The following is a 72,089-nucleotide window of genomic DNA, read 5'->3' on the forward strand; positions in this document are numbered from 1 at the left end:
TACGTGAAGATATCAGGGTAGGACAGTGGCGGTAAGTCGTCTGGGTCTTTACTCCACCGCCGTATTTCATATGGGTCCAGATTTGCGATGCACTCTATTTTTTTCAAGTCCCGCCTCTGGACGCAATTGGCCTCTATACCGTCTGTTTTCTTTTGAGCTGCTTTTAAGCATGTTTCTTGTCGTCGTCGTTCCAACACAGTGTGTTTGTTTTGATTCGTAGACCCCGAAAATGGCGCCGTGCTCCCACAATGCATTGCGGCGTGCAAAACAGAATTGTTAAAGTTTTAATTTTAATTTCAATTCAGGTTAGATTTTTTTTTTTTGTACGCAACGCAGATTTTCTGTGCGCAGAGACCGTGCCAGCAGTGTGCGCAGCTTAGAGGGAACATTGTTTCTGACTGTCTGAGTCCAAATTGAATTGAATTGAATTCAATTCAATTCAATTCAATTTTATTTATATAGCGCCAAATCACAACAAATATCGCCTCAAGGCGCTTCATAGATACAGAGAAAAGCCCAACAATCATATGACCCCCTATGAGCAGCACTTTGGCGACAGTGGGAAGGAAAAACTCCCTTTTAACAGGAAGAAACCTCCAGCAGAACCAGGCTCAGGGAGGGGCGGGGCCATCTGCTGTGATTGGTTGGGGTGAGAGAAGGAAGACAGGATAAAGACATGCTGTGGAAGAGAGACAGAGGTTAATAACAGATATGATTCAATGCAGAGAGGTCTGTTAATACATAGTGAGTGAGAAAGGTGACTGGAAAGGAAAAACTCAATGCATCATGGGAATCCCCCGGCAGCCTACGTCTATTGCAGCATAACTAAGGGAGGATTCAGGGTCACCTGGTCCAGCCCTAACTATATGCTTTAGCAAAAAGGAAAGTTTTAAGCCTAATCTTGAAAGTAGAGATAGTGTCTGTCTCATCAAATGGATAATAGAAATCAGTGATGATACCCAGCACTACTGAGCAGCCTAAGCCTGACAGAAAGGGATGTAGCTGTGGGTAATAAGAAAAGATGAAAAGAACTATTGATAACTTTTTGTTAAGGCGTAATCCGTCTGAAATTCATAGCCAGTGCTCTGACTCTGAGCCGATACAGTGTATCCAGAAAACAGATTCTATGCAGTGATAAATGCACTGCCCAAGTGTCCCCTCTCCCCCACGGCCGCCAGGTCGTCAGAGGAGGCGATGTGATGATTAATGTTTAACATTGTCTACAATATCACAAGCAGTTTTTCAGTAACTTATCTTTTTTGTAGAAATGTGCTCCAAATAAAGAACTTTGTGTTGACAAGATTATTAGTAAATCATTTACAAATCAATATTGTCTGTATGGACAACAATAAAAAAAAAAGGTAAAACAGTGGAGTTAAGGGATGCAGTTGAAAAATAGGCACACCAGTGCAACTGTGGCAAAACGTTAGAGCCCTGGAGGGGAATGCTAAAGGAAATTACACAACCTAAAATAATTTAAATTACACATAATACAATCAGAAAGCTCAAAAGCACAGGAAACAAACTATACCATTAGAGACCAGGTACAGTCTTGTTTTGATCTTGAGGAGTGATTTGAGTAAACAAGATTAAAAAATTCAAAACCTAAAATACCGTGACACGTTTATAGAGAACAGGAGATGTGGTTCAAACTTCCTGAATGACCACCGTAAGGTTTTCTTATACATCACATACAGTATGGGTTAGAACACATAATTCTACCTGCATACCATGGACAAAGGTTAATGTGCCTTTGATGGTACAAAATTCTCTTCTTATCAAGATGCTTTTAGGGTAATATAATCTGGGAGAATCCAAGAGAGTCACCAGGAGGTGGCAGTCCCATCTCCTTAGGTTTTAAAGCCGGCCAGGTTAGAGCTGGCTCATTAAACCACCTCTGTAGTAAAAGTTATTCATCTTTGGAATCCATCTCCAGTCATAACAGGCATAGACTGTGGGGTGCATGTATGTCTTAATGGGCTCACATTCTGATGTCAGAGTTGTACTGAGCCCTATGCTGGCTGTAGAAGGAAGCCTATTCAAGGTGACAACAGATACAATGTAATACAAATGTTGCCATCTGAACAAGCAAAATTCCTTCATTTTATTTTATTTATTTATTTATTTATTTATTTATTTATTTATTTATTTATTTATTTATTTATTGTGTCCCATTTGGATCTTTAGCCATCAGAATTGTTGTCTTAAGGCCAAGAAAGATGCCAAGCGGATTTATTTTACCAAGTGGATCATCATGGCCATATTGGTCCATTTGATTGACCTTTATTATAATTATGTATTTATTTTATTTTCGGTTGCTACAAACGGGACAGACATGACTGGGGGATAGGACAGGGAGAAAGAATGAAAGAAAGAGAGGGAGAGAAAGAAAACCAGAGGGGAGAAGAGACGGTGAGAAAGGGGGAAGAAAGAAAGAAAAACAAAACACCTGGATCACCTGTATGGAGAAAAAAAACAGAAGCGAAAGCAAACAAAAAAGAGCAACATAATAAAAAACAGCACCATCACAATAAACTAGCTAGCAGTAGATAACAGTAGATACTGAATATTAAACGATATTAAGCAAGATAGACAGCGCACAATGTGCTTTGAGGCAACAGCCTAGAAAGGTGTAGTCCACGTCTGTGTACACCCGTGTGCACACCTGTGTGGATCAGCACGCTTGTATTACAAAAATTCCTTCATTTTAACATTGTCATAAAGTTTGAAGAGGATTATTTTAAATCAGTGGTCTGTAAATATTTTCTGTCACTGACTTCTGCGAGACTGCCGTTTGGTAAAATCCCAGCCGGGCTGTGGGTTTGGACATCGTTGGCTTCTATGGGGGGTTGGAGAGCTGTTTGAATGGTTTTCCTACCTGTAGCAGCTGCGGCTCTCAGTGAATGTACACACTCTGTGTTTCCTGTGATGAAGATGATGATGAATGCTTAATTCCTCATCAGCATGCACTTTGCTTCGTGGTGCAGACTGAATAGATGCATCATGAAGAAAAGCATGTCTGTATCACATTTCAGGGATTTTTTCAGATTTTCGAATTGTAACAGTTGCTATTGTAATGCAGTAATATTATATATATATATATATATATATATATATATATATATATATATATATATTATATAATAATAACTATTGTAATGCGGCGCCTCCTGTCTCATGACTGGTGTGTCACCCCCTTTTTGTTCTTCTTCGCACTCCTCCTGTAATGGATGCTCCCGTGTGTACGTGGACTAGTGTGCGCTTTAGTAATGTGTGGTAGAGGTAGCACTTTTATTTTTGATATTGTAAATAAATGAGTACTTTTTGGAAAGTCAGAAGCTGTTGCTCATTTGCTATCCACCTGCACACCTTCGCGGCTGGCTTCATCTCCACCGCACGTTACAGTATGCGTCACCACTTTTCATGCATCGTGCTTGTTGCAGCAGAATCCTGCATTATGTAACCCTGTGCAGCAGTGCAGCTGTTCGGCTGCTCTAGAGCTGGGCTGTGATGACACTATGTTGCATCAGGTGTGAGGATAAAAATAAAAAACATTCAGCTCAACAGTGGAACAGATTACAGAGATCTAACATTAGCTGGGGTGGTTTTCCTGCAGACTCTGTTTGTGAGATAAACAGTTTGTGGAGGTTAATATGCTGCAGGTGTCACAGTGTCATGCAGATCCTGTTTAAGCAAAAGGAAAATATCCTGAAATGAATTAACAGGCTGCCTTCTAGAAATAATGATCAAATCTTTATAGGTTTTATGAAATATGTTATCCAACTTAAAACACTTCATCATTCAATCATTTGGCACTAGGATCAAATGTTTTAGAAATACATGACTGTGCTGCAGCGGTGCAGTCAGTGAACGTTCGTGTAATCCCCACTCTGGAACAAACTCTGGTAATCGGCACATCTGTTCCCAAAATGTTGATGACTGAGCATCAAGACACTAGAGACACCAGCAACCATAGTCAACTGTCCTCCAGGGGCCAGAGCAGGCGACACTGAGGGAAATGTAAAACTGCTGGCTAAGGGTAAACGTAAATTCAGTAAAATCATAATTCACATGGGCAGTAATGACACCCGGTTACGTCAGTCGGAAGTCACTAAAATCAATATTGAATCGGTGTGTTTGCCAAAACAATGTCGGACTCTGTAGTTTTCTCTGGTCCCCTCCCCAATCAGACCAGGAGTGACATGTTTAGCCGCATGTTCTCCTTAAACTGCTGTCTGAGTGGTGTCCAAAAAATAATTTCTAGATAATTAGGAAATTTCTGGGGAAAACGCAGTTTTGTTAGGAAAGATGGCATCCATCACACCTCTGAATTTGGTCAATTTTATTAAACCACCCAAAACATGACTATCCAGTGTTGGGAACAGGAAGCAGAAAGACATTTAATCTGTTATTAGACTCAATTGGCTTCTTTCAAAATGTAAACGAGCTCACCCACCACAGTAATGAGACTCTAGATCTTTTTTTGACATCTGGCATAGAAACTGAACATTTAACAGTTTTCATGAACTGAGCTCTGTTGAGCCAACCATCCCTTTAACGTTAACTAGTAATGACTTCATGAACTTCTTCACAAATAAAATGTTAATCATTAGAGAAACTTTTACTATTACTTTACCTAAAGTGTATCATGTGTTGAATTGTGTGATTTTGTCTGTTCACACAGCTCTCTCTTAGTTGTTTTTATATACGCTTGGATTCTTTCTGTTTTCAAGATTCAACAGTCACGTGCGTAGTTGTACAAGTACAACGTGCAGTGAAATGTATCCTGACTCTTCGGCTGTGCAAAAGGGGAGAGAAGAACATTACATACATTAGGTGAATATATACACGGGGAGCACTATGTGCAGCAAGTGGGTGAATTGTGTACATTAAATGAATTAAATAAAATCTGAAAATTTTAAATTAAAAATCTGAAATGTACATTGTTGTTAAAGTGTGTTAAAGTGTCTAGAAGAGAGTCCTGTCTCAGTCACATGTGTGTGTGTTATGGTTTAGGGCCTGGGGATAGAAGCTCCTCTTGAGTCTCTCTGTCCTTCCCCGGATGGTGCAGAACCTTCTGCCTGACTGCAGAAGTTGGAGCAGTTTGTTGCCAGGATGGGACGGGTCCTTCAGTGTCTGAGCTGTTCTGGTCCAGCAACTCCTGGTGTAGGTGTCCTGAAGGGGGTGAAGCAATCCTGCAGCAGCGCTCTGCTGTACGGATCACTCTCTGAAGAGCTTTTTGGTCCTTAACACAGCTGTTCCCAAACCAGGATGAGATGTCCTGTGTGAGGATGCTCTCCACAGCGCCTGTATAGAAAATCCTGATGACTGGCAAGACCCTGAACTTCCAGTTATCGTAGGGGGTACAGGCGCTTTAAGGCTAAAGGGTGGCCCAATGAACAGTCTGGTACAATCATTGTTCAATTTGTGGGAGCATGGAGACACCAGCAGGGGGAGACTGCACCATTATTTCCTCAAGAAACACCTTCACACTGACTTTGGGAAATTTTTATCAGTATGTGTCCTGTCCTACCAAATCTTGGACCTTTGTTATGGATCGGTGAAGAATACTTAATATTTAAATCCCTCCCACTTCCTCCGATGAACTGTTGTTATATGGTCAGAAGAATCTGTGCTTTGCAGGAATGTTTTAAATGTACAGATTGGGAAGTTTTTATCCAGTCTTGTGGAGTTGATCTTTGGTGGATGTTACTAGCTCATATGCAGTTTTTTGTAAAGACATGATTATACCCCTAATCGTGTTAAGGTGTGCCTTAACAATAAGCCACGGGTCACCAAAAGCATTAAATCCTATTTAAGGAAAAAGAGACTGGCTTTTTTAAAGAGGGGGCTGTTACTAACTTTCTTGCAGCCACCAAAGACCTGAAAACCAAAATCCTGAAAGCAAAACAGAGCTACAAAAACCTTCTTGAAAGCAAATTGGCTGCAAAAAAATAGGGGTTTGTCTGGACTTGTATGAAAACCACACCACAGCCACCAAGTGTGGTTCAATTTCTTACTCTTAAAACCCCAAAATTACTTTCCAAAATATACAGAACACTTTCTAAAACAGATGAATCAATATCACTTCCTATTGCAAAATGGGAAGCGGATTTATCAGTTAACTTAGACCAAAACTTCTGGTCTCAGATTTGCTTAAAAACCTTTCATCTAATCAGAAATCCCAGTCTTCAATTAATTCAATACAAAATACTACATAGAGTGCACTATACAGGTCATCGGATGTTCAAGATGGGCTTTACGTCTACCAACAACTGCTCACACTGCTAAACCAATTCACCGGACAATTACATCCACGCTCTTTGGTTCTGTCCACCAGTTCAGAAGTTTTGGCGCGAGATATGTGAAGACTTATCAAAGTGTCTGAAATGTAACATTCCAACTTCCCCTTTAGTGTGTTTGTTGGGCAGCTTAGATAATGTCACTACAGATAAGAATATGGCCCATATGGTTTTCACTGCCCTATGCATAGCCAAGAAAACAGTCCTCATGAACTGGAAAAATAAAAATCTTAATTCTAACCAATATAGAAATTATCTATTAGATTACATTAGTCTTGATACAGCCTCTGCCACCACATCAGATCAATTACTCTGGGCTCCTTTGATCAGCTCCATCACCTAGTGGGGGTGGGGGGTCATAGTTTGGTCCCGCCTTCGCTGTTGTGATTGGTGTGGGGGTAGGGACAGGCTTGGGGCGTCGGGGGATTCCCCAGGAGCATCTTCCTTGGGGAGCTCAACCCGGGGTTGTGGTCATGGCCTATTAAGGGCTCTGTTGGCTCTTAGGTGACGGTTTCCTCGTGGCTGCGTGCAGCGGGGCTAGGGGAGGGTCTGTGCTGACGGACGGGGGTTACTGACCTGGTAGCCTGGCTGCCCCTGGGTGGGTCCGGGACAGGCGTGGGGTTCTGGGGCTGCTCCGTCTCTGGGCTGGGGCCCTGGCTGGGCCTTGGGGGCTTGGGTCCTGGTTGGTGTGTTGCCGGGGTTGTGGGCGGTTGGGTGTATGGGGACACAGCCCTGGCGCAGGGTGCCGCCAGTGCATCGAGCAACCTGGGGGGATCTTCAACTGGTGGGGGAGGCTGTTACACCTTGCAGGAGCTCTCCTCTCTTCAGGAACTCACTCTGCAGGTGGGGGAGATACAGGAGAGGTGGAGGAAGATCTCAGCCTGGGCGTCTATTGTCTTGTGTAGTCTGGAAGATGAGTGGATGAGGGGGTGGGTGCGGTTTTCTCTGTGGTGGGGTCAGGTGGGCTGTCCTGGGCTCTGTGGGGCCGGGCGGTGCTGCTGTTCTGGGCCCCGGTCCGGATGGGCCTGGGACCCCTTTCCCTGGCGGGTTGCAGAGTATGGGGGTGCCTACTGGGGCCAGGGAGGGGTCACTTGCCCCTCCCTTCAGAGGAGGTAACCCCCCCCCCCCCCCTCTGTCCCCTTCTGGCTGCCTGTGCCTCAATTTTATCTCACAACTTAGACATTCACATTACTCACACTCTCATAACACATACATATAGGATCTTGGGGGTGGGCACGCTACACGGACTCCAAATTACCATCAGGGTGTACAACCTCACCCCTGGCGTCGTTGCCCACCTCTCAATTTTAAATACACGTAGACATTGAGGGCTAGCAGGAGGGGCTATGCGCTTACCTGCTGCTCTCTGGCAGGTAGCTCCATGCCCTCCTGGGTTTTAAATGCACCTTAGAACGCACATACATCAACACTACAATGAGCGGGTGGAGGGAGGTTTGGAGTCTTCACACCCCCGTTCTCTGCAGCCTGCTGGAGCGGCGGGGCTAGGAGGAGGAGTTGGCCGTCCGACTGGGGTCTGGAATGTGGGGCCTCCCTGCTGCTGCGGAGTCGGGGCGGTCTGCTTCTCTCCACCCAGGGAAAAGGGTAACACCACCTGGGTCTGGGTGCAGTTCCCCCCTCCAGGGGCAAGGGTACCTAGACCCGGGGTATAGAGTACGTTTGGGGAGTGTGATTGTGTGTACAGCGTCTCTTTATGTCTGTCTCCACGTTGGTTGAGTGTTGAGTAATTGCATATGAGAGCATGAGGGTGGGAATGGATGTTTGTATCTGTGTGTGCCTGTTTGTCTGTGTCTATATGTCAGGTTGGGTATCAGACGCCACCTCTCTGGGGACATCTCCTTTATCCCCGTCCCTCTTCCCTGCTGTTTTTCTTTCCCTCTTTCTTTCCCCAGTCAAATCTGTCCCGTATTTAGCAAGTGAAAATAAAATAAAATAAACAATAAAAGGTGAATCAAATAGACCATTACGGCAAGGCTGGGATGGTCCATTTGGTAAAGTAAATCCGTTGGGCATCTTTCTTCGCCTTTAGACAATAATTCTGATGAAAAAGAGCCAAACGGGACAGGCAAAAAAAGAAAAAAAAACTTCTTCTGATTTTAACGAGGATATTTTGGAACTTAAACAGAAACTGAAACATACTCAGCACTTGTTGTGTCCACATACTATTGCATTTGTTCTGTAGATGCATTTACAGGATGCGCTAGAGGGCGCTAGTGAGTATGTTGTTGTGGTATTTGGGAAGAAGAAAAAATAAAAAATAAATTAAGGAGTTTTCTCTGTTCCTACCTGCGTGTGTGTGTAATGCCTGCTGAACTAACACCACACAACAGCACTTTATCACTCAGTGATGTCCAAAAGGCCGAGCTGTGGTCCTGATAACATGGCTGCCTAATTAAACCTTGTGCTAAAGAACTCAGTCCTATATTTCAGGTTATTTTGAATAAATCCTTGCAAATACAACATGTGCCCTCTCTTTGGACAGAAGCTGTCGTGGTTCCTGTCACAAAATCTAGTCGTCCAACGTTTCTAAATGACTTCAGGCCTGTTGCCCTCACCTCAGTCGTGATGGACGTATTTGAAAAAATCATCACTGAACATGAGCTGGATCCACTGCAGTTTGTATAGTGGTCCAATAGAGGACTCTACTTACCCTGATTCTCAAACACGGAGAGAGTAAAGCTTCAGTTCATCGATTTGTCCTCTGCTTTTAATACAATACAGCTCCATATTTAAATCAAAAGACTTTAAGAGCAGTTTGAAATCAGGAAAATCCTGGTAGGAATAAATGGAATAAAAGCTAATTTACCTTTGGGTATAAATAAAGTAACCTTAACACGGTCTCTGCCACGGCCTTCATGGGTCTGGAACTAAAAATATCTGGACAGATGAAACCAAGATTCTGTTTTATATACAAGGAAAGGACACCACACCATTTGTTTAATTTTCTAATAGCTGCTATCTGTCAATCTAGTTTTAAACATCCTGAGAACCACAAGTAAGTCTGCAGTGTGAGAGCGAAGTGCTCTAATAGGGTGATATGGTACTACAAGGTCATTAAGATAAGATGGGGCCTGATTATTTAAGACCTTGTATGTGAGGAGCAGGATTTTCAATTCTGGATTTAACAGGAAGCCAAAACAGGAGAAATATGCTCTCTCTTTCTAGTCCCTGTCAGGACTCTTGCTGCAGCATTTTGGATTAGCTGAAGGCTTTTCAGGGAGTTTTTAGGACTTCCTGATAATAATGAATTACAGTCGTCCAGCCTGGAAGTAATAAATGCATGAACTAGTTTTTCAGCGTCACTCTGAGACAGGATATTTCTAATTTTAGAGATGTTGCGCAAATGGAAGAACGCAGTCTTACATATTTGTTTAATATGTGCGTTGAAGGACATATCCTGGTCAAAAATGACTCCAAGGTTCCTCACAGTGTTACTGGAGGCCAAGGTAATGCCTTCCAGAGTAAGAATCTGGTTAGATACCATATTTCTAAGCTTTTCAGCGCCGAGTACAATGACCTCAGTTTTATCTGAGTTAAGAAGCAGAAAGTTAGTGGCCATCCAAGTCTTTATGTCTTTAAGACATTCCTGCAGTTTAACTAATTGGTGTGTGTTATCTGGCTTCATGGACAGATAGAGCTGGGTGTCATCTGCATAGCAGTGAAAATGTATGCTATGTCTTCTAATGATGCTGCCTAGGGGAAGCATGTATAATGTAAACAGAATTGGTCCTAGCACTGAACCCTGTGGAACTCCATAATTAACCTCAGTGTGTGAAGAGGACTCTCCATTTACATGCACAAATTGGAGTCTATTAGATAGATATGATACAAACCACTGCAGTGCAGTACATGTAATACCTACAGCATGTTCTAATCGCTCTAATAGGATATTATGGTCAACAGTATAGAATGCTGCACTGAGGTCTAGCAGGACAAGCACAGAGATGAGTCCACTGTCAGAGGCCATAAGAAGATCATTTGTAACCTTCACTAAAGCTGTTTCTGTGCTGTGATGAACTCTGAAACCTGACTGAAACTCTTCAAATAAACCATTCCTCTGCAGATGATCTGTTAGCTGTTTGACAACTACTCTTTCAAGGATGTTTGATATGAAAGGAAGGTTGGAGATTGGCCTATAATTAGCTAAGACTGCTGGGTCTAGAGATGCTTTTTGAGTAAAGGTTTAACTGCAGCCACCTTGAAGGCCTGTGGTACATAGCCGATTATTAGAGATAGGTTGATCATATATAAGATCGAAGAATTAATCAATGGCAGGACTTCTTTGAGCAGTTTTGTAGGAATGGGGTCTAAAAGACACGTTGATGGTTTGGAGGAAGTAATTATTGAAGTTAACTCAGAAAGATCGATTGGAGAAAAAGAGTCTAACTTAACATCAATGGTACTAAGAGTAGCTGTAGATAATATTACATCTGTGGGATGATTATTGGTAATTTTTTCTCTAATGATAAAAATTTTATTTGTGAAGAAGTTCATGAAGTCATCACTAGTTAACGTTAAAGGGATGGTTGGCTCAAAAGAGCTCTGACTTTTTGTCAGCCTGGCTACAGTGCTGAAGAGAAACCTGGGGTTGTTCTTATTTTCTTCAATCAGTGATGAGTAGTAAGCTGTTCTGGCTTTGCGGAGGGCTTTCTTATAAAGCAACAAACTATTTCTCCAGGCTAAATGATGATCCTCTAAATTTGTAACACGCCATTTCCTCTCCAGATTACGAGTCATCTGCTTTAGGGTACGTGTTTGAGAATTATACCACGGAGTCAGGTACTTCTGATTAGAGACCTTAGTTTTCACTGGAGCTACAGTATCCAGAGTCGTACGTAGTGAGGAGGTGAAATTATTAACAAGATAATCGACCTCTGTTGGGGTAGCGTTCAGATAGCTGCTCTGCTCTGTGTTGGTACAGGGCATTGACGATGATAACAGTGGCTGGATTATATTCTTAAACTTAGTTACAGCGCTTTCAGAAAGACATCTACTTTGATAAAGTCCACTCTCCACTGCTGCGTAATCAATTATTGTAAATGTAAATGTTATCAAGAAATGATCAGACAGGAGAGGGTTTTCAGGAAACACTGTTAAATGTTCAGTTTCTATGCCATATGTTAAAACAAGATCTAGAGTGTGATTAAAGTGGTGGGTGGGTTCTGTTACATTTTGAGAGAAACCAATTGAGTAACAACAGATTAAATGCCATGTTGAGGCTGTCATTTTTAGCATCTACATGGATGTTAAAATCACCCACAATAATTATTTTATCTGAGCTCAGAACTAAATTAGATATAAAGTCTGAGAAATCAGACAGAAACTCTGTGTAAGGCCCAGGTGGACGATAGATGATAACAAGTAAGACTGGTTTCTGAGTTTCACAGCTGGGGTGGACAATGTTAAGCATCAGGCTTTCAAATGAATTAAAAGTCTGTCTTGGTCTTTCATTAATTAATAGACTGGTGTGAAAAATTGCTGCCACACCGCCCCCTCGACCTGTGCTTCGAGATTTCTGGTAGTTAGAATGACTCGGGGGTGTTGATTCATTTAAACTAACATAATCATCCTGCTGCAACCAGGTTTCTGTAAGGCAGAGTAAATCAATTTGTTGATCAATTATTAAGTCATGTACTAACAGAGACTTGGAGGAGAGAGACCTAATATTTAATAATCCACATTTCACTGTTTTACTCTTTGGTTCAGATGTGGATACTGTATTGTTCTTTCTTTGTGATTGTTTAAGTTGTTTGTTGCTGGTTTTTAGTTTGTTTTTTGTCTTTTTGGAAGCTGACACAGTCTCTATGGAGATGGGTTTTTGGGGGGGTAGCAGGAGGAGAGAAGCTGCAGAGAGGCGTGTAAGACTGCAACTCTGCTTCCTGGTCCCAACTCTGGATAGTCATGTTTTGAGGGGTTTAATAAATTTGTCGATATTTCTAGAAATGAGAGCTGCTCCATCCAAAGTGGGATGGATGCCATCTCTCCTAACAAGACCAGGTTTCCTCCAGAAGGTTTGCCAATTATCTATGAAACCCACATCGTTTCACATCGTACTCTGTAGTTTTGAACTGGACACCAAATAAAAAGCAAACGCTAATGATGCTGCTTTGTATCTAATGGATGTGTAGGTTGTTGCGGGTTCAGATATTGAGGGTGAGCACAAAAACAATAATGGTCCAGAAGAGCTTCGGTCAAACAATGATTTTAATGAACACACGCGTGGGAAGATGAACACTGCCCTTCCATCGATCTCCGCCCAATAATACACAAACGGTTGTTTTATACCATCAGCGTTTGGTTTATGACGCCCCCTCATGCGTCAGAACAGATACAAAGCACATACAATAATATTGATGACTTTTGACATATATGGAAAGAGCCTTCTCTCCGTCTCGAGGCCAGGTGCCTCACTTATCTCCTGGAGCAGACTGTCCCTTTCACAGGCATACTTTTGCAGCTACAGGCATTTGCAAACTGTTATTCGAACTCCTAGCCTAAACATGAGCCCAACTGTTGTCTGTGTGTGTGTGTCGACCTCCAACGCACTCAGCCTCACCCCGCCCGTTGGCACTTCTGGCCTTTTACCAGACAGAAACTCTCTGTGATAGGTGTAATAATCATAACTAAGAACATGTGTAATCTATTGAATAAATGCTTTGATTAAATGATAATGAATGTAATGGTAATGATGATGGTTATGAATAGTAGCAGTAAAATATTTCCCTGATCTCCACAAGGTACTAGTTGGTACACTTTAGCCACGGGGGCGAATTTCAAACAAGTGTGGTAACACGAGAACATCTTTGCATGAGCAAAGAGACGACTAACCCAGCCCCTCTTCCTCAGTCTCTTAAGAGCTCCACGTAAAAAAGATGATAAAAAAGTGGATCAATCAGTTCAGTCAGTGGCATCGTCAGAGGAAGGGTGACAGAGATCTATACTATATTTAAAAAACTTCAGGAGCAGGAAGACATTAATCCTTTACTTTATCTGTACATCATCAGTGTTACATGTTTCCATTTAAACACAGGAAAGTCATCCATGTGCTGCTCCAGAGCCTGATGACACAGAAGTAGGCCTCACCTCAGCTTGTGGCTCAAAATGAAACAAACTTTGCTGACTGGTTTAATCTTCGATGTGCTGCAACTCCAGCAATGTGAGAGCATGCAGGGAGCTGAACCTGCATGTCTTCCCTCAGTGATACGGCTCAACAGCATGTCTAAACTGAAACCACACACGGATCGAGATGAACTGAATAGTCACGCTGAAAATCTTTATTGGTATGCATTTTAATTTGCTGAGAACAAAACTACTTAGGAGCCCAGATGATGCAGGGATGGACGGTCCACTGACTGATGACCTAACAGGACTCCTGCTGCTGCTCCAAAAAGAAGAAACTCTGTAGCGTCACATCAGTCTTTATTGTCAGTATCTCAAATCATGTTATTACATATTATTTTTCACAATGATAAAAGCAGAAGGTCCACAGTGTGAAACGGTGGGTGGAACAGCTGGAACAGCTGTAGTGCAGATGAGTAAACTTGACTAAAGCTTCCAGTAGTGTTGTCTGCAGCTCACATGCATCTGATTCAACTTGCATCACACGTGAGGTTTGTTAATGAAATGTGAGACATTGTTTGGTGCATGACTTTGGCAGAGAGCTGCAGGACTCAGATTTTAAACTTTCAGTAGCTCGTCTTGATAGAAGTAGACGGTCACGCTCTGACAAGTTCATCGCAGCTGTGTTTATGTCTCTGGTTCACTATTGTTACCATCAGCATGGACACATGACTCAGACCATCACATTTATAATCTCCAGAAGACGTTTTATCATTATTATTATTTTAACATAGGGCTGTGAAACTGTAGTGCTTTGTATGGATGCTTCCTTCAAACCCATCATTTCCTCATCTTAATGATTAACAGTAACAGATGCTTTTACAGAAGCAGGTGAGTAAAGACTGAAAACTGCTTTTCAATTACTGACTGATTACGTTTCAGCTCACAGATACTTTGGTCGCTTCAGCACAAGACGTCCGTTTGGCTTAAACACGCTGCTGCACACGTGCAGACGGCAGCAGCTGTGAGGAAACACGACTCTTTGGTGAATCTGCACAACAACATCGGGCTGATGTAGCAAACACTACACAGGCTCATCGCCATCATCACCATCATGAGCCGCGTGTCTGCTGTCTACTATCACTTACTAAAACGACTGCATCACTAATGACTAATAAACATCAGAGTTTCATTATAAACTTTAAATATTAAAGTAGAAATCAATATCAATGTACCTTTTATTACAAATTAAACTGTTTTGTTGAGCAGTTCTGAGGCTGATCGTCGCTGCTTCGTGTGGAAACGCCTCCTGCTGCCAAATCCACGAGTTAGCGAAGGACACCTGAGGGCGTCCGTGTCACATGACAGGAGCCAGCTGCTCGCTACATGCTCACTGTAGCATGCAGCACAACAACGACACAAACCAGAGAACCTTGTGTGTGTGTGTGTGTGTGTGTGTGTGTGGATTACAGTGCTGGTTTTAGTGATGTTGGAATGGTGAGACTGGGATTCAGGAGAGACAGGAAGCAGACGGGCAGTGGTTCATTCGTACATCTGAAGGTTTTGCTGGAGAGAGCGGTGTGTGTCATGTGGGGGGCGGGGGCGGCGTCGACCTTTGAACTCCACATTTTAAGCAACGTCTTCCTGGCCTCCGCTGGCCTCTGCTCTCTGTGACACCAGGAACGACTCCCACACCGCCAGACACTGAAACAAAGACGACAGTATTAGTATTACTGCGAGCAGCAGCGACGTGAACGCTGAGAATAAAACTGTGTTTGCAGTGAACGGCAGCTCGTAGTAACGTCCATCCACGAGGCCTCAACGTCAGCTTCATCATTATTGGTCGAAAATTGACAAAAAGCGTGAAGCTATAACTCAACATATTCATCGTCACTTTGACATTAACTATTTTATTGTTTACATGTCATATTGTAAGACACATAGACGTGTTTTTGCCCAGCACACCACAGGAGGCAGAGAGGGACAGATCATCGAGTAATCACCGAGATAATCTTTAGTTATGTCCTTCAACATTTGAATCATATCTGTTATTAACCTCTGTCTCTCTTCCACAGCATGTCTTTATCCTGTCTTCCTTCTCTCACCCCAACCAATCACAGCAGATGGCCCCGCCCCTCCCTGAGCCTGGTTCTGCTGGAGGTTTCTTCCTGTTAAAAGGGAGTTTTTCCTTCCCACTGTCGCCAAAGTGCTGCTCATAGGGGGTCATATGATTGTTGGGTTTTTCTCTGTATCTATGAAGCGCCTTGAGGCGACTTTTGTTGTGATTTGGCGCTATATAAATAAAATTGAATTGAATTGAATTGAATTGAACATACTGAACACAGATTCAAGATGTCACATTTGACCTCTGACCTCAAGTCACACCTGCCTTTGTTTCAGTTTGACCCCAGACTGTGTCCCGTCTTTAAACACAGTCAAGAGAGAGAGAAGAAACACTCAAGCTCGTCCTCCATGAGCTGCTCCTACATCATGTTTGTGCAGCCGCGTCACACCAAACAGTGTGATGAACGCCCTCATCATCTCATCTGTGTGTGTGTGTGTGTGTTGAGGAGCTGGTCGGTAAAAAGAAAGCATTTGGAGACTATTTTAGTGCTGCAGCGTTAAAATGACGTTAACGCCATAACTGTATTAACGCGGCAAATCTCCGTTAACAAGTTCCCGTGGATCGCCCCGTGCATGGGGCTGCACGGCGTCGTTAGCGGCTACCTCGTTAACGTGTTGACACCGTGCAGCTAGCACTACCTGTATTTTCACCATTTACAACAGCGCCATGAAGTGCAAAATGAAGAGTGTGTGAAACTGTGTGCTGTGTCCCAGACCGAAGCCTCCAGCCTCGAAACAAACTACAGAACTCCTATACCGTATTTTTCGGACTATAAGCTCACACTAAAATCCTTTCATTTTGTCAACAATCGACAGTGCGCCTTATGTATGAGTTCTGGTTGTGCTTACTGACCGCAAACCGATTTTACGTGCTACACGGCGCTCAGAAATCTGTCAACAATGTTTTAGTACGACTTTGGTAAACTACGAAGTCACAGCGCTTGATGGATTGTTGGAGCATTACGGCATCGTAGGCGGAGCCTCGCGGAGTGATACGTACTGTGTGTGTATAAGGACCACAAATGTCTGTAAGAGACACGGTTTCAAACTCCAGGCTGTCAGCAGCAGAACTTTTGGGAACAGAGCAGCTGTGACATCTGTGTTATTCTGCTCAGCGTCTGTTAGTCGGGCTGCTCGCTTATGGCAAAAATGATAATCACGATTATTTTCACTGAGGTCTCGATTATTTGACGATATTTATTTAACAATAACAATGTGTTGAATAAAATATAAAATAATATAAAATAGTGCAAATACTGATAACAGTGCAAATGTTTGCAATATAAGAAATAAATGAAAAATGTAAACATGTTTAGTGAAGTTTGCAGTGTTGCTCTGTGGTGCAGCTACGACACTGTAGCAAAGTTTACACACTGTGTCTACTTGATCCACGTCTGACTGAACCCATAATGTTTCCACACCACTCAAGTTTTTTACCTCTTTTCAACCAACAGCAGTCACTCTCCTCTCCAAATAACTTCTGCTGAGCTTTCCGAGCTTCCCTCGGCTCCTCTTAATCAGCGGTCCCCAACCCCCGGGCCTCGGACCGGTACCGGTCCATGAGTCGTTTGGTACCGGGCCGCAAGAGTTGAGGCTCAGGTGTGAAATGTATAGTTTTCAGGGTTTTTATCGGTTTTCAGCGTTATTTTGTTATTGTTTTTATCCTTTACTCGGTTTTCCTGGGTCTTTTCACGTGTGTTATGAATAAATCTTCATTTTTTTCGGTACCGGTACTAGTTTTATTTTGTTGTATTTATCCGCGACACCTTAAAGGCCGGTCCGTGAAAATATTGTCGGGCATAAACCGGTCCGTGGTGCAAAAAAGGTTGGAGACCGCTGCTCTTCATTGTTGTGACACGTGTTCGAAATGCAGAGAGGTGCGCTCGATTTGCCACACGGAGCAGCGCGAGAGTAAAGCACGAGGGAGGGGCTAATAATCGGCTCAGTCATTTTTAATGATCGTTGAAAGCCCAGATCGTAATCGAGATTACAATTCGATTAATTGAGCAGCCCTAGCTGTTAGTTTACATTTTGACTGCACAATTGTGAGCTCTTTGTTATGCACAAAAACAACCGTTTTCTTTTATTTCTGGAGAATTATTATTTAATAAATGCTGATAATTTATTTCAGAGTAATGTTTTCATGCCGGTGTGACATCTGGGACACAGCTTTGACTAAGAACTCTTTTTGAGTCTGAAGACTGGGACGAGAGGACGGCACAGTCAGAAACACGGCCCTGACTCAACTCTGACCTCATTAGGAAAGTCTGATCAGCTGACCGCTCTCCTCCACACTCATTGGTGCTCAGCAGGTGACCAGAATCAGGACAAACACAGAGATGTGTGTGTTGGTCCTCTTGTAGCACAAAAACCTATAATTCTTTAAAACGTAGACAGAAAAGTACCAGGACTCAGAGCGGTGGTATTCAGCTGGTGTCAGGAACAAATGTGGGGCCAGCTGGTGGGCCGCCATCACCCTGCTGCCCCCCTACTCACTCTCCACCTGCTCGTGTCTCACCAGCCTGTTCATCACCACTGGAAGCAGGAATTAGACACGTCCCTCAGTGTAATCCCTGCTTACCGCGGCGCTCATACGTGCCCCGCAGACACTCGGCCACCTGCAGCTTCCTCACCAAAGCTCCTCTCTCACCTCTGTGTGCGACCTTTGACCTCTACTTAGTACAGCTCTGCCAGATCCTTCTCATTTCTCCCATCATGCATCCTGTGTAGATGCCTGGTGAGTGCAGAGAGAGGATGCCCAATAAGAAACCAAACTGTCAATATCTCCATGCGTTTGTTCATCAGGTCACATGGTCGTCCTTCACTCTGCACACTTCACCCAACTAATCACTGGCACTTGCTCAATTTGTACAGAAACCATTCAGGGTGGGTTTTTTTAAATGTTATATTTATGTATATACATTTTTATGGCGATCTGTGCAGAGCACGTCTGGACATTAGGGGTGGGGAAAAATGGATACTGTGTAGCATGGTGATGTTTTGTTTGCTAATAATGTATGGATACAGGGACAGCAGAAATCGATACTTTGTTACAAAAAAGGTTTTTGTGCTCTGACTTCAGAGCATGTTGATCCTTTTTCTGAGCAAGAATCCTGACATTCCTTCACTGTCCAAATGTGTTTAATAAACATGACAGTTTACTTATTTTAATTTAAGACATGTTTTATTTTAATTAAGTTTAAAACTTTTTTATTTAATGTAAAATTATATTTTGTTTCAATTTACTTTCAAATTCTTCAGTTGCTGAAGGGGCTGCATAGTTTTCATAAACTGCATAGTTCAGAATAGCTATAATTGTACCAGATGGTTGATTCAGTTAAGTTGGACTAGACTGTAATACAAACCGTTCAGTTTGTCAACAATCAAACTGAAATGAGAGAAAGACTGAGTGTGAGACTTTGATATTAGAGAAAATGAATATTGATAAAGTTTACCTTTATGTACAGAATCTGAATATCGCAAAATATTTTAAAAAATTACAATAATATCGTATCGTGGGATGTCTGGTGATTCCCACCTCTAGTCAAAGGGTAGCGGACGTAGAGGAAGACGACCGTAGTGACAAACAGCGATACCGAGTGACAGCAACATCAGGAAGACGAGGAGCTGCAGCAGCACTTCTCCAGCACACTGTTGCTATGAGGTAACCATAGAAATGGGCTCTGCCATCCAGAATGGAGGCAGAGCTCCTCATAGCTGTGTATCACCATGACAATCAGTGCATCATTAATAATAACTTTAACTAGTTACAATAGTTACATTATTACTAGTTAGTTACATTCTTAGTGTGATTTGTAACTTCTGACTGATGAACAGATCATGAATGAACTTGTTCTGTTAATTTTCTCTTGCCCGTCCTGCTTCACATATCACTGAGTGGACTCGATTTGTTCAGTCGCGCGATTCAGCTCCTGCTCAAACTGCACGATTGACTCGCAGGGGTGAGAAGTTCATAGGTCACGATGCTCTGATGCGACCTGAGTGCAACACTGTGCGTCCATAACATGAAGGTTATAACAGGAATTCTGTCTTTCACTCACACAGACACGCCACCATCAGCTTTGCTAAATCACTAATGAAAAACATGATCAGCTGTGATTGAGCAGCGACGTCCATCCAACTATTTTCACGGTTGTTGTTGTGATCATTTTGTGAGGCCACATCGAAAAGGCTCGGATGAGCTTTCCAAAGTTCTACAAGTTGTTCCTCCATCGCTTGTGTCCAGATCACACGCCGCCGTGCTGCTCCGTCTTTTTCTCTGATATTCGTGTTTGGGCGTGCGCAGTGTGAGAAGCTGCGGTGACGCCCTCACGACGGTCGCGAGGATTTCAAACCACGACCAAGCGATCGATGATCGGGAGCTGGTCGTGAGGTGTTAATCGCTTCTCGTTACCACACGTATACTACACCACGCACGATGAAGGCCAAGATCGGGCCAATCACCAAAACGGTCGCACGACTCAAAATCGCAGTGTGAGCCCAGCATTAAAGGATCTCATCGACTGTTTTTGACCTGACGTAGCAACACCACCCTTCTTTCCTCGATCTCTCCATCCTCACTCATTTACTTCCTGCCTGCGTCGCTCCGAGCTGCCATCAAACCCTCCCAGGTGGAGGTTTCTTATTAGATCCTCACAGCCTCTCTGGGCTCAGGACCAATCAATCATTCACGGCCCCCACGGCCACACTGGCCCACATGTGCACCTGAATAACAATATGTGCACACATGTGATGGAAGCCCAGAGCACAGTGTGCAAACTGCTCTTTAAACGTCGCTGTGCAGAGTTTCACTGAAGTCACGACTGAGCCAGTGAAACGATCCCAGCTCAGGAAGCTCAGGAAGCTCAGGCCCACTGATCCCACTGCCACTCTGATACTGTCCACTGATGCTCTCGTCACTTCCTCAACACCTCGCCGTGCTGCGGTTCCTCAAGACAACACAAACGGCTCTCACACCAAACCAAACCTCAGCTATTACACAGCAGAGCTCGTGCTGGCAGTGATGTAGACCTTCTGCTGAAGACGCCTCTGATGTGGAATAAATGTAGAAAACAAGGCCAATGAGACGTGTGACCAAGACTGTGGACGCACTAACTGGATTTATGACCTTTGGCTTTGTGCAAAACAACTTCCCATAACTTGGCTGCTTCCCTCTTGGATCATATTCCCACACAGAGACAGGCCGGCTTCTCTCCTCTCAAAGATCAGAACAAAGTGAGCATTAGCTTAGAGAGATCACAGGAGGCAGTTACAGCTCCTTTCACCTTTCAGCTGCATCGTCTATGATAGGATCAGACATTAGGACTTGTTAAACACAGACCTGATCCAGACTTCCTGGTTCCACTGGATTCTGAAACTGGACTTTAGTCCAGGCTCACACACGTCAGCTCTTTCCTCCCAGTCCTCGGGTCTACTTTCTTATAAGGTGTAATGATCATAAAGCACGATGTGAGGTGCTGCACATGTTCATTATTGAAGAATGTGATGACTGGTTTCAGATGCTTTCTTATTAGTTTCTAACTGTCCATGAAACACCTCGAATGTAACTGAATTGAGTAAAGAAGAGAAAACATGAGACGAACTGTCTGAAACTCAGATGTTATAAACTAGCTACCAGGAGCATCCTGAGCCTCCTGCCTCTGTTCAGAGGATGCACCAAACACCTTACTGGAAGTTTCTCTCAGCACATCATCTGGTTACTCGTCCCGACCAACCAGAGCTGAACTCTGCTTCCATCATTTAGTCACCGGCTCCACCTTCATACTTCTTCCTCCCTGTTCTTGAAGTGTTCACTGTAGATATTTCACAAAACCCACTATCATGTCTCCCTCTGCATTTCTCTCTTCATCACCTCTTCATCACCTCTGTTTAAGTCACTGAAGTCTTGCCCTGTCTCCAGGACACTCTCCTCCACTTCATCCAACTTTTCCAGAATTCCCCTTTCTCTTCCCGCTGACCTCCAACCTGTGGAGCGCTGACAGCGTTCAACACCAACACTCTGATTTCCATCTTCGGAGTCATGATCCTGTCTGAGCCTTTCTTCACTTCCACATCTGTTTTGTTGGCGTGTCTTTGCAGTTTAAAGCAGCTGGATGCGACTGCTGTTGTGACTGAGCTTCAGAGCAGGAGGGCGGGGCTTCCTGTAACCAGAATAATCCTGGAAAACGCTGCTGATGCTCACAGTGATTTAATCCGATAAATTCATCTGTTGATTATTAGACTCAGTGTGTAAGCTGCAGTGTTGCTGAGCGAGACACGAGACAACAGAGAGCGCTGCACATGCTTAAGAAGCCTCCACCACACTGAAGAGCACACAAACCACCTGCAGAGGACACAGTGTCAGGTATTCATTGAGCATTCAGCACACACTCAGCTGGCACAGTGTGTGACACGCCCTTTCTCCACTTCAAACCACTGACATGAGCTCAGAACACTGAAACACCAATCAACACAATCATGAGAACACGTTCTCAAAGCCTTCACTTTTATATTCACTCATGAAAACACAGAAATAATGTCCACCTTTGACTTTGGTTAATATTTCTGAAATATTCCAAATGAAATGAACTAAAGGTCCAGTTTAACTTGTAACTGGAAGGTTGCTGATTCGAGCCCCGGCTCTGTATATCTCGGTCGTTGTGTCCTTGAAGACACTTCACCTACCGCCTACTGGTGGTGGTCAGAGGGGCCGATGGCGCGATATGGCAGCCTCGCTGAATGAAGTGAATGAAGAGTGGAATTGTAAAGCGCTTTGAGGGCTTCGAAAAGCGCTGTATAAATGCTATATGAATGCAATCCATTATTATTATTATTACATGTGGACTTGGCAGCAGAACCACCAACACCACAGCCTTTAGCACTGATAACATGTCCTGAGTGAGTTCTTCAGATTACTGTATGAAGGAGGTGAGTTAGCAGGACATGCTGCAGTGTGGCGATCACTTCCTGTTTCAGCTCCACTCAGTCAGGGCTTGACCTCCACTCATCCAGCTCAGTGTGTTGGTGAAGATAAAGGAAGGCCAGTCACTTCCTGTCCGGGTCTTATGTGTCTAATCTAACACTAAACAATGTGGAGAATCCAGCCCGGTGTCTGATCCAGGACCAGTGCGCTCAGCAGCACACACGGCGTCTACAGCAGTAAGACCAGTCTTTGTTCCACTGCTCACGCTGACGAGTGGGAGAAGTTTCATCTCCAAAGCTAAGAGAGGTGGAGTCAGTGTTCTACCTGCAGGATGTGGCACCATGAAGCACAGAGCGGACTGCAGGCAGAGCTGCTGCCCCCTGCTGGAGCACAGAGGAGCTGGGGGCGTGTCTGGGTGGAGACTGCAGGGCTACAACCAACTGAGTGCTGTGAGAGCTTTCTGCTCCACCTGCTCTGCTTCAGCCGTCTGCAATAATATCTCAGTGCTCCTCACTCAGTTTACACAAGCATGCATCAGTCAGCGTGTGCTGTTGGGCACCAACACATCAGCAACACATCTGTCATCAGTACAGTCAGAGTGTCGTGTAGCCTCAGCTGCTGAGCACACACTTCAACAACAGCTGCTCGCACACTCACCTGAACAGCGCACAACGATACAAACCAAAGTCCGGTGAGATGAAAGGTGTCTAAGCTTCTCACCTTCTCGTAGTAGTCCACGTTCTTCTCTGCAGCAGAGATGAAGGCTGATCTGAGGTCAGAGGTCATGCTGTGCTGCCAGCGGGCCCAGTCTCCCTTCAGGCTGTTGTTGGCCTGCTCCATCCGATCTGCCAGGACATCCACCTCCTCCTGAAGCTGCCGCCAAACACACGTTAAGCTTATTGACATGTTAGTGTTCATCATGGAAGCACGACGTCCTGATGAATCCCTGAGCTCCTCCCACAGCCTCTGTGCTAACACTACAGCACCTGCTACACCTGTACAGGTACATGTATCTGTGTAGGTGTGTGCTTGTATGCAACTGTGTGAAGCTGTTTATCACACACCTATTTTCACCTGGCAAAGCATTTACACACACACACACACACACACACATCAGTGTAGAAGATGAAGCAGTTACAGCACAACTTCATGTCACTGTGATATTTGGTGCGTTACTGTGGCAGCAGAGTGCATGCTGGGAGTTTTCTGCCACAGACACTCACCTCATCACTCTCAGTGAAGCACATGAAAGCCAGAGGTCAGTGTGTGCACTTCACTTAGATAACAGTGCCCCCTGCTGGCCACAATACGCACACACACACACACACACACGTCTTATTCGCCTCTCGTCTTATTGGTCAGTGTGGTCAGCTGACACAGACTCACACACAGACCGCGTGTGTGAGTCTGTGTCAGATCCCTTCTCAGCGCTGCATCTGCATGATGGGTTCAAACACCAAAGCTGCTCGGTGTTCACAGACAAATCAAGAGCATAACTTTCAAAATAAAAGACCTGAAGGATGTGAGAGGGAAGGGCCTGCTTATGATAGCTGGCTGCTCAAGCCTCGGCTTTGACCTCACTGCTGGTTGAGCAAATTATTAGTGGGTGCACAGGAGGTTCTGGTTTCCTTGGTGACGGAGAGCCAGCTCCTGCAGCATCCTGTGTGATGGGAGCTGTTAGATCACATGTGGACCAGTCTGAGCTCAGTGGACGATGGAGTCACAACCTGCAGCTCTGAGGTTCTCACCTGCAACTGTAAATGAGTGGAGTTCCACTTCCACTCGTATAGTGAAAGCCCAACAACCTCAGAGCAGCTGTAGTTTAAAGCAACCACAGTGTTTAAAGAGTCTCCTTCAATAAGCACATTCATAACTGCATTAAGACAAAACATCACTCGAGGCCTCAGAAGAAACGATGAGGCCAATCAACCTGCAGAGAAGCTCAGAGGGAGCATGAACGTACTCAGTGAGCTCGGCTGTGCTGTGCAGTGAGCTCGCAGCTGCTGCACAGCCGCTCACAGCATTCGGCTGTCAGCTAACTAAGTGATGAAATGTGGTCATAGTGACGCAGGCTTTAGGTCAAATGTAAAGCAGCTACATGGAGGAAGCACAGCCAGTGGGTCAGCAGCTGAGTCAGGACCAGATGTGCTGACAGATGTGAAGCTCAGCGCTAGCCCGCGCAAGCTGGACTCCTTCTGACGTCCTCTTTGATTGCCATGAAGAAACATTGAGAACGACACTTTCCCAGCATGCACTGTTTGTGCTTCCTGTTGAGAACAACAAATGTTTGGAGGTGAGCTGAACAGCGTGATTAGACCTGATCTCCAATGAGCTGATCAAATCTTTCTCTCCAACGCACAACGCCAGTATGTCCACTACGATGCTCACACAGCATGTTTGTGTAGATGCTTGTGTGGTTGTGCACGCCGCCACAACACCTTGAAGCTGCATGTCTTTCAGCCTTTCTGACATTCACTTCTCATTAGTGCAGGTCTGTCGTTAGCGGCTGACACACAACCTGGAGGGCTGGATTAAATCAGCGCTCACACAAAGCATGACGGCGGTCTGTGGGGGAAGCACAGCGTCTTAATTAACATCTAACAGATGGGCCTGCGTGTTGGCCTGATGAGGGGACAGACACCTGCAGGTCTCACACACACGAAGACGCCTTTCTTCTCGGGTGTTTGCGTCCTGACATTACGAAGCGACGCGTCATCTGAGAAAGAATTTTGCTCCTGCCACGATCAGCTGTCAGCGCGCGGCAGGAAGTAATATCAGCAGCTTTTATTCACTCGGAGCTCGGCACAGACTCCAGCCAAGCAGGGATATTTAGATAATCCTCCCAGGGAGCCCTCTCCACTTCCCAATATGAGGCGAGGGCGGCCCTGCGAGGGCGGCCCTGCGAGAGAGGCCCGCTGCACACCTCGCGTTATTACAGCTAATCTCAGAGATGACCGGCTGGCTCGGACACGAGCAGGCGAGGAGGAAAGTGTGTGCGTGCTTTTATCAGCATGTGTGGATCAAATTAAACTTACTCCTTCCTGCTCCGCTTTCCTGGTCAGCAGAGCCTCGTTCTTGGCTTCGAACTCTGCCTGGATGTTGTCTCTGCGTCTCATCACAGCCTGCACAAACCACCAGAGACCTGCTGTCAGTGCACATGCTAAATATAAAGAGAAACACAATGAGGAGAAGCTGCTGGGACAGGCTGTGGGCTCAATGCCTGACCCCCTAAGTCTGGATACCGATGGATCACTGGTCCCAGACGGGGAACGCCGTGGTTCCCCTGAATGAGCGCACAGCGCTTCGAGTGTTCGGTGTTCAACTTTGACATCACGCCTCGTCTTACTGCTGCTCTGCATCCAGCCCCACCTGCAGAGCACCATCACAGGTGAAGCGTGCTCATGCCTCACCTTGAGCGTTTCAGCGCAGAGCACATACTCGTGCAGGGCGGGGACCAGGACCTCAGACAGATGCTGGATGTGCTCTTCTGCTTCCTTGCTGCACTGCACCACACAGCTGGCCACGCCCTTCAACGGCTCCGTCAGCTCCTCCTCCAACTCGCCCCACCGGGCGTAGGTGGGGCTGTACTGCTTCAACTCGTCCACATACTCTGGAAGCACAAAACACAAAGTCTCGTTTTCAGACCAGGAGGTGCTGTTAGCTACGCAGCAGCAGGTCACAGGAAGTGTTGAACACATCACATGTGAGCGGCTGCTGTCTGCACTGACACGAGTGGGTCACGTGTTAGGCTGAACCAACTCTGACAGCCTGAAGATCAAAGTGAGAAAACGATGTGGCTAATGCTAACCCACTGACACCCGTTCATATAAGCACTTTTCCCCTCTAACACACACATTTACACAATTAGTTTCTCATTGTGTGGTTAGAGGCACTAACGGTGGCCTGCAGGAGGTCATTTGTAGCTCTGCCACTGCTCGTCCTGCCACAGAGGAGCCCTGCAGATGGGACCAGATCACCACGCCAGTTTAACTGGCTTGATGCCATACTACTACTAATAACAATACATTTTATTTGAGGGCGCCTTTTTAAAACCCAAGGTCACCTTACAAAGAGAAAATGACATCAACAAAACAGTCGATTAAAATAGTTTCTAATAAATTAAAATACAAAAAACAGAAAAATCTGTATTAAAGTGAGTAAGAAAGTTTGAACAAGTACAAAGTCTGAACAGCAGTGTTGGTCAAGTTACTTGAAAAAAGTAATCAGTAACTAATTACTGATTACTTCCCCAAAAAAGTAATCCCGTTACTTTACTGATTACTTATTTTTAAAAGTAATTAGTTACTTAGTTACTTTTTAACAACACGATTTACAACCTGAATAGGTGATAAAGCGATAGATCTTTCAGCCCAATTCTACTTTTTCTGCATAATCATCATACAAAATGTAATCAAATGGAAAAGTCTCTTTTTAAAACTTGTTTTATTAGTTTTAATCTTTTAACTTTATGCATCAAGCAAACATTTAATTATATGCAACATTCTCTGACTGGAAGAAATTAGTTTAACATTTAAACCTATTTTCTGCACATTCCAGCACATAAAATAAAATATTTTGTGTGTTTACTCTCAGTCTTTCAAATAGATGCAAGTAAAACACAGCAGAAAATAAATAAAGTCAAAGACTAGCGGTCCTGTTGCTCTATTTTCACCTGTAAAGCAGGAGTGGGGTAGGCGGAGGGTTACCCTGGTGCAGGTGTGCAGCGGTCAGTGGAAGAATCCGCGAGTTTCTCTGTGAGTTTCCCATTACGTCGTAGCTACTCGGTGCTTGTTTGGAAGTTTAGGGGGTTTTTTGCTGTAAAAAGAAGTTTTCTTCCCACGCACAACGGACACTAATGTTTTTGTCACTTTTTATGGAATCAAACTCAAAGTAAGGTCAGTACTTCCACGCTTTAAACGCTGCACGCTCATACTCTCTCTGCACTCGATATATGATCCATTGTTGATCTGCACACAGCTGTTGTCACGAACGTCGCACTCGCTTACGTCACTGTCATGAGACATTCTCGCAAAAAAATCACGGTTTTAGTAACGCAGTAACGCAGCGTTCCTACGGGAAAGTAACGGTAATCTAATTACTGTTTTTGCAATAGTAATCCCTTACTTTACTCGTTACTTGAAAAAAGTAATTGGATTACAGTAACGCGCCCATTGCTGCTGAACAGAGTATGAGAAATAGTTTTTCACTTGGACCGAAAACATGTATTACCCACAATTCACCTACACAGCTGATCAGTGTCACCATGGATACTGGTGACAATATGTGCACATGAATATGTTGCATACAGAGATAATGTACCCTCAATAAGAGGAACTCTCCTCCAAAGAAGACTCGTGTTGTCATGTGCAGTCATGACATCACTCATTGGGTCAACTTGAGGGGAGGAGCTGTGCTGGGTTGTAAAGCAGCTTGCAGCTGTATGCAGGCTAAAGCAGCTTAAACTGTGTACACTATATGAGATGTACAGAGGGTGCCAGGAAGCATCTGACTCCTCTGATATGGAGGAATAAGAGTCCTTCTGGGAGGAGAGCCTGGAGCTCACTAAGCTGGACAGATGGATTGGGAATACCTCTGAACAGACAGACGGATACCTCTTTGTTCCTTGACGATCCTCTGGGTGACTTTATCCATGCAGCACATCTTGTTACTGAAGTCGTCCACGTACTCCTGCATCACAGCGAACTCCTCGGGCCGGCTTCTGAGGCCTCGGACTGAGTTGGCCACTGCTCTCACCGTCTCCCCCATCCTGCTCAAGAAGCCCGGTCCCTGTTTCCTGTGAGGCGCCAGATCCTGGAGGAGCCGCACACTCAGAGGGTCAAAATACCACGAGTCACAGTTCAGTTCATTCTAAAACCAGAAGAGTGTGTGTGTGTGTGTGTGTCAGACACACACCTGTGCCGTGAGGAAGACTTGGAAGTGCTGGCTGTAGGACAGGATGGGATGCTCGGATATCTTGTTGAGGAAGCGGTGCAGGGCTCTCCTCCTCGTCTCGATGAAGTCGTCGTTGAAGCGCTCCACCATGCCTTTCATAACGAACTTCTCTGGGAGGGGCTGGAGACAGAAACGACAGAAGTGTGAGAGACGGCGATATCAGACCGGGAGCTGCTCCACGTCGCCACATTTACACAAGTTTGTCCATAAAAGTGCAGAAGAGGGCGAGATGCATTAGACTATTTTCATTGGTCAATTCTAGCAGAGCAGCTTTGCATGAGCAGCAGGTGGGTGGGGCTACACGCCTGAGGCGACCACATGAGAGATATCCTCTCTATGACAAACACATCTAAGAGTAGCTCCGTGCTGTCAGAGCAGTAACCTAACCAACACACACATACAGAGCTGGACATGAGGACGGTGGCTTTGCTTGAACTTCAGACCTCAACAATCTTTCATGTTCCAACAGAAAGCAAAGAAAGGGAACCTCAGTAATGCTCCTGCAGCCTGTCACTGTGAATGAATGAACTGATGCATGCACATGCCTCGCAGTAGTGTGCAGCAGCCTGCAGCTGAGCAGAGCAGTGACCTGGTGAGCTGATACGTACGTGGACGATTAGTGTGGGGTGCTTTTCTTCTAGTTTGCTACGGAGCCACACAAAATCCTGGTAGCGTCGCCGTACCTCGTACTCACTGGAGTCAAAGTCACTGCGAGTGGTCTGGAGAGAGAGACACATGAGTACAGACAGTATCTGTTATCACACAGACAGACATTTACTGCTCAAAGCTTGTTGAACATGCCAATTCAAGTTGTTCAAGTCCAACGAATTACTTGAAATGGTTCAAACGTAAGTGGTGAACTGACAGAAGTTAAACAAAGGTCACATAAAACTGAAAAATAATGTACATTATTATACAAAATGGCCTTTTTCAGGGAACACAACTTTAAATGTGTTCTGCAGCACCATGCAGGACCCTCTGGTATGCACCTAGTTGGTCAGACGTTCATCCTACACCAGGATAATGACCCAAAACATAAATCCAAGCTGTGCCAGAACCACCTCAGGAAAAAGAAGATGGTGAGCTTGAAAACATGGAGGTCCAGCACAGTCTCCAGACTTAAACCCCATCGAGCTGCTTTGGGATGAACAGAAGAGTGAAAGCAAAGCAGCTACAAGGTCCACGTTTATGGGAACTTCTGCCACAGATATGGGAGAAGATTTGATTTCTGTCATAGAAAGAAGCCACGGCTGTGTTCAGCTGTTATATCTGCAAAGGTGCAAAAGCTTAGAATACATTTTGGTCTATAAACTGATTCCATGATTTCTTTTTCATGCCATGCTTTCATTTCACAGTGCAATCAGACATCAAACTGCATCATAAAAACCACAGAGGTGGACAGTACTGTCACAGTAAGGATCTTTCTGTGGTCAACACTCTGAAAACACCACACACCTATAGCTGCGTGGGCCGCACCTATAGCTGTGTGGGCCCCACCTATAGCTGTGTGGGCCGCACCTATAGCTGCGTGGGCCGCACCTATAGCTGTGTGGGGCAAACCTATGTGTGCTGTGTGGGCCCCACCTATGTGTGCTGTGTGGGCCGCACCTATAGCTGTGTGGGCCGCACCTATAGCTGTGTGGGCCGCACCTATAGCTGTGTGGGCCGCACCTATGTGTGCTGTGTGGGCCGCACCTATAGCTGTGTGGGGAGCACCTATAGCTGTGTGGGGAGCACCTATAGCTGTGTGGGCCGCACCTATAGCTGTGTGGGCCGCACCTATAGCTGCGTGGGCCGCACCTATAGCTGCGTGGGCCGCACCTATAGCTGTGTGGGGAACACCTATAGCTGTGTGGGGAACACCTATAGCTGTGTGGGCCGCACCTATAGCTGTGTGGGGAACACCTATAGCTGCGTGGGGCACACCTATAGCTGCGTGGGGCACACCTATAGCTGTGTGGGGCACACCTATAGCTGTGTGGGCCGCACCTATAGCTGTGTGGGCCGCACCTATAGCTGTGTGGGCCGCACCTATAGCTGTGTGGGCCGCACCTATAGCTGTGTGGGGCACACCTATAACTTTGTGGGGCACACCTATAGCTGTGTGGGGCACACCTATAGCTGTGTGGGCCACACCGTGCCAACTCTTCATCTTGAACTGTTTTCAGTCTCGTTCCCTCACATAGATAAAACGCAGCACCTGTGCAGTCTGCCTTTACAAACTGTTCACACTACAGAGACTAAATGCTTTTAATGGCAGAAAGCATCCAAACAAACTACTGTGTGTGAGACACGATGTGACCACCACCTCACCCTGGTCACCACTCTGTACAAGATGAACGTCTCGATCGCCGTCACTTGGCTCTCTGGGTGGTCGACGGTGACGAAGATGTCCTTAGTGTTGGCGTCCTCTTTGCCCTCATCATCGTCCTCCAGTCTGTACTGGTTGACCATGGAGCTGGGAGAGTTGGGCAAGGGGCTTTCATCTGGCAGGGAAGTATTCTGGAAGTGCAAACACAGCCTCACTCACTTTATATGTCAACAACACATCAGTGTCAGCTGTGTGTGTCAGCTTTGGATCACAGTCAACGAATTCAGGAGAGATTTTGAAGTTTTTAACTGGTGAACATGTTTATATTGGATGTTGTTATAGACGCGAGGCTCTGCTTGATGAAAGCCTTAATGAATGTTTGTAGAAAGTAAACAAATGAATAAAGTTATGCAGTTTCTGAAGAAGCAGGGCTGTGCGATGTGACCTCTCAGATCCTGATATAAACATTTCTCATCCCAATAACCACAAGAATCACAAACCTGTGCTTCTCCTGTAAAATCAGTGAATCTCAGGAAACTCGACCTGTGTGCCGTGTTTTCAGCTGGGCGTCGTGGAGTCGAGTCTGGAAACTTTGTGAGTATTTATTACACGGCGTGCTGCGGGGAAAAGCCTGCTCCAACCTTTTGAGTCTAAGGTTTACTTTCTCTTTCACGTGATTCTTGCGTAGGTGGTAGAAGAGTGTTCGAGTCTGAGGTGGGGCCAGTTTGTGCCATCATTTGTACAACAGCACAGTTTTCTGGTCCGTGTTTTCAGAACCAAACCCTGTCCATGCTGCAGAGCTGCCTGGTTCTGCCTCATCGTCGCTGCACATGCTGGTAGGGCTGTTCGATATAACGATATCTAACATAATATAATATATATAATATATAACGATATATATCTGATGACGATATGAAAACGTCTATTGTTTCATTTTACGCTATTGTTTGTTTCACAAAATAAACTGTTTACAGCAATATTTTTCATGGTTCTGATGGTAACTGTGGTGGCTGTATTCATTTCTTAATGAGGATACGTCAGCCCATTTCTACTGGAAATGCCTTTTGGTTAAACTATCAGACAGGAATTTGAATTTGCACTGTAAAATTTTTATATAACTTTAATGCACATTAAAAAAACAGCTGCTTGTTTCAGTGAAAATACATTGATGGTTTTTTTTGCACTAATAAAGTTGTGGAGTTGTGAAGTGTTTTGTCTCGTGTCAATTATATCGTCAGTTATATCATTATCGCAAATTTTCAAATGTATATCGTGATAAATATTTCTGGTCATGTCGCCCTGCTCTAGTCAGCATAACCATGTATAATATCCACAAAACTTAAAAAGAGGTTATACACACACAATACGGTAATATTATGTTGAAGCACAGTACGTATCACTCCGCGAGGCTCCGCCTACGACAGCCGTAATGCTCCGACAATCCATCAAGCGGTGCGGCTTCGTAGCTTAGCAAAGTCGTACTGAAACATTTGACAGATTTTCGAGCGCCGTGCACATAAAATCGTTTCGAGGTCAGTAAACACAACCAGAGTTCATACATAAGGCACACGGGATTATAAGGGACTCTGTCGACTTTCAGAAAAATCAGAGGATTGATTTTAAGTGCGCCGTATTTTCCAAACAACACGGTAATAACGACGGCCCGCTAGCATGCGCTACCAAAAATAGTGCTTTGTTGTGTATCTGACGGACGAAAGCTAAACCAGTTCCACACCAGTGAAGCTGCAGCATTTTTACAAACCAGTTCTGGTTCATCTGTTTCATTCAACGATCCGCTTTCGCTCTTCTCATTCTGCGTCGCCGCCATGTTAGTATGAAAACACTGCACATTTTACCCAGATTCTATCGCGATATTTCATTTTCTTATCGTTGCCCAACATTATACCGGTGTTACCATGAACGGTATGATATGGCCCCGCCCTACAGCACGCCGTGTAATAAATACAAAGACAATAGCGACCGTTACAACTTTTGCCTAAAAATGTATCGTTTCATGCATCGGTCAAAACACTCGACTCCAGATACACGACGCCCAGCTGGAAACACTTGTAAACATGACAAGTGAAATCTCCCGCAGCTTAAACATGTGAGAGGTTGATCGCGCAGAGAATCGCTGAGCATTAAGTGAGTGCGTGTGTAAAAGCAGCAAGATATATATTTTAGTTCTGCTGAGCCAAATAAGAAAGGTCAGGGTGAAGAAGTGACAGCCAAAGAAAAGCTTACCACAAAACGGAAAAGTTATGACAAATCAGACTATAAGGCAAAAAGAAAGTGCAGCTTTATGGTTTCATGGACAAAAGAATTTCTGTGGCTGCAACATGACGAGCTAAATAACCAGGGCTGCACATAAGTGGTCCGCAGGTGCGCATTCGCTGTCAAAATAAAAAACGCACACAAGTTGCAACGTGCAACGTGTTTTTGCGTACATACGATTTTCAGGAGGAGGACAGACATTTGTTTAGAACTCTTAAAGATGTTGAAGAAGCTCCTTTAAGCAATTACTGTGATGTTCCTCCACCTCCAAAGAAATGTCAGGAGTCCGAACCACAAAAGAAGCGTATTCTCGGAAAAGTGGTTGCAGGAGGTGAGCTGGCTTCAAACAAATGATGAACGCACAGATGTGGTGCAGAATGTGCCGTGAAAATCCCACTCTAGCAGACAAAAACAGGCTTTTATATGGACGCAAACACGCGTTGCAACTTCTTATCTAGTGTGCGTCTTTTATTTTGACAGTGAATGTGCACATGCGACCACTTATGTGCACCCGTGTAAATAACATAATGTTCTGCCGGGTGTGTTGTTGGTTTTCCCTCGATTTCTGAGTCGACAAGCGCCTTTGTTACTGGGACCAGTCATGTTAAGAAAGGTCCCCATTAGAGCCCATGAGAAATGCAAGAAATGCATTATTGCTCAGTCTGCAATATCTTTCCCAGAACAAACACCAATTGCAAATAACAAACTAAAAATAAACCTGAAAATCTGTTTAGAACAGCTACTATGTTGCAAAGAGTGAACTACCACTGGCACAATTTAGCAGTCTTTGCAAACTTCAAAAAGCAAATGGCCTCGATCTTGGTTCCACTTGCCTCTTACCCGTGACTTCAGTGGAAATTTCAGATTCAGGATCTGACACAGACTGATTCATGTTCTACACAGTTCTTACAAGTTCATAGGAATTTCTGTTCAATTAGAACCAAATATTTGAGTTGATGATTGTAATTTTTATACAATGTTGTAATTTGTGTTTCAACAATTTTTTTGATTAATGTTTTGTTTCCTTTACAATATTACACTTTAATGTGTAATATTGTAAAGGAAACAAAACAGGAAACAAAACATCAATCCAAAAATTGCTCTCTTTTTTATTCGGGCTACTTAAATTTACTTTGGGCTACCAAAAACTGAAGAGTCCCTGCCCGAAGGGCTACCAGGGATTTTGAAATTTTGTGAGCCCTGGTGTTGTATGTCCTGGAAGACACAGATGTGCTTTCTTTTTGTCCGAGTGTGAGCCTTCACAGCTGTATGTGATGGCTGCGGTGATAAAAAGTGAACACATCAGAAGTAGGGCTGCTCGATATAACAATATATATCTGATGACAATATAAAAAAGTCTATCGTTTCATTTTACGCTATCGTTTGTTTTGTGGTGTCGCAAAATAAACTGTTTATGGCAATATTTGTTCATGGTTCTGATGTCACTGTAGTTATTATTCATTTCTTAAAGTTCTCTCTTTCTCTTATATTTAATATAACCACACTACGGACGGACAAGCGCCTGTTTTTATGCGTTGTCATTAGCAACAACAACGGTAACACCATCGCGTGTCCGCTAGTTTATGTTCCACATAAACCTTTCACAATAAAGCTCAAGATCCTGTTGAGACTTTTCAAAATAAACTGAATCACGTGAAAGAGCAGATTATTTACGGATAAGAATTAAAAAAGACGTCAGGTGCTAAAAAATAAACCTTAGACTCAAACGTTAGAACAGGCTTTTCCCCGCAGCACGCCGTGTAATAAATACTCACAAAGAAAACAACCGTTACAACTTATGTCTAAAAATGTATCGTTTCATGCATCGTTAAAACACTCGACTCCAGCTACATGACGCACAGCTGGAAACACTTCACGCAAGTCGAGCTGCCCGAGATTCACAGAATTTACAGAAAATGTTACATTTTTGTGATTTATATCGTTATTGGACAACAGAATTCTTATATCGGGATATGAGATTTTGGTCATATCGCACAGCCCTAATCAGCAGTGTAAAGTTTTCTCTGTGCTGGGATGTCTTTGCAGATGCTGCAGTGACACGTTCATAATAAAAACTTCACAGCCCCGGGTCAGTGTCTCAGAGCTTTACTGGCACATGAGCATTTTTATTAGCCTGCAGGAAAAAAGCTCTTAAATATTCAATGTTATTAATGGAATATTGTATTTCACCTGAAAAATAATGTTATGAAAGCCTTGAGATAAATATGGTGTAGTACACCCCGTGCCCCCCTTCAGCCTCAGCTTGCTGCAGGTATCACAGAGAGTGGGCCGGCTGCCCTCAGCAGGCTGCCTGATTTGATTCCAGTTATCAGGCTATCAGGTAGCGTCTGGAGCTTCACTGCACGTTTACTGTGTAAAACAAAGGACGGTGGATGGAGCAGCTACAAAGTTCACTTTTCTTCAGGTTGGAGTTTGTTGATCAAGTGCTCTGATCAAGGACCAGGTATAGGTGTAGACAGGCTCCACATCAGACTATGGTGTCATAACGGGCTCTGTGTCCAAGCTGCAGGACTACATGCAGTGAGGTGTCCATGTTGGAGACTACAGACTGGCAGGTGTTCAGACAGGCAGTAGTGAGGACCTGAAGGAAAACACGCCGTCTTTTCTGACTACATCAGGACGTGCATACAGCACCTGGAGCAGAGGACTCCTATCAGAGCTCAGTACGACATCAGGCCCTCTCTCACATAGACAGCAATGACTCATAAGTTTATGGAGCTCAGTTGTGCATGCAGCACCATTAAGCTAGCACCACCGGGTACCTCCTCCGTGTGCAGCTGGGTCCTGGATTTCCTGAGCTGCAGGCCACAGAGCCTGCACAGCCACTGTGCTCAGCCCACAGCTGCCCACACCGATGACCTGTGACTGAAAGAGCTCACTACAGGATGAGATGTTGTTCATGCTGCAGGACCTGACACATGGTGTGGGGACAAATACCTCATCCTCAACATCCAGACAACCAGGCAGACAGTTGTGGCACTTCCCCTGCTCTCTAATTAGAGTAGACGGCCCCTCCATCACGTACCTCTGACTAACACCATCAACACTACACCTATTTAGAAGACGACCTAGCATGTGCTGGACTAAATGTTGACATGCTCGGGTCCTTCGACAGCTGTGTGGTGGAGCGCGTCCTGACCTACGCCTTCACTGTGGGGCATGGCAGACGCACTGGGGAAGGAGCTGCAGAAGGTAAAAGTCTGCAGACTTACCATCAGTGACACCAACACCATTAGATGTAGAACAAGCACCACCTGTAAGCACAGGTGGAGGAGCCCGCGCTGCATCCAGTAAAAAACCTTCAGCCCGACTGCTAAACTGCTCCACCCTCAATAGTCGACAACTTCCACCTCCACAACATGACTTACTGAACATGAGTCTGTGAAGTGTTGATGTTACACCTGACAGCAGCTGTGCAATATTCTGCTTTATTAATCCTTCTTTATATTTATGGCTGCCACGATTAGTCGACTAGTCACGAATCGTCAACGACTAATTTAATAGTCGAGGCGTCGTTTGAAGCTTTGTAAGATCACAAAAGACGCAGGAATAAGTAGCAGGATTTAAGAGTGTAATAACGGACTGAAACAGAAGATGGCAGCACTGCATGTACATGTACCAGCTGCCGTTAAACACCAAAGAAGAAGAAGAAGAAGCAGTGTCCAGTATCCTAGTTGTGTCCAAATTCAAGGTCAGCATCTTCCTGAGGCCTGAGCCCGATTACATCACAGCGACGCGACGAAGACTCTCCAGATTTGAAGGATGGGTGTATCCGTCGTGGCCCAACCTATCCCAGAATTCATCGCGCAGCCCAGCCAATTCCAGTTTCCAGCAATGGCAGCAGCTACTTGGTTTTAATATTACTCTTATTACTCTTTCTGGGTCGGACTCCTGGCACATTGTTTCCAATGGATGATGATCTGCTTAGTCGACTATCAGAATAATCGTTTGTGGCCCTATTTAGAGGGTAAGACGGGGACTCAATATCATGTTTAGTAGCATAGAGCATATAATGAGACTAAAAAAGTGTGTTTCATTCATATCTTGTCCAGTAGTTGAATGACAATAAAGCTGGGTGTAGTTTTAACAGACAGACACGTCCTTGGTACTACACCTGAAACACGCCGACGTCAGTGTGGAGTCCATCGTTCCATGTTTGGCTACCTTTACAGCTCCACACGAAGCTGGTGTCCAAACAACAAACTCATACTCACATCACGAAGTGAGCTTTGCAGCCACACAGTGCAACAACATCAACAGCATCTACACACTTCCATCAAACTGTCACAGCAGACTCCCAAAAAGCTAATGGCAGCATGTCATCTGTAAGCTCCGCCCTTTCACCATGGATATTATTGCTGCTGCATTCAAATGATCCACTTTATGCAAATAGTAGTGAAGCGTACACGCTTTGCCTACAGGTGTGTTTCCTCTAACAGCGGTGTGAGGTCAGCGTCGGGCTCCTGTGATGGTGACAAACATGGCTCTGGTCTCTGGATGGTTGATAGTTCTACATTATCTCCATCTGCAGAAACAGCAGCAGCGATGCTCCTGCCCTCGGCTAACATTGACTACTTCCCTGTATGTCTGTGAGTGAGCTGGTTGTTATGGTAACATGATGTGGAAGCATAGATGTGTGCTCGGCTGCAGGCGCCGTACAGCTGTGCATACCTGAGCCACATGCAGGACACATCTGCACACGCTCAGATCCTCATCAGCAGCACTGGGCTGTGACAGCAACAGTTGTCATAGTAACAGGACTGTTGGTAGCTTCATTTCTTCCATGCACACAGCTCGTCCTGACTGAAATCCCTCCATTAAACCACTTTTCATATCAGTGTGTGTGTCGCCTCGTGTGTATGTTCAGCACTAGGCTCTTTTGCACCTTGTTGCTTCACGGCGTGCTGCCATCTCTCCTAGAAGCTCACAATCACAGTTTTGTTCGTGTAGAATCAAGAAGAGAGGAGCCACCTTTGGGGATCAAAGATCTCAAAGGTTCTTATAGGTGAGCCTGTGCAAACTGCTGTTCTTTCTTTCTGCAGCGTCCGACACAAATACCTGCACGGGTAACGCCCATGTGAAATAACTGAAGCAACTGAAGCAACACATAGGTAACTGGAGTTCAGCCTGCGTTTGGTAGCCATTCAGTCCAAAGACATGCTGATGCAAGTGAAGGACATCATCAGGCTCCAGGTCACCCCGCCCTTGCCAAGGTGTCCCCTAGCAGGACGATGGAGTCACCAGGCAGAGCACCCTCCATCACCCCACTCAGTGACTCCAAGAAGACTGATAGTCAGGACCTGTCCCCCGACCCAAAGGGGTGTACATGACTACTCAACTAGCCGACTAATCTTTGCTGTCACTATTCAGTACCAGACTTACCAGCCATCCAGATAAGCCAAAGAAAATTTCTAGATGATTTATTGTTTTGTTACTTCAGCTTTTATTGAAGCGGTTGTCATATTCTGTCATATTCAGCTAAGCATCATGTGTCATTATAAGAACGTAATAACGCCTTTTAAACGCCTTTCTTATTCGTTTTCGACGTTTTCCATTAAACAGTTCTTAATGGAAAACGTATAAATGGACTCATTCTGAATGGTTCTCGCCTTTATAACTCAAAGTTAAGTGTTTTCACAATTACTACCAAAATTAATGCAATGAAAGGTGCCTGATTATTTTTTTTATGTTTGGTACATTACTAGCATCTTCTTACGTTTTTTTTTTGTTCTGTTTGTTTTTGGGAAAAGAAAAGAAAGTGGCTGTTGTTGATGATTTATGATCTATCTGCTCAGATTCCCTGAAAGGTGTTTGAGTATATTGTTACCAGCTGACAAGCACAATGTAAGTTCAATGTCTTGAATTTAACTTAATCTCTGAGTGTTTCTTCGTGGCCCGCAGCTTCAGTCTAATTATGTATTATTCACGGCTCACTTCCTTAGTCTGAATAAATAAATCATGACTTTAAAAATGTAATTCCTTTTTTCACCACATGGTGGCAGCACATTTTTGAGCTACCTGCACCTGTGCTGCGAGCCCGCCCTTCTCTGCTCATTTCTGCCATGGCGACTGTTGACAGTGAGAGCCGCCGCTTTCAGGAGCGGTGGGAATAGCAGCATTTTTTACTGAAACTCGAGGCAGTTGTGTTTGTCTGATTTGTTGCCCTGTTTAAGGATTTCAACATTAGGAGACGCTACGAGACTAAACTTGCTGCAACATATAACAAGCTAACAGCGAGTGAGCGCGCTGAAAAAGTGAAGCAGCTCCAAGCTGCTCTGGCTTCGCAACAGCGATTTTTCACGCCTGTGAGACACATGAAGATATCACGAAAGCTACGAAGTGTTAACAGCTAAACATGGCAAAGCTTTCACTGAAGGTACGTCTGTCAAAGACTGTGTCATGAAAATGGTGGAGAACATTTGCTCCGAGAGGAAGCAAGAATTTCTGAATGTCTGCAAAACTGGCACGCAGAGTTGAGGATATATCGTCAGACATTGACAGACAGCTGCGGGACAGAGGAGTGGATTTTGATTATTACTCATGACTGCGATGTAAGCACCGATGCATCTGACACCGCGCAACTGCTGATTCTTTTACGAGGAGTCGACGACAAGATGAACGTGACAGAGGAGCCGCTGGATCTCAAAAGCCTTAACGGTCAAACCAGAGGATTGGCTTCTGTTTGTGAAGCTGTTGATGATGTGAAGCTACCATGGAGTAAAGCATCATTACTGATGGTGCACCTGCCGTGGCGGATCTGCAATAAAGTCAGCAAAGAAGCAGGTAACTAGGGCTGCTCAATTAATCGTTTTTTAATCTCGATTACGATCTGGGCTTTCAACGATCATTAAAAATGACTGAGCCGATTATTAGCCCCCCCCCTCGTGCTTTACTCTCGCGCTGCTCCGTGTGGCAAATCGAGCGCACCTCTCTGCATTTCGAACACGTGTCACAACAATGAAGAGCAGCGGTCTCCAACCTTTTTTGCGCCACGGACCGGTTTATGCCCGACAATATTTTCACGGACCAGCCTTTAAGGTGTCGCAGATAAACACAACAAAATAAAACTAGTACCGGTACCGAAAAAAAGAAAATTTATTCATAACACACGTGAAAAGACCCAGGAAAACCGAGTAAACGATAAAAACAATAACAAAATAACGCTGAAAACCGATAAAAACCCTGAAAACTATACATTTCACACCTGAGCCTCAACTCTTGCGGCCCGGTACCAAACGACTCACGGACCGGTACCGGTCCGAGGCCCGGGGGTCGGGGACCGCTGATTAAGAGGAGCCGAGGGAAGCTCGGAAAGCTCAGCAGAAGTTATTTGGAGAGGAGAGTGACTGCTGTTGGTTGAAAAGAGGTAAAAAACTTGAGTGGTGTGGAAACATTATGGGTTCATGAGTCAGACGTGGATCAAGTAGACACAGTGTGTAAACTTTGCTACAGTGTCGTAGCTGCACCACAGAGCAACACTGCAAACTTCACTAAACATAGATGTTTACATTTTTCATTTATTCTTATACTGCAAACATTTGCACTGTTATCAGTATTTGCACTATTTTATATTATTTTTTAAAGTCATTATTCAACACATTGTTATTGTTAAATAAATATCGTCAAATAATCGAGATCTCAGTGAAAATAATCGTGATGATCATTTTTGCCATAATCGAGCAGCTCTACAGGTAACGCTGTTAAACTTCACTGTATCATTCATCAGCAGGCTCTCTGTGCCAAACATCTCAAATTTGATGATGTTATGAAACCAGTAGCAAAGACAATCAACTGTATTTGCTCTAAAGCTCTGTACCACCCACAGTGACATCCAGGCTGAATACAGGGACATAATTTATCACAACGATGTGAGGGGGTCTGCACTACAGCGATTTTTCTCTCTCAGACAGAATCAGACAGTTTTTGGACAACCAGTGGAAGAACTGTCTGATCCTGTATGGCTGGAAAATCTGGCTTTTTGGTCGACATCACGAAGCATCGGATTGCGCTGAATGTTAATCTTCAAGGAAAAGACGCAACGGTGAGCCAACTATACGCTCACATCAAGGCCTTTGGAAGCAAACAGCAACTTTTCCAAAGATACTTGTCCCTAACAGAGCCCTGTACCGCACACTTCCCAGCTTTGAAAGGTTACTGACAGTTTTCCAGAGGACATTAATGTCCACATGAAGAGTTACGCAACAGCTGTCGCGCTCCACATATTTGTGTGAGCAAAATTCTCTGTCATGAACTTAAAGAAGAACCCTGTGAGATCAAGGATGAGTGTCTCCCACGATATTTTACGCATCTCAACCACTGACCTGATCGCTTTACTAAAATCTAGATCTCAGTATCACTCCTCTCATTAGAGCAGGGATGTCAAACTACTGGAGAGCTGCTATCCTGCATGTTTGAGTTCTCTTTCAGTTTAGCACAGCTGAATCAAATGATGCTCATCAGCAGGCCTGTGCAGAACTTTATTAAACATTTAAGATTTGGTTGATGTTATGCTCTTAATTCATAGTTGTGTGTGTTGTGTACATAGTGTGTATAGTTACATATGTGTTTATTTCTTGTGCAAGTGAATTTCCCAGTTGTGTAATCTTCCTGTAGATGTGAAAAACTTGTAAAAGTCAAGGACAAAATTCACTTTTGTTTAAACTTTATTGATAACAGACCACTTTTCATTACGATTAACTCCAGTTTAAAATGTTCATGAGGCAAAGATATTGCAAACTCATGGAAATGTAGGGTATTCTTCACAGTTTGTTAATGTTATCTGACTCTCCAGATATAAATGAAAGGCACAATTGTGTCTTTAGAGTTGTTCCTGCTGCGTGGCTTTTATTTAGGTACATTTCCATTTTTAAATAAAGTTAACTGTGACCATTAAAATTGTTCTTCGTTATATTTTCATGCAACTTTGTTACGGAACCATTGGCTCCTGGGCATCTTCACTTTATAAAATGTATCCCTCTTTGCAAAAAGTTTGGACAGCCCTGATCCAGAGCATCATGAAACCAGCCAGGACTGCCTGGTGCACAGCAGGAAACATGGCCCTGACAGGGCCGGGTGTAAAGAAATGTTCTTAGGGTGGCAAAATCAAAGCCTTTTTAAAACAAACACATACGCAGGTGTTACATGTGGTTAAAATGATTTAAATGCCATAAATATACTTACAGCATTTATATGTAACGTGTACATATATACATGTCGCTCATACACGTTACATATAAACACAGTCAATAACTTAATTATTAACTACTGATTTTATATACTGTTTTGTTTGATTGTTAGTTAGTTAGTTAGTTGGTTGGTTTGTTTGCTTGTTTTAATCAATTTTAAATCATGCTTTTTGTTTCTAATGTCTCTGTAAAGCACTTTATATACAATATATTCAGTGTAAACTGTAGCTAGGCTCAAAGTGTTATTGCCATCTTATTTCAATAAACAACACTGTCATATGAAAAACACCCTCAAGCTCCGCCCCTGGCCCTGAGAGAAGATTTCCCAGTTTAAACATCTGTTATGTTGTTTATGTTGTCTTGTGAATAAAATGTGGACGTATGAGATGTTCAAATGTGGTTTTTATTTACAGATTACACAGCGTCTCACTGTTTTGGAACCTGGTTAGTACGACGAGGTTCGAGTGCACAGCACTGCTACAGCTGGAGTGAACACAGACCACCACACACATCTACGTCACTCTTATTTGAAATGAAATCTACAAACAGAGAGCTGCAAACACAATAACTAAGAGTTATTATAGAACTTCTTTCAGACTTGCCACTCAGGCTCTCACGGCTGTGAGAATCACATTGCAGTAATCGCACAGCAGCACTAAATCTTAAAATCTCAGCTGATCGTCAGAAAACACACACCTGGGAGTTTCCGATCACGTGACTGCTGAGTGTACATAGACTGTAAGTGAAGATGGAACCTGCTGCTTCCGTGGACCTGAGATTTCCTCCAATCATGCAGGTGAATTTTTAACAGTGAGCGCACTTTATGTGTCGGCGTGGACGATCACACACTTTTAGAGTGATGTCACATGACTGAGCCCGGAAGTGTGCACGCATGAATGAAGTGAACTCACAGGCTTCCACACAGACAGAGTGAAGCTGAAAGCTTCGACTTCTACATCAAAATTTCAAGATAGTTTCTCGGTTTTGAGTCATTATCTGTCAAGTCTGAGATCCTAACTTTTGAGAGAAGTATCACAAAAGTTTTCCTCGGTCGCGTAAAGCTCCACAGCTCTCCTACTCTTTAACCTGATGACGACATGACAGTGAAAACTTTCAGCGGCCCCACCTTTCATCTTTTATGTTTCAAGCTCGAGCTCTTCAGCTCTCGCGCCTGCGCAAACACGCGCCGAAGAGCTGTCCCTCGACCCGAGTGTATGTGTGAGTGCGGGCGGTGAATCTTCGGAGAGTAAACTTGAGCAGCGGCTGAAGCGCGGAGCGGCTGCGGGAGTTACCTTGGTGAAAACCTCCAGGTCCTCGTCCTCGTCCAGGTCCAGCATGTGTTCTGAGAAGTCTGCAGGGACCGTGTGCCCGCTCATCGCTCTCAGCTCCGGAGACTAACTAAACACAAACTTCCACCTCAACTCCGCACGGCAGCCGCACTCAGAGGCCCGCCGAGGATGCCACTTCCTCTAACGGATTTCAAAGTAAAAGCTGCGACCGGTCACGTTCGACTTTGGCCCGGAAGCTGAGTTCTCGTTATGCGTCTTTGTTGTTCGCAGTAAAGTTGAGTGTTGGCTGTAGTTTATTCATGTTTTTTAGCCAAAATGCTGAGTGTACATGTGTTGCCTCATATCACAAGGAAAGGCCATGAGCATGATTTAGCCAGAAACGTGTCTGAACAGGACCGCTGGAGTTCTGTGTTTTTATTTATTTATTTTATATTTTCTGTTTGTTTGTTTTAAAGTTAGTTTTTCTGTTATGATAACATATGTGCTATTTATTATGTTTTATTAAATGTTAAGCTTAACAGATCCAACAAAGTCAAAGTGGAAAAGCGCTGCCCCATAATGTGATTATAGTTTTGCAACACTGCAGTATCGTTTTAGCCTTTTATTCTTATTCATTCCAGTGAACTCAAACTTAAAACTAGGAAAGAAAAATACTGACAGCAACCTGTTTGTTTGATCCCTGGCTGCTCCCGTCTGCATGTCAAATATCCCTGTGCAAGATACCAAGTTGTTCTTTGATGGCTTGTATGAACGGGTAAACAAGACAATTTGTATAAAGTGCTAATAATAATAATAATAATAATAATAAAGAGAGAGAGAGAGAGAGGTTTTCTCTTTGACTCCTGATTTGTATGACGTCTTCTTTGCTTATGTGTCTCTGTGTATTTAGCCTTTTTTACACTTTTATATCATTTATATTTTCATTCACATGGATTAAACATTTTTAAAGATTTATTTCAAGTGCATACATGTTTGAATTTTATACGGTTTATGAAAGAACAATTACTACTGTAAGTTCTGCATCCACGACTCTACTTCAGTAACAATAAAGAAGCCTTAGCTTCAAAATATATTTCAAGTCATCATTCTGTTGAGGAAAGGTTGTGAGCTCTGATATACTGTTAGACCTTCCTCCTGATATTCCTGTACCTGCCTTTAACTATGATCTGTCATCTATCAACTATGGATCCAGTGTTTAGGAACCAGTGAAAATTAACACCCGCACTACACCCAGAACACGGTCGTATTTCCTGCATATTTGGCTGAGCGAGACTTTCACTTACCTGCGATCTTGTCAACAAACAGGCAAACTGTGTGTTTATTTAGGGGAGTGTGGCTGGCGCACAGGCTGCACTGACAGTCAGCCCCACCAGCACCAAAAGATGTCAGTGTTGCATAAGGCTGTGCAACAATGTGTCACAGCTCAGGCTGGACCACCACGGCGCGCTCACACAGTCACCTTCCCGACACTTTACAGCAAACGCTGCGCCTGAAAGAAGCAAAGGAGCTCCTGCACAAAGAGTTATTGTTTTCCTTTTGAATGTGAGAGAATCTTCATTTATTCACAATGAAAAACAAGTTTCTCTGCAATTTATTTTTTTCTTTGTGATTTGATTTTCTCCTTTACTGTCTACTCTCACTACACAATTTAAGGGTACAGAAAAACCAAAATTCACTTTTCTGCAGGACTGCTGCTCTGTTACATGATACAAACAGAAGCATCTGCAGGTCACCCTGGCAAAGACTAAGTGGGCTGTGGACAGGAAGAGGACCAGAGCCGTGCCCATCCCTGGAGTCTGTGTAGAGACACAATAGCACTCTACAGGAAGAGCCAGAGTCATCTGTTATCTGCAACCACGTCTTTCAGCTGCTCCCTTTAATAGTCCCCTCATCTCCTTCTATACCATCTTCTTCTGTTTCACACCTCCCCTCTGCACGTCTTCCTTCACTAGATCCATGAACCTCTCTGAGGTCTTCCTCTTTTCCTCCTGCAGCACCATTTTCACCATCCTTTGTCCACTATACCCACTATTCGTCCCCTGCACATGTCCAAACCTCTCTAACTTTGTCTCCAAAGCACTCAGCCTCAGCTCTTGTATTCATTTCTAGTTGTGGCGGGGCGTGGTCTGAGGTGCCGCTGCGAGTGAGGCGGTCGCACCAGGATGCTGTGTATATGCAGAATAGATTGATTGCAGTGGAGTTCACCAGAAAGTTTTCATTGTTTTTCATTGTGAAGTTTCGCTTCACTTCCATTATGAATAAATATACTTCAGATTATTTGTATTTTACTTGAAGCACTTGGGCATTTTTGCAGTGTTACTGCTGATATTGTATCCAAATAATGAATGTTGGCTTCATGTTGCCATGACGCCAGGAATGTGCACTTCTACACACTGATCACATGTAGTTCACTCAGGGTCATATATCCTGCTTCATTTAGACACTATTCATGCGAATAACACTGCAGCACTATCAATGTCTCCTTGGAGACTGTCTAACAATGTGCATCAATATCTCCATTTTTAAATAGTAAAGCAACATTTCTCCACCTTCTTCTTTCTTCTCCCTCCTCTGCCAAATGACCAGTGTTGGGGAGTAACGGAATACATGTACCGCCGTTACGTATTTAAAATACAAAATATGAGTAACTGTATTCCGTTACAGTTACCGTTTAAAAAGGTGGTATTTAGAATACAGTTACTTTGTTGAAATAAATGGATTACACGGCGGTACTTCCCTGTTTCATATTGTGGCGGGTCAGGACTGTTTGGGTTTTGTTTGACAGCTACGTTCTGTTGTTCCAGGCGGCAGCGTTACGGTTGCCATGGTTACAGGGTGACGCTCTCTCTGCTTGTTTCCTGGGTGAGAGAGGCCTTTTTGTTGTTGTTGTGCTAAGCTAACAGCAGAATGCTACAGGTATAGCTCTAAAGAATGTAGCATCATGGGCAGTGTAGTCCGTGCTGCAGGGAGAATGGACTGCCATACACGTTATGTGTCTGTGAGCGAGGGAGGGAGAAAAAGGAAAAGTACAAGCTGTCATCGAGCAGAAACGGGAGCTGGAAGCATGTAAATATAATAATAACCACTGCAGCCAAGAAGAGAGCCTGACGAGCCCAGTTGTAAGTAAGCTATTAAGACTCGACTGTACACCGTGTTCGTGTTTTCCTCTGAAACAATAAGTTCTGTTGGAGCAGCCTTTCAACGCCTCTCTCTGTCTCTGCTAGCAAAGTTGACCCAGACAACAAAGTAAAGCTAGTTTTCAGCTACGAGCCGACACAGAACCCACCGTATTAGCCAGAGGTCCCTTTACTACGGTTCGGAGCCGCGGACCTTCAGTAACAGTAATAAATCACAGCAATAGTACATTCATGTAGTTGTAAACAGCATGATAATATATTAAGTAATCCAAAGTATTCAGAATACGTTACTCTCATCGAGTAACGTAACGGAATACGTTACAGAATACATTTTGGGGCATGTAATCTGTAATCTGTAATGGAATACATTTTAAAAGTAACCTTCCCAACACTGCAAATGACATCCAACCATAAATGACTGTTTCTTAATTGCAGACGGTTTGTGCAGAAATAACTCAGCTGAAAAAGTCATATATCTCCTCTTCAGCAAAGCAGCTGTTGATAAGATTCATCAGACGGCCAGAATGTGCACTTCCTTTGGAATCATAGATGTTATTTTTTTATTCCTGGCTCTCTTGTATTGATGTGTCATCACATCACTTGCTTAAACATCACCAATTTTTCCTAATGGACGAAGATAATCAATATATATGGATCCATTTTCTCATTTCCAACAATTACCACGAGTCTTCCACTTGCCTGGGTCAGATTGCTCGGTGTGCACTCTGCACACGTACGTACTTACATATGCACACACAGTGCCGCACATAATTATCTATTCAAACACTCCACAGGATATTTTTTCTGTATTTTCTCTAAATGCACGCTGGCAACGGCATTAAAAACAATGTGTCGTTCCACTTCTGGCATTTTGCAATTCAAAATGATGCGAGCGTCACCTGAGCGGAATACTGAGGAGCAGACGGAGGCGTTCCAGCCAGCAGCATTAACATACAGGAAGCCATTATCACATCTGGCCTTTGCAGCCAACTGGAAGGCTGTGTGTGTTTGTTTGTGTGTGTCTGCACGATATGTTTCCGTGTGTCTACCTGTAAATACGCGGCTGCGCGTGTGTCGGCCTTTATCCATAAATATGCATGAAACAAATACAAGGTGGTGTCCATGCCTGTGCAAATTAGGTACATATGCGTGCACGTGTCCCCATCCCCCAACCGGCTCTCAGATTAGAGGCTTCTGTAATGCTTCTACAAAGGTCAGGGTTTTGTGGTGGTCGGGCTGTAGCGGCAGGCCGTGTTTAAAGGTCACCACGCCACACCATCACATTATCTCCCTGCCATTTCATACCAGTTTGTCTGTCTGATTGATTTTTAAAATAAAGCTGCACGTCCTCCCGGGCTCAGCGTGGCTGCTTCTCTCTCGCAGTGAAAACAGGCAGTGTGCGTGGGGGTAGCTGTGTGGCTGTTAGACTGGAAATCCTGTGATGGTGACAGTGATGACCGCTCCCTGCTGCATGGGTGGACGAGCTTTGTCAGGGTTCACTGTTTCGCTGTTTCGTCAGCGCAGGTGTAAAAATCAAACATCACATCGGTTGGCGCTCTGGCTTCAACACTGGTGTGTAAAAAGTGAGAGATTTGTTGTGGTGGAAGGACAAGATGGAAACGCAGCTTTACAGACATTTTTCCAACTGTTGTGTGAACTCGTTTCTTTTGTTTGTGCTTATATTGCTCTGTGATGACAGCAGCTGGTGATTCGGGTCATTCGCTTGGCCGTTGCTAAGGATTTTCTCACTTTTTAATCATGTCTCCATTTCAATTTGCTTTCATAATGGAGCAACACTGCATATAAACGAATGTTCAGATGTTAGGAAAAAAGGCACCTGGATTACAGTTTCTATGAAACTGTGACTTTTAAAGCACTAATAAGAGATGAGGAACCGTACTGCAGGTTGACTTGGTGGGAACATAAAAGCGACATAAAGAATCGACTTGCAGCCTAAACACCAGCGAATGCAGGCAGATGAGTGATTACAGATGTCATGAAGCTCATTTTGGTGCCACGCTGTGTCCGAGCAGAGGGAAAGGTCACACCGCTGCTAAGTACATCCTTCGAGTACTTGAAGCCATTGCAATGGATGCTGAGCAGGTGATGTTGGATTTGGGGTCAATAAATATTTAACGACAGTTACTGAACACGTGGGTATTCAGAGCTGCAGACTGAAAGTGAGAAAATGCGCAGATTGTATCTAAAAATAGAAATCTTACTGTTCCACAGGTGGCTGAGAAGATTACCACAAAGTAAGACTTTTGATATTCAGAGAGCTGCTCCTGGAGCTTTTTGCATGCACCTCATTTTACAGTCACGGCTGTATTAATCGATATACTGCAGTGTTACTATGTTACTGTGACATGGAGTTATACATGTAATGTAGAGTATGCAGCCATGTCACACTAAGTCCTTTGAACCGTACATCCAGGTTTAGTCCGAAGGAGAAACATTTAATAGCAGCTTTATTTTATAGAACAGTTAAACTGAGCTTCATTTTAATCATTTGAATTATGATGTTTTTCCTTTTCTGTCTCTTTTTCCTCCTCCTGCCTGTCAGCTTGGATATTGCCATATTATACATGCACCGTAATAACAGAAATAATGCAAATTGAAATTGAAACACGAGTTGAATAAATAACCAAATAAAAGTAACACACAAACGAGAATTTATAGAGCTCATGTTGGAAAAGCAAAACGTCTTTGGCACAACATCACATTCAGACAGAAAAGCTGCCAGTCTTTAAAATGAACTTAACATTTTTATGTTTCATATATTTATGAAACTGCTGTGAATCCTAATGTAACTTGTTATGCTGCAGCTGACAAAATACATGTAATTCATAGTTAATACTGAGCAGGCTGTGTGGCCCAAGGAATAAAACACTTCCACTTGTTTTGGTCTTGCCCATCGATCAACACTTTTTGGGTATCGATTCATTCTGAGTTACAGATGCAACTTCCCTTTAATTGGGATGAACTTTTGTTTGGATATTTTTAAAGAATTACCTTCATTAATAGACTCCAATATGACATATTTAGTGATATTTGATACATTTTGTCAAGGAGACCCGATTTTGTTTGAATCTCTGTAATTATGTCATTATGCCATATTTCTGAATTGTTATGTGTATATTTGTATATGTCAGTGTGTATGAGTGTTTAGGCGAATACATATGTATGTAGGTATGTGTATGTATGTGTGTGTGGTAATATGTGTGTGTGCGTGAATATACACACTAGATGGTACAGCCGTTTGTTTATTTTTGATTATTTGTTTATTTTGGTTTATTTGTGTTCTTATAGGTTGTTTATTAAAAAATAAAATATATAAAAAAAATGTTGTTTATTAAAAAAAAAAATACTGAGCAGGCTGCAGTTACACGCTATAGTGTGTATGTAACCACAAAAACAGAAGTATTGACCACAGATCACCTCGTGACAAGAGCTGATTCTTAATAAAAAGCGGAGTTGACAAAGGGAGATACTGGTGTCACCCCACTGTCACAGACTCCCAGTGTTCCCATTCACCAGATAAACTGGCACAGCACCAGATTTCATGCACAGCCAGTGGCAGTGTAATAATCAGATCAGAAAACCCCCAGGTCTGCTTCACCGATGGCTGATGTAGATCAGTGCAGTCAAACTGCTTTTACACACCATCACAGCCATTAGCCTGCACAAGTCTGAGTGGCTTCTTGGTAAGAAGGCAACAAAATGAAGGTAAATGGAAACATCCACTGTGGCTGTTTCCCCTGTACCACATCCAAAATGACTAAAGTAGAAAAGCATTACTGACAATTATGGATGGACTCTCGTTTTTGTGTGTTTCCAGTGTCCCCCTCCCAGCACCCTCCTCTCTGTCTAATGCTGAATGAATTGCTCTTGTTCAGGAAATTGCTGCTAAGCGTGGCAGGCAGCTCCAAACACGTTCCACTCAAAGAGAGGGAGGGAGACAGACATACAGAGAGGGATTAAATAGGAGAACTTGGCCACCTGGATGAATCAGGGACTGAACAATTAAAAATCAATTTACCGTCAAAAAATGTTGCCTTCTAATTAGGACCACAGGCAGACCACAGGGCCTTTTCTGTTGAAGGGCATTTTTTCTCCTAAACCAAATTGTTTCATACTCCCATTGCTGTCCCCTCCCTAACTATCCCATTGTTTTTTCATCCTCTGCTGACAAGCCCACATAATGATAATGCAGCCGCAAATAGTGTATTATTCAGGCCCACTGTAGTACAATAGGCCTAAATGTTTCTGCCCAAATGGACAGAAATTTGTTTTGATTCCCAGCAGATGTGCAGGGCTGGGCCCATCTCTGTTCCAAAGGGAGATGACAATATCTCATAAAGCACAAAACTGTACAATGCCTGATAGAGTATAAACTCTGACCACATGTAGTAACAAATGCATAAACGTTAAAGCAGAAAAGCAAAAAAGGAGCTTTATGTGAGCTCTGAAAATCATCTGATCTCACAGACATAATCTGTAATTCAACATAGAGATCTGTAATTCGTTACTTGTAATGCGTTACTGTAATCCGATTACTTTTTTCAAGTAATGAGTAAAGTAAGGGATTACTATTGCAAAAACGGTAATTAGATTACCGTTACTTTCCCGTAGGAACGCTGCGTTACTGCGTTACTAAAACTGTGATTTTTTGCGAGAATGTCTCATGACAGTGACGTAAGCGAGTGCAACGTTCGTGACAACAGCTGTGTGCAGATCAACAATGGATCATATATCGAGTGCAGAGAGAGTATGAGCGTGCAGCGTTTAAAGCGTGGAAGTACTGACCTTACTTTGAGTTTGATTCCATAAAAAGTGACAAAAACATTAGTGTCCGTTGTGCGTGGGAAGAAAACTTCTTTTTACAGCGAAAAAAACCCTAAACTTCCAAACAAGCACCGAGTAGCTACGACGTAATGGGAAACTCACAGAGAAACTCACGGATTCTTCCACTGACCGCTGCACACCTGCACCAGGGTAACCCTCCGCCTACCCCACTCCTGCTTTACAGGTGAAAATAGAGCAACAGGACCGCTAGTCTTTGACTTTATTTATTTTCTGCTGTGTTTTACTTGCATCTATTTGAAAGACTGAGTGTAAACACACAAAATATTTTATTTTATGTTCTGGAATGTGCAGAAAATAGGTTTAAATATTAAACTAATTTCTTCCAGTCAGAGAATGTTGCAGATAATTAAATTTTTGCTTGATGCATAAAGTTAAAAGATTAAAACTAATAAAACAAGTTTTAAAAAGAGACTTTTCCATTTGATTACATTTTGTATGATGGATTATGTAGAAAAAGTAGAATTGGGCTGAAAGATCTATCGCTTTATCACCTATTCAGGTTGTAAATCGTGTTTTTAAAAAGTAACTAAGTAACTAAGTAATTAATTACTTTTGAAAATAAGTAATCAGTAAAGTAACAGGATTACTTTTTGGGGGAAGTAATCAGTAATTAGTTACTTATTACTTTTTTCAAGTAACTTGACCAACACTGGATACAAGTCAGAGAACGGTTGCATTACAGAAAAAACACTGAAATGTACACTACAATGGGAAAGTACAAGAGGAAAAAAAGAGACTCTACTCATGCTGGGCTACAGGAGGACAGCATGAGAACAGGAAACAAAAAAACTCCTCTGCACAGAAAGCACATAAATGTCCACAGTACAACATTATAGAGCATGTGACCAGCAACAGGGTCGGGTGGTGAGTGAGGAGTAATCCTAGGCAACACAGCAGCCATCCTGCCACTGCGCCGTGTCTCCAGCGTGAGCCCAGACCCGCCTCGTGTTCCCAGGAGGCAACAAGCAACAAAGGCATTGGAAGGGGAGGGAGGATGAGTGAGTGCTTATCAGTGTAAGAGTGTGTGTGTGTGTGTGTTCATAGTTCAGCTGAGACAGTGTCCTTCACCCTGCCAGGCTAGATAAACAGTCTACCAGCCAACCCAGGTGGCCTTGCATGGAGTGGGAAGAACAGTCTAAACACAGTCGTTATCAGAGAGTTTTTGTTCAGCTCCAGCCTTGAGCCCACAGCTGGCGCCGAAGGGATAGCCGCAATAAAATGGTGGTTTTTCTTTTGTGCAAACAACTCATGAGAATTTCAAAGCTGTTCTTAACACTCCAACACTGGTCTCTCCATCTCCCATTGGAGAGCCGCGAGCTTCTCCATGATGTTATCAGACTTGCGCTCCCTGGTCTTATCATTCTTGTGCTCAGAGAGCCGATTCTGAGAACTCACGACTGCAGTGAGCTGCTCCAAGATGTGATCCAACTTTCACTCAGAGATGTTATTCTGAGTATTCACGGCCGCCGTAAGCTTCTCCAAGATCTTAACCATGCTGCACTCAGTGAGCCCGTTCTGAGAAGTCGTGCCTCGTCCCATCATTCCAATCCCAGCGGGCAGCCTTGGGGGGGTTTGAACAGCCGGTTCCGCTTTCTTAATTCTCCGATAAGCCAGGGCCAAGCCAGCTCCGATCAGCAAGAACCCTGTTACCATGGTTCCGAATAGGTAGATATCTTCAGCGTCCTCGATCGACAGTCCCGCCAGGCACACGACCCTCCATTGTGTATCCGGCAGGGAAAGTCCCTCCAGGGCACTCGGGCTCTCCCGAGCCCAGACTTCTCGTTGAGAAAAGGGTGTCAATAGCATTCAGAGACCAGTTGATCAAATCCATAATTATCTTTAGGTTTTAGAAACAGACTGTGAGAGATTGTTCGAGGGAAAGTAATGCACACGAGACAAGACAAGGACACAAGAAGCTAAGCAGGGAAGATAAGGGAGAGGAGGAGGAGAGGAGAAAAGTGCGACCACCTTCGCTGAGAGCCAAACGAGTTTTTAATTTCCCAGATTCATATTTGTGTTGTTGTACTCTGCACTGTAAAATCTAATTAGTTCACAGGACTGGAAAAAACCATGCAAACTCGTTGCCTCCAAAAAGTTGAGTAGAGTTTACTTAAGATGATTTATTTTGAGTAGAAGAGCATTGTATGATTTTTATTCTGTGCTTTGGTGCCGCTTATTAGACCATCCACTGTATGAAACAAGCTGTTTTAGCCTCTTAGTAAGCACTTAATAGAAGGAAGTGAATGGGTGTGACTGGGTGAATGTGGCATGTTGTATAGAGTAGAAAGGCCCTATATAGGAATCAGACTATTTACTATTTATGAGCATCCACTATTAATGATTTCATCCTACTCTTCTCTTTCCAGGGGGATTATAAAAAAACTGGGTGCACAAGCTTGAATTTATTTTGGGTTTTCTCTAATCTACATGGGATCAAATATACAGTGTGGCAAAAAAGTATTTAGTCAGCCACCGATTGTGCAAGTTCCCCCACTTAAAATGATGACAGAGGTCAGTAATTTGCACCAGAGGTACACTTCAATTCAATTCAATTCAATTCAATTTTATTTATATAGCGCCAAATCACAACAAATGTCGCCTCAAGGCGCTTCATAGATACAGAGAAAAGCCCAACAATCATATGACCCCCTATGAGCAAGCACTTTGGCGACAGTGGGAAGGAAAAACTCCCTTTTAACAGGAAGAAACCTCCGGCAGAACCAGGCTCAGGGAGGGGCGGCCATCTGCTGCGACCGGTTGGGGTGAGAGAAGGAAGACAGGATAAAGACATGCTGTGGAAGAGAGACAGAGATTAATAACAGATACGATTCAATACAGAGAGGTCTGTTAACACATAGTGAGTGAGAAAGGTGACTGGAAAGGAAAAACTCAATGCATCATGGGAATCCCCCGGCAGCCTACATCTATTGCAGCATAACTAAGGAGGATTCAGGGTCACCTGGTCCAGCCCTAACTATATGCTTTAGCAAAAAGGAAGGTTTTAAGCCTAATCTTAAAAGTAGAGATAGTGTCTGTCTCCTGAATCCAAACTGGAAGCTGGTTCCACAGAAGAGGGGCCTGAAAACTGAAGGCTCTCCCTCCCATTCTACTTTTAAATACTCTAGGAACAACAAGTAGGCCTGCAGAGCGAGAGCGAAGTGCTCTAATAGGGTAATATGGTACTACAAGGTCATTAAGATAAGATGGGGCCTGATTATTTAAGACCTTGTATGTGAGGAGCAGGATTTTGAATTCAATTCTGGATTTAACAGGAAGCCAATGAAGGGAAGCCAACACAGGAGAAATATGCTCTCTCTTTCTAGTCCCTGTCAGTACTCTTGCTGCAGCATTTTGGATTAACTGAAGGCTTTTCAGTGAGTTTTTTGGACATCCTGATAATAATGAATTGCAGTAGTCTAGCCTGGAAGTAATAAATGCATGAACTAGTTTTTCAGCGTCACTCTGAGACAGGATATTTCTAATTTTAGAGATGTTGCGTAAATGGAAGAACGCAGTCTTACATATTTGTTTAATATGTGCGTTGAAGGACATATCCTGGTCAAAAATGACTCCAAGGTTCCTCACAGTGTTACTGGAGGCCAAGGTAATGCCATCCAGAGTAAGAATCTGGTTAGATACCATATTTCTAAGCTTTTCAGCGCCGAGTACAATGACCTCAGTTTTATCTGAGTTAAGAAGCAGAAAGTTAGTGGCCATCCAAGTCTTTATGTCTTTAAGACATTCCTGCAGTTTAACTAATTGGTGTGTGTTATCTGGCTTCATGGACAGATAGAGCTGGGTGTCATCTGCATAGCAGTGAAAATGTATGCTATGTCTTCTAATGATGCTGCCTAGGGGAAGCATGTATAATGTAAACAGAATTGGTCCTAGCACCGAACCATGTGGAACTCCATAATTAACCTCAGTGTGTGAAGAGGACTCTCCATTTACATGCACAAATTGGAGTCTATTAGATAGATATGATACAAACCACTGCAGTGCAATACCTGTAATACCTACAGCATGTTCTAATCGCTCTAATAGAATATTATGGTCAACAGTATCGAATGCTGCACTAAGGTCAAGAAGGACAAGCACAGAGATGAGTCCACTGTCAGAGGCCATAAGAAGATCATTTGTAACCTTCAATAAAGCTGTTTCTGTGCTGTGATGAACTCTGAAACCTGACTGAAACTCTTCAAATAAACCATTCCTCTGCAGATGATCTGTTAGCTGTTTGACAACTACTCTTTCAAGGATTTTTGATATGAAAGGAAGGTTGGAGATTGGCCTATAATTAGCTAAGACTGCTGGGTCTAGAGATGGCTTTTTGAGTAAAGGTTTAACTGCAGCCACCTTGAAGGCCTGTGGTACATAGCCGATTATTAGAGATAGGTTGATCATATATAAGATCGAAGAATTAATCAATGGCAGGACTTCTTTGAGCAGTTTTGTAGGAATGGGGTCTAAAAGACACGTTGATGGTTTGGAGGAAGTAATTATTGAAGTTAACTCAGAAAGATCGATTGGAAAAAAAGAGTCTAACTTAACATCAATGGAACTAAGAGTAGCTGTAGATAATATTACATCTGTGGGATGATTATTGGTAATTTTTTCTCTAATGATAAAAATTTTATTTGTGAAGAAGTTCATGAAGTCATCACTAGTTAACGTTAAAGGGATGGTTGGCTCAAAAGAGCTCTGACTTTTTGTCAGCCTGGCTACAGTGCTGAAGAGAAACCTGGGGTTTGTTCTTATTTTCTTCAATCAGTGATGAGTAGTAAGCTGTTCTGGCTTTGCGGAGGGCTTTCTTATAAAGCAACAAACTATTTCTCCAGGCTAAATGATGATCCTCTAAATTTGTGACACGCCATTTCCTCTCCAGATTACGAGTCATCTGCTTTAGGGTACGTGTTTGAGAATTATACCACGGGGTCAGGTACTTCTGATTAGAGACCTTAGTTTTCACTGGAGCTACAGTATCCAGAGTCGTACGTAGTGAGGAGGTGAAATTATTAACAAGATAATCCACCTCTGTTGGGGTAGCGTTCAGATAGCTGCTCTGCTCTGTGTTGGTACAGGGCATTGACGATGATAACAGTGGCTGGATTATATTCTTAAACTTAGTTACAGCGCTTTCAGAAAGACATCTACTTTGATAAAGTCCACTCTCCACTGCTGCGTAATCAATTATTGTAAATGTAAATGTTATCAAGAAATGATCAGACAGGAGAGGGTTTTCAGGAAACACTGTTAAATGTTCAGTTTCTATGCCATATGTTAAAACAAGATCTAGAGTGTGATTAAAGTGGTGGGTGGGTTCTTTTACATTTTGAGAGAAACCAATTGAGTCTAACAACAGATTAAATGCCATGTTGAGGCTGTCATTTTTAGCATCTACATGGATGTTAAAATCACCCACAATAATTATTTTATCTGAGCTCAGAACTAAATTAGATATAAAGTCTGAGAAATCAGACAGAAACTCTGTGTAAGGCCCAGGTGGACGATAGATGATAACAAGTAAGACTGGTTTCTGAGTTTCACAGCTGGGGTGGACAATGTTAAGCATCAGGCTTTCAAATGAATTAAAAGTCTGTCTTGGTCTTTCATTAATTAATAGACTGGTGTGAAAAATTGCTGCCACACCGCCCCCTCGACCTGTGCTTCGAGATTTCTGGTAGTTAGAATGACTCGGGGGTGTTGATTCATTTAAACTAACATAATCATCCTGCTGCAACCAGGTTTCTGTAAGGCAGAGTAAATCAATTTGTTGATCAATTATTAAGTCATGTACTAACAGAGACTTGGAGGAGAGAGACCTAATATTTAATAATCCACATTTCACTGTTTTACTCTTTGGTTCAGATGTGGATACTGTATTGTTCTTTCTTTGTGATTGTTTAAGTTGTTTGTTGCTGGTTTTTAGTTTGTTTTTTGTCTTTTTGGAAGCAGACACAGTCTCTATGGAGATGGGTTTTTGGGGGGGTAGCAGGAGGAGAGAAGCTGCAGAGAGGCGTGTAAGACTGCAACTCTGCTTCCTGGTCCCAACTCTGGATAGTCATGTTTTGAGGGGTTTAATAAATTTGTCGATATTTCTAGAAATGAGAGCTGCTCCATCCAAAGTGGGATGGATGCCATCTCTCCTAACAAGACCAGGTTTCCTCCAGAAGGTTTGCCAATTATCTATGAAGCCCACATCGTTTCTGGGACACCACTCAGACAGCCAGCAATTTAAGGAGAACATGCGGCTAAACATGTCACTCCTGGTCTGATTGGGGAGGGGACCAGAGAAAACTACAGAGTCCGACATTGTTTTGGCAAAGTTACACACCGATTCAATATTGATTTTAGTGACCTCCGATTGGCATAACCGGGTGTCATTACTGCCGACGTGAATTATGATTTTATTGAATTTACGTTTACCCTTAGCCAGCAGTTTTAAATTTCCTTCAATGTCGCCTGCTCTGGCCCCTGGAAGACAATTGACTATGGTTGCCGGTGTCTCTAGCTTCACATGTCTGAGAACAGAATCACCAATTACCAGAGTTTGACCCCCGGCGGGTGTGTCACCGAGTGGGGAAAAACGGTTAGACACATGAACGGGTTGGTGGTGTACCTGGGGCTTCTGTTTAGGACTACGCTTCCTCCTCACCGTTACCCAGCCGTCTTTCCCCAGCTGCTTGGGGTCTGCCGGGGAACAGCTAGCGGGGCCTACGCTATCTTCGGCTGCACCAGCTACAGGGGCCTGGCTAGCTAAGGGTGAGAGCAGGGTGCAAAGCCGAGTCTCCAATTCAGTAATCCTGGCCTCCAGAGCTGCAAATATGCTACATTTGTTACAGATATCATTACTGCTAAAGGAGGCCGAGGAGTAACTAAACATCTGACACAATGAGCAAGAAAGTGCAGAAGGGACAGGTGAAGTAGCCATGGTGCTAACGGGTCGGCTACGAGCTAAGCTAGCGAAACAGTACAGAGACAGTGAGTGAATACTATAAATTAGGTAGTGAGTACACAGAAAGTGTGCTTCGGATGAAGCACGTGAAGATTATACTGTGAAAAAAGAATGTATTTAAAAGTTGTTAATTAAACTGCTAAGCAAATAAGCTACTCAGAAACACCACTGTGTTTGAGCAGGAACAGGAAGCGATACTATACCACAGAGCGAGCGAGCGAACACCAAGTGACAGCGCCACCGACAGGAGATGTCGGTGGCGACTTCAACTGTGAGAGACAGAATGTGAAAAAAAAAAATCCATGAATTCACATGGTAGGATTTGTAAAGAATTTATTCGTAAATCAGGGTGGAAAATAAGTATTTGGTCACCTCAAACAAGGAAAATCCCTGGCTCTCACAGACCTGTAACGTCTTCTGTAAGAAGCTTTTCTGTCCCCCACTCGTTACCTGTATGAATGGCACCTGTTTGACCTCATCATCTGTATAAAAGACACCTGTCCACAGCCTCAACCAGTCAGACTCCAAACTCCGCCATGGCCAAGACCAAAGAGCTTTCGAAGGACACCAGGAAAAGAATTGTAGACCTGCACCAGACTGGGAAGAGTGAATCTACAATAGGCAAGCAGCTTGGTGTGAAAAAATCAACTGTGGGAGCAATCATCAGAAAATGGAAGACATACAAGACCACTGATAATCTCCCTCGATCTGGGGCTCCACGCAAGATCTCATCCCGTGGGGTCAAAATGATCATGAGAACGGTGAGCAAAGATCCCAGAACCACACGGGGGGACCTGGTGAATGACCTGCAGAGAGCTGGGACCAAAGTAACAAAGGTCACCATCAGTAACACACTACAACGGCAGGGAATCAAATCCCGCAGTGCCAGACGTGTTCCGCTGCTGAAGCCAGTGCATGTCCAGGCCCGTCTGAAGTTTTCCAGAGAGCACATGGATGATACAGCAGAGGATTGGGAGAATGTCATGTGGTCAGATGAAACCAAAGTAGAACTTTTTGGTATAAACTCAACTCGTCGTGTTTGGAGGAAGAAGAATACTGAGTTGCATCCCAAGAACACCATACCTACTGTGAAGCATGGGGGTGGAAACATCATGCTATGGGGCTGTTTTTCTGCCAAGGGGACAGGACGACTGATCCGTGTTAAGGACAGAATGAATGGGGCCAAGTATCGTGAGATTTTGAGCCAAAGCCTCCTTCCATCAGTGAGAACTTTGAAGATGAAACGAGGCTGGGTCTTCCAACATGACAATGATCCAAAACACACCGCCCGGGCAACAAAGGAGTGGCTCCGTAAGAAGCATTTGAAAGTCCTGGAGTGGCCTAGCCAGTCTCCAGACCTCAACCCCATAGAAAATCTGTGGCGGGAGCTGAAAGTCCGTGTTGCTCGGCGACAGCCCCAAAACATCGCTGCTCTTGAGAAGATCTGCATGGAGGAATGGGCCAAAATACCAGCTACTGTGTGTGCAAACCTGGTAAAGACCTATAGTAAACGTTTGACCTCTGTTATTGCCAACAAAGGTCTTGTTACAAAGTATTGAGTTGTATTTTTGTTATTGGCCAAATACTTATTTTCCACCCTGATTTACGAATAAATTCTTTACAAATCCTACCATGTGAATTCATGGATTTTTTTTCACATTCTGTCTCTCACAGTTGAAGTGTACCTCTGGTGCAAATTACTGACCTCTGTCATCATTTTAAGTGGGGGAACTTGCACAATCGGTGGCTGACTAAATACTTTTTTGCCCCACTGTATACTGGCTCAACTATATACCCTTCCCACACTAATAAGTTTCCCATAGCAAGTAACACCTCAGCAAGATGCTTTTGGTATCTTCATGCTTCTTGCTCCTCGTGTTTCTTGTTCTTTTCTGCCTGAAGACCTGAGGTCAAATTGGGCTATGCCCCCTAGGGTGGTTGATAACAACCAAGCTAAGATCCTGTCGTCATCGAAGATCTCTGGCAAGAAGAGGAACTCCTCTGTTAGAGGATAAAGACAAGTTAAAGGATGGGTAAAGAAAGTCAACTTTTTGGGATTTACTTACCTGGATGATTGAGCATGCATTTCTTCTTCTTCTTATTTCTATACACTGTGTTTATCCATCCATTTTATTTTATTAATATAGTGCTTAATCACAACAACAGTTGCCTCTAGGCCAGGGGTCTCAAACTCCAGTCCTCGAGGGCCGCTGTCCTGAAACTTTTCCATATTTCCTTGCTGCAACAAACCTGAATACGATTAGTAGGTTATTAGCAAGACTATAAAACGTGACTGCATGCTGAGGTGGTGATTCAGCCATTTGATTCCTGTTACAGGAGCTCATGAGTGAATGAACATGGTCCAATAAAAGTACTTTTAGAAGTACATTTTTCCAAACACGTACATTTACTTAAATTTACTTGAGTAGGGTTAGAGGTCGCCACTTCAGCATGCAGTCAAGTTCTATAGACTCTTGCTAATGACCTTCTAATTTTATTCAGGTGTGTTGCAACAAGGACACATGGAAAAGTTTCAGGACTCCGGCCCTCGAGGACTGGAGTTCGAGACCCCTGCTCTAGGCACAAAACTCCAGCAGAGCCAGGCTCAGGGCGGTGTGGTCATCTGCTCCGACCAGCTGGGGTGAGAGAAGGAAGACAAAGCCATGCTGTGGAACAGAGCCAGAGATAATAACTAATGATAAAATGCAGAGAAGTGTATAAATACATAGTGATTGAAAAAGGTGACAGAAGAAGAAACACTCATTGCATCACTGGGATCCCCCAGCAGCCTATTAGAGTGTAACAACAATATCCATCCCTAACCATATGCTTGATCAAAAAAGGAACCAGAGTGACAAGACTTTTAGGGCCAAGTGCAATAACCTCAGTTTTATCTGAATTTTGAAGCAGAAAATTGGAGATCATTCAAGTCAAGCCAAGACATCCCTGCTGTTTAACTAACCGCTGTGTGTTATCTGGCTTCATGCACAGAAAAAGTTGGGTGTCATCTCCATAGCAGTAAAAATGTACGCTATGCCTTCTAATGATACTGCATGTATAATTCTGTTTACATGTATAATTGGTTCTAGCATCCTTATCTTCAACGCCATGCTGCGCTGCTGTATGTTAATTGGGGATAAATAAAGTCTTTCTGATTCTGATTGAACCCTGTGGAACTCCATAATTAACCTTAGTGTGTGAAGAGGACTCTGTGTTTACAAAAACAAACTGAAGTCTGTTATAGATACGTTTGATTCAAACCACTGTAGTGAAGTACCTTCAACACCTACAGCGTGCTCTAATCGTTTCAATAAAATGTTATGGTCAACAGTATCGAAATGAGATGTAGCAGGACAAGCACAGTCCACTGTCAGAGGCCATAAAAAGGCCCCACAAGGTTTTCTACTGAATACCAGCTCATCTCCTTTACTACAAACAACACAGGGTCTAGCAATTGATTCTGACTGTGTTTGTTGTTATAAATGAACTTGTGAATGATAGATTTTAAGATCTTATCCAAATGCTCAACCACCTGCTCACTGCATCTCTAAGTTGCTGGGTAAAGGGAGAGTTGGAGGGCCCTAACGTGGGCGAGCAAGGCTGATTTCCAGGAGAAAGATACATACTGTAGAGCAGTGGTTCCACTTCATAAAATATATGGCTGAAGTACCTCCCTTATGACCGACATTAAAGTACAGTAGTACAGGCCTAATTAACACCACATGCAGTTTACACAAGACAATTTTGTTTCTTATATGAATGTTATTTGTTTGAAGTGTCATAAACAGGATGTGACGAGTGATAATAATAACAACTGTACTGCATTAAAACATTCATATTAGGTGGGATAGCCAATCGTTAAGTGATGACGTGATGAATCCTGCTTCCGGGTCTAAACTACTCTGCATTTATTAAGGCTGTTGTGTTTTCAACATGTTTTAATGCTTTTTATCTTGTTCTATTTAATCTGAACAAGCCCCTAAAAAAGTCAGTGATCACTGTCGGCCTCTCTCGGTTTTTATCACCGCTAATCATTTTAAAGCTCAATTTTTAAAACCTTACGATGTAACTACAGCCCAGCCCATGCAGCAGTATATTAATGGCTAACCTTATATCGCAGTTGTTCTCCTGACTGAAGTTTGGTCCGTTTACAGCATCCTGCCATGTGATTACATTTGTTCCTAACCATCGAGAACCCTCACTGAGTGGAAAAAAGTTAGCGTTCATCCTCCAGCTTCACTGCGTTTATGTTATGCTAACATAGCTGTGTAGCTAACCACCGCGTAGCACATCATTATATAGCAGCTAGCCCAACTTCAGTAACCCTACAAACGTCACTGCTGTTTAGTTTTCTGTCTTCATCTATGTTGGAAGTGACAGCAGAGCTGTACGTTTTAATTTGTGCTGTGGCAGTTAAGCTGCCGGATCTTTGGCTTCACGACCATCCTTTGTGGTTTTTGCATGGTTTTGTGCTTGCCGTGAAGGATTACCGCTCACTCGCAGAAGAAGCGGATTGCATTCTCCTGGATACTAGGAGCTTCGGCATCCAGGCAATAGTTCCCGACTCACTGACGGCATCTCCCGCGGCCCCACGATTCTCCTGGGGGCCTCCGACTCATCGATGGTGGCTGGGATCGCAGCACAACGGCACAGTGGAAAAGGGTTGTGTTTTTACCATCAGCGTGACAGTGCCGCTTTTGCAGTTTTAAGGCCCAGGGAAATGAGCCTGCAAGTGCTCTGTAGCGGTCGCGGCCGCTGGCGATAAGGAAAGGCTGCTCTTCACAGAGGTCTCATGCTCAGGGAGACGTTTTCTGGTTGACTCCGGCTCCCAGAAGAGTCTTGGGAACTCTTGTATCGTCCTTGCATACGTCCACAATGCTATATTATTGAACCTTTTAAAAAGATTGGAGATTTCCCACGTACCACCAGAGAGAACCCAAGTACCACTAGTGTTACCTGCACCACAGTTTGAAAAAGACTGCTATAGAGGACAAGGAAGAGGCAAGATGAACACTGCTGTTTGAGCCCCCTCAGACTTTAAGGGAAGTGGGTGAAAAGGTGCAATTTACAATTACTTTGATACAACAAATGTATAAAATTAGTTACCATGGTGCTCTGCTGGTTGCAGCAGCTCATGTGTTTTCAGCTGTTTTTCACTGTTTCCGTAATGAATGACTTAATTATTCTTAATTATGAATAAGGTGGACTCTCTTGTCCTTCTGGGAGGCTTCAATGCTCACGTGGGCAATGACAGCGAGACCTGGAGGGGCGTGATTGGGAGGAACGGCCTCCCGAATCTGAACCCAAGCGGTGTTTTGTTATTGGACTTCTGTGCAAACCACAGTTTGGCCATAACGAACACCATGTTCGAACATAAGAGTGTCCATAAGTGCACGTGGCACCAGGACACTCGATTTTATAATCGTATCATCAGACCTAAGGCCATATGTTTTGGACACTTGGGTAAAGAGAGGGGCTGAACTATCAACTGATCACCACCTGGTGGAGAGTTGGATCAGGTGGGAGGGGGAGGACGCTGGACAGACCTGGCGTGCCTAAACGTACAGTGAGGGTGTGCTGGGAACGTCTAGCAGAGGCCCTGGTCCGCGAGATCTTCAACTCACACCTCCGGCAGAGCTTCAACAGAACTACGAGGGAGACTGGGGACATTGAGTCCGAATAGACCATGTTCAGCATCTCAGATGAAGATCTACTGCATTGAGCTGCGGCCGCAAGTAGGGCTGGGTATCGTCACTGATTTCTAGAATCAATTCGATTCTGATTCACGAGTTCCCGAATCGGGGAAATTTTGCCTCAGTCAGAAATATTATAATTCTGATCACGTATCTGTACATTTCCGTATATTTATATCTATATAGATGCCTTTGTGTCAAAGTAACTCAGGATAAAACACAGAAAAACATGAAGGCGACGTTCCTTGCCCGGGATTTTAGGGCAGATGACCTTAAAAATATTCTGCAGTAGATCAAAAACGAAAGAAAGTCATTAATCAACATATGAACATGACCTGATGCAGCTGAAGTGAAGCAGAGCAAAGTTATAGAGGTTTGATTAGAGACACAGCTGAGCGTTTTGCAATTTTGCATCATTTTAAAAAGTTTAAATTTGTTTAGTAGCCTGTTGAACAGCAGAAATGAGGTTTTCTTTTCGTAATTAAGTAAAAGGTAAAAAACAACCGCGGCCGACAGCGCTGTAAACAACGGTAGACTTGTGTGTAATAAGCAAGAGAATGATGCAGAAAACAGATTTTTAGATGGAAAACTGTTCTTGAAGTACAGAGAGAGAGAGAGAGAGAGAGAGAGAGAGAGAGAGAGAGAGAGAGCTGTGCATGAAGTGTGATTTTATCCTGGTGGAAGCAAAACAGCAAAACTTAGAGTGAGTTCATGATGTCGTTTATGTAAAGCGAAATGTGAAGCTTAGTTTGGATCTTGGTTCATTCAATATTGTTTGGAGAGAGATTAAACCTGCAGCTTCTGAATGTATCGCAAAAAGGGAGTAAACACAAAGTGCGGACCTGCTGACGGATCAGAATCAGCGAGCTGTCGGCTTTCAGCTCCGATCATATCCGTGCCGTCGGGTGAGAAAGGCGACACCTCACTGATTCTGATCCGTCGGCGGGTCGGTGCTTTGCGTTTACATCTTTGTGCAGAATCCGTGTTCCTGCTCTCATTTACTGGTTTATTAGCTGTTTGGTGGTTGTTGAAATTTTGTGAGGTTTAACTTGCGATTCTGGCGTTTCAGGCAAAATAAAATTATATTTAAAAATCAATAATTTGTGTGACTGCTTATTTGACGCAGAACACCTGATTGTTCTGTAAATAGGTTTAAATTGTTATATAAAAAGATATGAAAGCTGAGTTGCATCACTAGTGATGATTAAGGGCAACAATGTCCTTTTGGGGGCCGGGTACACACAGTGTGTGTGTTTGTGTGTCTCTTGTGACTGATGGTGTAAGAGCATGGCAAACAAAGGAACAAAAGAGAAAAAGAAATCACCTATTTCCTGTATCCAAAATGCCAAAGACAGAGATAATCAGTGATGAAGATAAATTGTCCTGCACAGCAGCAAAGTCTGCACAGAAGACCCAGGTGGGGGTGATTATATACCATTCTGTTGCACAAAATTCCCATTCCTCCTAATGGGATTCAAACATTCCAAAAAGTTTGACTTTTGTCTTTTCGGTCTGTATAATATTGTCCAAGTCTGGGAACTCATCAAGCTGTGTTGCCAACTTAGCAACTTTGTCGCTATCTTTAGCGAGTTTTCAGACACCCTTAGCAATTTTATTTCTAAAAAGCAACAAGCGGCAAATCTGGCGACTTTTGCTGGTGTTATTGGAGACTTATGATGACTTTCTGGTGTGAAAGCAGGTATTGCTCTTACTCTCAACAAGCAGCAGGTGCTGCTGTGGGCACCTCCCGCTATATATATGTATATAGAGCATCTTTGCTAATTTCAGCTGCCGATATCTGCAACTTCTTTCTAATATTTATGTGATTGTTGAGATTCCTCCTTTTTATTATTGTACGGCCTACCTTACAATATAAAGCTCCTCGAAGTGACTGTTGTTGGGATTTGGTGCTGTATAAATCAAATTGAACTGAATTATACTTATCTAATTAACTTACTCTGACTCAGTATTGACGTTGTTTGATATAATTCGGCTTGTGGACTCTCTGGAGTCTGCTCATTGTGAGAATTAGAGGAAGTGTCCCAGAGTGTTTCTAGGTGCTATCTTTTATACTCATCTGCCCAATTTCCTCCCCTCCCTCTTCTCCCCTCTGGACATCCAATCACAGTTGTCGACATATAATCTTCCAATGTCCAGCAACACCACATAATCCTCTCCTTATATGACTTTTTATATACATAATTTAAAACACAGTTTAAACTTTGAAATAGCTTCATTACATTTTCTTCTATTTTGTGTTATACTTATTATAATTTGTCAATAATTCACATATTAATACTTCATGTTTCATTCAGCTCGTGCAATTTATCTTCAGTTCATTCTCACATGAACATCCATTTCTGCTCTTTTTGATCCAGGAATACTTTCTTTAACTTTTTCTCTTCAAAACTCTGTGTTTGATGATCACAATATACTCCATACAATTTATTTTATTAAATCATACATTTAAATTGAGACATTTATCTAAGATTAACCATACTTTCTTTTTCCTTATAGTGATTAAACTTATATGTGATTATATTTGGCTCAGTATTAAGCAATTAACCACAATTAACTATCGCAAAAATCAATTATAAATGACGGTTCTGTGATCAACCACTACTGCTGTTAATACCGTTTCTCTTATTCAGAATCGGTGACACCTTTCTTTTCTTACGCATTTTTGCAGCCGCACACAGACACTGATATGCAGCGGTTGAAATTGTGTTTCATTATGTCTTTGATAATGAATAAAGATGGTAACTATTACCAAAAGCACATTGATGAAATCTGTTATTGCACTCTGTATCATTTTAAACATAAAAAGCTTGATGTTAAGACCTTTATCCTCTCTCAGATGTGATGAGAGGTAAGCTGGGGGGACTCTTTCAATCCCACCTTCCTTACAATATACGGTCACAGCTCTGTGTTCTCTTCTTTGTCCTGAAGCTGCTATTTGATGGGATTGCCAAAGCTGTCACAGCTGTAGTCTTCTGCTCCTTGTCAACCTTGCCTGTGTCTGTTTGGTTGGACAGTAGCTTCATGTCTGTCTGGTACCTGAAGTCACACAGGACTGTTGTTCTAAACCACCTTTGGTGGTGTCACCCACCAGGACTTTGGGACTTGTGGTCCATTTGGGGCATAGATGTTCCTGTACAGGCTTGTGTCGAACTCCAGGCCTCGAGGGCCGGTGTCCTGCAGGTTTTAGATGTCCTTGATCCAACACAGCTGATTTAAATGGCTAAATGACCTCCTCAACATGTCCTGAAGTTCTGCAGAGGCCTGGTAATGAACTAATCATTTTATTCATGTGTGTTGACCTAGGGTGAGATCTAAAACCTGCAGGACACCGGCCCTCGAGGCCTGGAGTCCAACACCCCTGCTGTACACTATCCCAGGCTTGTGTCTCCCAGTATACACAGTCACATGGTTACTTGGATTATACGTCCTTCAAATCCTGAAAGTATGTGTTGATTGTCTCTGGGGTACCATGAATCCTGTTCCCTTTGGTAGACTTCTACAGATGATAGAGGCTCTGTTCTTGTGATCAGAGACTCTATGTTGTTATTTAGGACCTTTTCCTGCCACTGGTAGGATTCCTTGATGTCAGCCCCTGTCCTCTATCTGTTGATGGTACATCCCACATAGAGGCTTGACTGTCCACAACAGTTTCTCTAACTGTTCGTTCAGTCTTCAGCTGCCTGAGCCATTGTTGGCTTAGCTCATCTTGGGCGGCATCTTCCTGCTGTATGGATAAATGCTCACTGTTTCATCCTGGATTGTGGATCTGACACTTTCTAGTCCTTGCTCTCTTTCTTCTCATTACAAGAACCTCAGGGCGGACTTCAGGTGGAGGCCTTCATGCACTGTGAGGAACTTTTATGTCTTGATATCAGTGGGATCTATCTATTCTTTCACCTGAATTACCTCTGAAGGTATGTGGTTGTGACTGACCTTTGTACATCTTTATGTATCCAGCTGGCCTGTGGGATACAAATACTTCTTTTATTTAATGAAGCTTGTGGTCTCATATCTCACTAAGGTTTATACTACTGATTGTTCGCTAGCCAATTCAGGCGTTTCTCTCATCTTAACGCGTTTCATAAATTTTCTCCTCTCAGATGAGAAATCTATTTGTGCACCAGGTGTGGAGTTTCTGGGCACTTTAGGCATCCTAAATAATCAAATGCTGCTCAAATTTCTGAGCTCCTCATCCATTAAACATGCCTGCCTTCTCTGCTTGGTGAGCTAAATCTCTTTCGTCAATTTATTTCGCCTTCTTCAGTCATGCACATTACTTTAGATTGTTCATCCTGGCGCTCAGTGCAACTTCTGCTACTTTTTATCATTTAGGCTTCTGCCTCTGAAGGTTTGTCGTACCTGTTATATATTTTCAATGGTATGTCCTTTGTTTTCATTATTCTTCTATTTTCATTGCGCTAAACATTTAGCACCATCCTATGGGTGTACTAGCATTGGTAATAGTTACCAGGAGTAGTCCTCCTGAGTTTCTATCATTTCCTGTCCTCCATAGGAATAATTCAACTATATAAGGTCAAATTGGTAATACATGCACCATACCCTATATTTCATTAAGCAGCATCTTCCTGGACTCTATGCAGTAACTGTTTCCATTTTCTGTTCCAAACTAAAGGTACATCTTCAAGAAGGCCTGCATTTAGAATTGGTAAATAAGTCGATCTACTGTTTCATTTTCAAAGATTGGCTATAAATAGGTAGGTGGGTGCTGCCTCAACAGCTTTACAAGCCTATCGTTCAAACCTAAGTCCGATAGTGCCAATCAAAGAAAATTCAATTCAATTTTATTTATATAGCGCCAAATCACAACAAAAGTCGCCTCAAGGCGCTTCATAGATACAGAGAAAAACCCAACAATCATATGACCCCCTATGAGCAGCACTTTGGCGACAGTGGGAAGGAAAAACTCCCTTTTAACAGGAAGAAACCTCCAGCAGAACCAGGCTCAGGGAGGGGCGGGGCCATCTGCTGTGATTGGTTGGGGTGAGAGAAGGAAGACAGGATAAAGACATGCTGTGGAAGAGAGACAGAGGTTAATAACAGATATGATTCAATACAGAGAGGTCTGTTAACACATAGTGAGTGAGAAAGGTGACTGGAAAGGAAAAACTCAATGCAATCAAAGTGTAGGCGTCGGGTAACTCCTTACAATTATAAACAGCTTTCCTCTTACTCGTCTCCAAATGGACTGCAGGTTATCAGCGACCTTTTCTTCTTGAATCCATTTCAATTCAACACCATCCCATGTGGTTGCTCAAATCATGTTTTCTTAACCTGTGGTTCTGCCTACTCTTTCTAACACACTCAAGTCTAAACTCTTGACAAGTCGGCATATAGCTAGTGGTGGTATCCAAGTCTGTCTTCATTGTGCTGTTGCCAACTCTTAGCCTCATTAGGGTCTCTGTGCTCTCCTCCAGCCTACAGCAGCCTGAGCCTTAATGCAGGGTCTTCTCCCCCGTCTCTTGCAACTTAGCTTTTCGCAGCCTCTCTGCTCTCTGTCGGCCATCAGCTGCCCCGAGCCTTAACCCAGCTCTACCGCTCTCCTGGCCTTTGTCATCCCTCAGCTCTTTCACTGTCTCTGTTCTTCTTTCTGATCGAAAGGAAAATGTGGCCTGCTATTGGAGGGCCCAGCACTCAAGCTGATGCTTTGGGTGGAGTGTTCCTCCAGCCAACAGGCTAGCCTCTAGCCATGGTCGGGATCTCTCCTTGCAGGCTCTCTGGTCTGTCGGCCATTAGCAACCCCTCACCATTGTGGCTCTTATATCCTTGCTGTTTCTGTTTTCCCTTCTGAACTCTGGCTCCAGCACTCATGCTGGTGCTTTGGGCAGTCTGTTCCTACTCCCAGCAGGCTGGCCTCTAGCCGTGGTCGGGATCCTTCCAGACCTGTCCCCATTTCTCACACTTCTCGGTGCTTATCCACATTAGGAGTAATGCATGGCACAGGCTTAAGCTGTTTTTCTGATAAATATAGTATGACAGGAATGCAACATAAGAAGACCCTGCAGCTTTCTATTGGTTTGCATTAGGATGCCACCTTTTATTTCAGGGCTGCATTGACTACCAAAATTCAAAGGCGGTATTCAAAAACTCAGTCAAAAAGCCATGTGACACTACCTGCCCAGACTCAATGCAAAACAGAGAGCAGGCAGTAAAACACTCATCAAAAAACAGGGAAGCTTTCAGGCATCATTAGTCTTGAGTGTGGTGCACTGTGTGGACGTGTCAAAGACACAGCTGCTTCGTGAACTAGTAGAGCCACTTCCACTAATGACTTTTTGTGAGTGAGTTTGTGCTTTCACTTTGTGAGTCAAAATGTGTGTGCATGTCCAATTTATGTGTACAGAAGTCTCTGTTAAGCATGTGTTTTAGTTGCACTCAGTATGCATGTGTGAGTGTGTTTTTTTCTTTTCTGTCCTGTAATATTGTGAGGTGAAGGTGAGTAAATATATTCAGCTGAATAAATATAATGGTCTAATTAGAGACGAGCAATATAAATACAATAATGAAGTTTAGTCTGTGATAGACAGAAGTACAGGAGCAAAATAGAGACACTGGTTTATTTATTTATTATTATTTTGTGAGCATCTCGTCTGGGTGATTTCCACTGGAATACATAAAACACGTGTAATTAAATTTTCCTCTCGGACCATATTTCATTTTAGTCCACATTTTACCCTTCCTGTTAAAAGACCATTACCAAATTAGTAATGGTTCCTTCACACCATTACCAAAATAATCTTAGGGGATTGATTGATTGGTAAAATTGTCTCTGATCCTTTTTTTTTTCTTTTTTTTTTTTTTTTTTCTTTTTTTTTTGCCTGTCCCGTTTGGCTCTTTTGCCATCAGAATTATTGTCTAAAGGCGAAGAAAGATGCCCAACGGATTTTCTTTACCAAATTGACCATCCCAGCTTTGCCGTAATGGTCCATTTGATTCACCTTTTATTCTTTATTTTATTTTCACTTGCTGAATACGGGACAGACTTGACTGGGGGAAAGAAAAGGGAGAAAGAAAGAGGGAAAGAAAAACAGTTGAGAAGAGGGACGGGGGAGAAGGGCAAAAAACAAAAACCAACAGAATAAGCAGAAAAAAAAAAAAAAATACATATATCGATCACCTGGATCACCTGTTGAGAAAGAAAAAAGAAAACAAGCAGAAGAAAACGAGAGTAATACAATAAACAACATCACAATGATATATGGGAATATGACAGTAAATACTAAATATTAAACATTATTGTGCAGCACGTAAGATCGACAGCACAGTGTGCATTGAGGTAGGAGCAAAAAAGGGTGTAGTTTGTGTGTGTGATCACCCGTGTGTACACCTGTGAGCATGGACGCGCTTGTTTTCTTAAAAGGTTCCCTCATGTAATGATCTGCTAGAGGGTGTGGGGGGCCACTGCCCCGTCCTCCAGGGCATGAAGCAGGTATGGAGGAGATCAAAACTCCAGACATCCAGAGGCCCTCAGAACACAAGAGACCAAGGAAGACCAACAGAGGGGCAGCCGTGCCACTGTCCCAGAAAGAGCTGAGGAGAGTCCCAGATGAGGGGTCACCCAGCAGCCACGGAGCAGAAGCCAGGGGGGGTTGCAGTGACGTGCCCGTGAGCTCCGCCGGCAGCCAGCTGTGCCTGAGTGACCGAGCCCCAGGCCGAGAGGCCGGGGGCACCCCACCTCCAAAGTGGCCCAAGCAAGCCCCAGGCTCCAGGCCCCGATAAGCAGCCGCCAAGGAGTGAGCCGGTGTGTACCCGGACGCCCACCCCCGGACACAAAGAACCACCAACGCACCGATGTCTGAGGGAGTCCGCCCCCGGCAGGGGAAGTGGTGGGGGGAGATAGGCCTCCAAACCTTGGAGGGCCTGAGCTGTCCTCAGAGAGGTGGCGTCTGATACCCAACCTGACATATGGACACAGACATACAGGCACACACAGATACAAACA

The 72,089-nt window shown here is 43.6% G+C and overlaps 1 protein-coding gene across 2 annotated transcripts; it reads right to left on the minus strand.

Moving 5' to 3' along the window:
• Positions 1 to 13,722: 13,722 nt before the first annotated feature.
• On the minus strand, positions 13,723 to 43,649 carry snx7 (sorting nexin 7). 2 transcript variants are annotated; one of them, XM_085172694.1, is made up of 9 exons: positions 43,461 to 43,647; positions 30,691 to 30,879; positions 28,986 to 29,096; positions 28,339 to 28,497; positions 28,038 to 28,236; positions 25,836 to 26,035; positions 25,461 to 25,547; positions 23,146 to 23,298; positions 13,723 to 15,083 (listed from the first exon to the last, which is right to left on the minus strand). In XM_085172694.1, exons 1-9 carry the CDS (start codon positions 43,542 to 43,544, stop codon positions 15,009 to 15,011), a joined length of 1,257 nt encoding a protein of 418 aa, XP_085028820.1. In that variant the 5' UTR covers positions 43,545 to 43,647; the 3' UTR covers positions 13,723 to 15,008. The 2 variants fall into 2 exon arrangements, with proteins under 2 accessions (XP_085028820.1, XP_085028819.1); XM_085172693.1 differs by lacking the exon at positions 13,723 to 15,083 and adding an exon at positions 17,014 to 23,054 and having other exon boundaries at positions 23,099 to 23,298; positions 43,461 to 43,649.
• Between the last annotated feature and the right edge of the window lie 28,440 nt (positions 43,650 to 72,089).

This window comes from Neolamprologus multifasciatus, chromosome 9 (assembly GCF_963576455.1).
Source record: "Neolamprologus multifasciatus chromosome 9, fNeoMul1.2, whole genome shotgun sequence".
In the NCBI taxonomy this organism is placed as follows: domain Eukaryota; kingdom Metazoa; phylum Chordata; class Actinopteri; order Cichliformes; family Cichlidae; genus Neolamprologus; species Neolamprologus multifasciatus.

Excerpts from the sequence above, each read along its gene's own strand:
- snx7 (XM_085172693.1), bottom strand. The coding sequence starts at position 43,544 with ATGAGCGGGCACACGGTCCCTGCAGACTTCTCAGAACACATGCTGGAC. Across the intron at positions 28,237-28,338 it reads AAGTCTTCCTCACGGCACAG|GATCTGGCGCCTCACAGGAA; the intron begins GTGTGTGTCTGA and ends CGGCTCCTCCAG. Across the intron at positions 23,055-23,098 it reads ACCGGACTTTGGTTTGTATC|TGTGTGCTCAGCAGCTGAGG; the intron begins GTTGTGCGCTGT and ends CTGTTGTTGAAG.